A 72,089-nucleotide genomic window follows, 5' to 3' on the forward strand; every position below is an offset into this window, starting at 1 on the left:
CAGGCGCCCTTCCCTGTCCTTTTTAAAGAGAAACTACATTAAGTAAAGAGATGTTTGTACAACATGGCTTTACAGATAATACATGAATCCGTATAGCTTCATATTTGTTCTGAGAATTCACAAAGAAAGCTTTTCTTAGACTTATGACAGAGGAGGGGAGGGTACAGCTATCAAGCCAAATTACCTAGTTGAAATTTATATAAATTCAGGATCGGAGTCTTAGTCTGTTCTCTAAGTCTGTTCTTGAAAAGGCTCCCTTCTTAGGAATCTCCATTTCACTTTTGTGGATCTCTATCATAAAACTTGTCAATGTATAGGAACTGAGATATGATTTGTGTAGTAGGTATGTGGCTCCCGCACAAACTAAAAAATGCAAGAAACATTACAGACTTTGTAAAGCTAATTTCTTCTTGGAGCTGCCCTGGATCCTTCAGACAAAATAAGTGGGAGATTCAGCCCCTCTGGTCATTGGCCACTGTTCTCATAGGTTACTCCTTAGATCTCTATTGACCACGTAGCTTTGCCCTTCAAGCCAGGAGGCATTCTGTTCCTTTGAGAGTCTGGAGTTTTACTAAGAACGCCCATGGAGTCACCTACTCATGGCATTCAGTCAGTCATTTTGTGTTGAGCTCTTTCTGCTGCTCCAGCATACTGTGTGAAGGCAAGGTTTTAGTCTTTCTTCTTTTGAGACCTCCAGCTTTGCCTGTCTTTCTCTTTGCAATCTAGTGGTGGGGAGGCAATGTGAGTGGAGGAGGCAGGGGTTGTGCATGTGGGCCGTGCATGTTACTTGAAAGGAAGAAGTGTCCCCTGCTTCTGGCTAAGATGATCTTTTTTTGTAATCCTGATACATTTCCCATTTATAGCGGTGTGTGTTAAGAGAAGGAAAAAAGAAGAAACACAAACCAGGCAGGCTAATATCTCAGAACACCCTGAGATTTGCCTGCTGAGCCTACAAGTATCTTTGAGAGCAAGGTATATTCATATTTTTTATCATGTTTCAGTTACAGCCCTTAGTGCAATATCTAGAACATAAGGTTGCTAAAGAAATATCTTATTTCTTAAAAGACAAAGTAAGGTCTGCCATTAAAAAAAAATCTTTACAAAAAGGATCATCACTAAGTTCTTAAAAGTCTCTCATACTTCATTTTTTGAAACAAGACATCCTATTTATGAAAAAATTATTAGCATGAAACTATTCCAATCAATGCTAGTTTGGGATGCACAGAGAGATCATCTGACAGAAAAACTAGAAAGGAGGCAAATAAATTTAATGGAGATTTTATATCCAGGCCTATGATCTCAGGATTGCAAATGTAAAATGTCATTGTAATGTAACTGTTTAAAGGCCATTAAAAAAAAGAAATTCCATTTGTTGGATTTTGAAGTTCATAACTATAAAAAAAAAAAAACAACCAAGGCAAATTAAAAAAAAAAAAACCTAGTGTTAAAAATGTTGGTACTTGTGCTTGTGATAAAATTTTCAGTAAGCTTTTATAGACGGTATATTAGTCGGCTAGTGTTGATTATGCTGCATAAAAATAAATACCCTAATGGCAGATATCACCAAACATTTATTTTTCTTTTCTTTCTTTTGTTTCTAATTGAAGTCTAGTTGACACACAATGTCACATTAGTGTCAGGTGTACAGCATAGTGATTTGACACCAAGCATTTATTTTTCTCATTCACGTCATTCACTAGGGTTGCTCTGCTTCGGACTTCAGCTTGAGTTCAGATCTGTTTATCCATTCATTCTCCTTGGACCAGCAGCCAACTGAGGAGAAACTCACAGCACAAACCAAATCCTGCAAAAGATGACAATATCCTCTCACTTCAGGCTCATTAACATTCCACTGATGGACTCAAGTCACATATGCAGCCTAGAGCCAATGTACGATGGAATATTACCCTCCAAAAGGAGAGTAGGGGGCCATGATAACAGAAGAAGGGAGGGGGAAAAAAAGGAATAATTATAAGCAGATAACATGAATTCAAAGTTTTTGTCTAGAACACTTTAGTTGGAGATTAAGATGACCCTGGTGTCAAAGAAACATGTGAACTTTCAGTATATTATTAACGTATTTAGTTAAACTGTTGTGATAGTAAACCTCCAAAATTTAGAAGATTATATGAAATTTTACTTAATTATCATGTAACAGTCCAGAGTGGTTGTCACAAGTCAGCAAAAGCACTATTCCATAGTTATTCGGGAACCTGGGATAGTGGTGGCTCTGCCATCTTCAAGGTGATTGTGTTTTCCCCCCATTGATGTTAGTTTGAAGACCTGAAATGGCACACATCACTTACAACTATGTTCCGCGGAAACTTCTAACAGCCAAGGAAGCTATGCGATGCAGACTAGCTGTGTGTTGAGGAGAGAAAGAGGAGAACAGACTTTAGAGAGCAGTTTAGCAGTCTGCGAAAAACACAAGTCAATACATTTAAATTAGTTTTAAGAAGTTTTGCTTTTCTAGTTGGGAATATGATAGGATAGATTTTTTAACATTCATTGCCTTATAATTGAGTATACCTAGTATTTGTCAAATATTGAATAAAATATATTTATATTAAAGGGAAAAAAAACTATCAATTTCTTTGATAATAAACACCTAAAATATGAGAGAGGGAAGTAGAAAATAAGTATAGTTTCAGTAAGAAAATCTGTAATTTTTACTTTTTAAAGTATATTGCTTTGAATATGATACATATTGTTGAGTGGATTAGATTTCAGTAATAAGAACAGTGAAATACATAACCCATCATATAATTTTTAAAAAAAGGAGAAAGAGTTTAACTTGATGGCATTTCAAACTATAGATTGCTATGACTAAAAGTAATCATTTTAGCGTGAAAAGAACCTTAAATCACTAGACAATGTTTTTTCCTTTAATTTTTCCCTTCCTTTTCTTTTTAACTTCTTATTCCTTTTTTTTTTTTTTTTTTAATGAGTACCAATGGCAGTTTATCTCAGGGAGTTGCAAAAATATACTTTTTATTTACTTCTCAACTACGATTGACTAGAATTTTTTTCTTCACAAAATCTGAGAAGTTTATACTTACTGTCTGTTTTGTGCAGGTTTAGAATTTGGTGCAGTATGATATTTTGTAATGACAATCTTTTGAACACCACCTTAGTTTCAAACAAATTGAAGTAAAGAAAGTTTTTATGTTCGAAACACACTTTGAAATATGTGTCGAGATTTTTACTGATATAAGTAAAATGGTGTATTTTCTAAACATGTGTAATTTATATCAACCTTCGATTCCAGTGAAGAAGCAGTACTCAAATTTCCATTATCAGAGGGCAAACAACTTTTTGCTAAGTTAGTTGTTTTAATTTCACTTTGAAATAACAAGGTTTATAACTATTTTTTTTCCAAATGTAGTCATTCTAATATATTCAGCGTGAGCTATGTGTTTTCTCCTCTATTTTAAAATATTGCCTCATGTAAATTTTTTCAGAAATGGAAAATCCACCCAAAGATGCAAAAAAGAGCAAAACGAATCATGTTTTACATAGAAGGATTATAAATTTAAGCTTTAAAACAGATATAAATTGATATATAAATTTAATTATGTATTTTAATTTATATATTCTATATGGAATTAACTTTGAATTAACTTTCAATATATTAAATAGAACTGAGCAAAAAAAAATACTTTTAAAGCAACAAATATCCTGGTACGTTAAAAAATACTCAAACAGAATAATTATTATTTTTAGATAATCTTTGTAGATATTTCATATTTTATGCATGTTTTACCTAGAGGGGTAGAAAGAGGTCTTATCTAGAAAGATTATCCAAAAGTACAGCTTACTCCTGGAAAGATATTGATATTCTCTGAGAATTGTGAGGCCGTGATGAACCAAGGACTTTATATATCCTGGTCACCACCCTCTTTCCACTCTTGCCCTGAGTGAATCATATTGAATTTCTCCGTCATTAAACTGTGTATGTCTTTTGCCATCATCAGACAACTCTTCTTGACTGAGTCATCTCATCATGTCCTACTATATAATAATATTGTGCAATACATTAACATATTTCAGTATATAATTGATTTTTAATCATCTCAATTGATCATGCAGTTCAAGAATTGCATATAAGCAGCACCAAACTTACTCTCCAAGACTTACTTTATTTAACTTAAGGAATGCCATTTTTAGCCACTTTTTCATTCACTTTGTACATACTTATCACACTCTGTTGAAGACATTCATTTATCTGTTCCCTCAGCACACTATGCTTGCCTCAAGTAGAACCCCACGCACACACACAAAAACTTGTCTTGGTCTTCTTCATATCTCTATCACCAAAACTTTCCATAAGCTTTATCTTACTCATCTGTAAGATGAAACTAATATTGTATATATCACAAGATTAATGTGAAGACTAAATGAATTCATGTATCTAATCTTCTCTTCCACACACATTTCCAGAGAATCTTACTTATAGTGCAAAAGCTTCTTGTTACATTTATTCCAAAAATATCACTGAACCACTCTTACCTAAAAGTCAATAAATAAAGAACTTTTAGATACACAAAACTAAATAAGACATGGTTCCTGGCCTTGAGAAAATTTCAATCAAGTAGGGAGTGTACCAATTATTTATTATTGCAAAATAAACTACCCCTAGGGTGACCAATGTCCAGATTGCCTGGGACTGTGGGGAAACACATTCAGTTTAAAACAGAAACAGTCCTTAGTAAACTGGGTCAAGAGAGTCACCATAAATCCATTCCAAATCTTAGTGGCTTAAAGCAAAAATGGCTAATTGTTTCTCATGAGGCTGGCCAACTCTTCTGTTGGTTTTCCCTGGGCTTATGCAGCTACATCCAGCTGGAGAAGCAGCTGGGCCTCCCTGACCTCGTGGTCTCTGATCCAACGAACTTCTTCACAGCATGATAGGTGGTTTCGGTTGTAGGAACATAAGCCACCATAAGCCCCAACGCTCAGCAACATTATAAGCCTTCGTTTTCTTCACATTTTCTCCTGTCCCACTGGCCGAAGCAAGTTGCAAGGCCAGTCTTAAGTCAGTGTGGGAGGAGCCTATAAAGGGCACGGATCCCTGGAGGCAGGACTCTCTTGGAGCCTTTCCTGCAAAGCTCTACACTTACACAGCAAGTTAGAATATCATGGTCTTCTTGTAAGTGATGCAAGTAATACAACCGAAGTGGTATAGAAAAACAAAAGTGTGAGGGAAGAGCAGTGGGCTTGGATTTAGAACTCTGGGCCAGGGACTGAGCTCTACAATATTTGCTTTTTATACCTTAGTTACCTAATTTCCAGGAGCTTCATTTTGTCGTCAATAATACCACCCATGCCAACTTCACAAGGTCATTATGCTATAAAAGTGTAAGCTTAAAGTATAAAAATACAAAATATCTTAAAGATCAACTAAATTATCTTAGGATATTTCTCTTCTGCTATTTAAATCTTCTGACAAGGTTTAAAAATTCTGGTAAATAAGCACTTTATAATAATTTTTTTAAGAAATTAATGAATGCAGTTACTTGTTAATGTAGTTACCTACTTTAGTCATTTTACTTATAGTGTCTTCAAATATTATTTAATTCTTACTCTTTCAACTTCTCAGTTGTTTTTATTGATCAAAAGTTGGAAATTTTCATTTTGGGGGCAATGAGTTAAAATGGAAACTGATATTTGTCCAGACTTGGAATAAGAACCATTACCAAACACACAGAAATAATTACATCCCAGTGTTTGAGTGTCATATTCTTTAATCCATTGTAGCATCATGTTAAGCTACGAATATTGTAGCTTTCTACACTGTTCACTCATGTTATATTTCATTCTATTTTGATTTCTTTTTAAAAAACAACTATTGTACTTTGAACTTAATAGGCTGTATCCAGGTGATCATTTTAGACCTGGGCCATTGCCTTTTCCATGACTTGGACAGCCTATTTCTGTTTGAAATCCGTTTCACAATGTTTTAACTCTTTGTGTAGTATAAGTGGCTCTCGAGTATTTTTTTTCCTTTTCTTTAGAATAAATCCATTGTATAGTAATTTTCATTAGGTAAAAATAGTGATCTAATGTCTAGGTTCTAAAGTTTGTGTAGGTTCAAGTGTTAGCTCCACTAGGTAATAGCTGTGTGTCCTTGAACAAGTTACTTAAAGTTTCTGTGCCTGTTCTGTAAAATGGTGATGATAATAATATATATCTCATGATATTGTCATGGATGCTTAAAAATTTAACAATTGTTAAATGCTTATAACAATTTCTGGCACAAAAGAGTGGCCAAGTCAAGGTTACCTTTATTACTACTACTATTACTTATGTTTCATCATAAAACTAGATTTTTCCTCCACCTTTTATTTATTTATGTGTTCAATGGACACATATTTAAATGCCTGCTCTGTGCCAAGCACTGTTTTAGTAAAGGAAATCAGGAGTGCCAGGAGGGAGCAACAGGAGTAGATCGTACTACTCAAGACAGTTCTCATTGAGTAGATGATATTTATACAATAATTTGAAGGAGTTACTGAAATAAGCAAGGATGACACCTGGGGGAATAATGTTCCAGGTAGGGGAACAGCCAGGCACTAATCTTAACATGGAAGCAGGTGGAAGTATGCCTGGGGTGTTCAAAGCACAAGGCCAGTAGGATTGGAGCTGAATGAAGGAAGGGAAGAATAGTAAGGGTCAAAGACACAGCTGTAGCAGAGGCCAGATCACACAGAGGCTTCTAAACTTTTGTAAGGACTTAGACTTTCCTGCTGAGGGAAATGAGGAGCCATTCCAGGATTTTGATTGAATGTTTTAAAAGGCTGCTGTGTTGAGTAAAGAGGCAAAGAAACAGAGACCAGACTCCACTGTTAATGATCTTGCCAAGGTCAGTCATCAAATACCTCCTCGCTCCTATATCAGAAGGGCACTTTCAGTCCTTATGTCACCCAAATTTCCAGCAGTTGGTATCACTAGATCATTCATTCCTTTTTGTAAAGCTCTCATTCCCTGCCTATTCTGAAGGCATGCTTCTTAATGTTCTTCCTACTCCCTAGCTTTTTCTTCTTTGTCTCCTTTATTAGCTGCACTTTCTGTTCCTTTTAAATATTAGCATTGCTCAGGGTTCTCATTCTATACACTATACAGTGGCATAAAGGATATTGAAGTGGAATTAATTTGACCTGATTCACCTGTCTCAAATAATTACTAGCGATGTGTTCTTGGGTAGATTAGTGAACCTCTTAGGTTCCGTGGAATGGGAAAATAAAGTTACATACTTCATATTGTTATGAAAACCAAATCATATGTTTTGAGGACTGAATTAAATGTGCTTAATCCAGTGCATGGACCATAGTAAGGGCATGTAAGTGGGACTTCACCACCTGGACAATGTAAAACATTCCCAAGCCTTCGAATTCCAATAAGAGCCTGATGACTCCCAAATGTATTGTAATGTCAGATGTACATACTTAATTTCCTACTGGATTTTTCCAATTTAGTTATTCATAAACATCTCACACTCAGTATATGGAAAGTAGAGCTGATCCTTTTAGATCCCTCCTCCAACCTGCTCTCCCTCCTTTGTTCTCAAACAAGGTAGAAGGTGCGACATCCACTCAGGTGTCCAAGACATCATCTTTGATTTCTCTTCCTATCACCAGAGAAACATTACTGATCCTCACCAGTTCTAGTCCATAAATATCTTTTGAACTTGAACACATTTTTCCACCCACTATAGCAACTGCCCCAGTCCAGTCAAAACCCTCTCTCACTTGGGTTATTGAGAGCATTGTCTAAGTTGGCTCCCTGCATCCAGAATTGCCCGCTCCAATACATTCTACACCTTGAAGCCATTTTTCAAATGCAGAAATCATTACATCGTTCATCTGCTTTAAATTTTAGTCATAACCATAAGTTGAGTAATGATGGTACATTTGTACTGGACTTGCTAGTCACATCCTGAAGATCTCCAGGAAGAGACATTTGCAGATCCTTATAATGATATAATTTTGGGGGAGGGGAGTTCAGGATACATGCATGGTGATGACTTTTATTTGCTGACCAGAATTTTTTCCTCCTCTTCCTTAGATAATGTGCCTCACTTTTCTTTAAAATAAATTTTCCGGGCGCCTGGGTGGCTCAGTTGTTTAAGCGACTGCCTTCGGCTCAGGTCATGATCCTGGAGTCCCGGGATCGAGTCCCGTATCGGGCTCCCTTCTTGGCGGGGAGTCTGCTTCTCCCTCTGACTCTCCCCCTCTCATGCTCTCTATCACTATCTCTCTCAATAAATAAATAAAAATCTTAAAAAAAAATACCTTAAAAAAATAAAATGAAATAAAATAAATTTTCCTCTACTATCAACATTCTACTTTTGGGGTGAGATTAGCTTCTACATGAGCTACTAGGATGTACCTCCTACAAGTATAACATTTTGGGGAGGAATTACCTTCTACTAGAGTTTCAAGAGTGAGGCCCTCACTGCCTAAAATAATCAATACGTCACGTTGTGTGCTAACAATGGTTGATACAGAAGCGGGTGTGTGAAGTAAACATGTGTCATACGTGGGGGTCTTTGGAATTTTGTTTGGGGTAATGGAGGATGTGAGGCTTGGCACTGCTACAGCCATGAGTCTGGGCTTGCAGAAGGCTGTCCTGGAGAGCAAGGATTGGATGTTCGAGTTCTGGTTTTGATTGCCAAAGTCATACTCAATGCCTGTATACTGGAATTGTCACTTAAGGAACCCCAAATTCCTTTTTTTATTCAACTCGAATTGTGCTCTCTTGATGTTTGAAATGAAAACTTCCAAATAGAAATAGAAAATTTCAAAGAAATAGATAGGAAGATATCTTCATCTGCAACTATCATCCTAGGCTCCAGATTTTTGAAATATGGAAAAAATTACATTTCATAATTGACTGAAAAGTTACTTGAGTCATCAGTTTCTAGTCAGAAAATAGAAATCACTCTAGGAATTTCAAACAGTGGAAACAATTTTAGTTATTGGTTGCAAACCGATGAAAGAGTTGAAGGAAAATAAAAAGGGGCAAGCCAGATTATACTGATATTAAAATATGCAGAAAGCTTCTACTCTACCAGGATTCGAGGAATAAAAGGGAAAATAGCATTGCCAGAGCCCACAGTCGCTGGGCAGTCGATTGCCCTGATTACGGGAAGCCTGGAGACTGCGCTTCCCCTGATATAGGACAAGCTCTGAATTTCACCCTGCCTGCTCGAGCCAGGGTGTGTTTCAGCTTAGATCATATTTCTTTTGCAAACTATTAATCTCCAAGATGAAGTATGACTTTTTGGAGAAGGTTTTTAAAAGAAGATTTTAAAAATATATATTTCCTAGCACCCGCATCCATGGCAACTGTTCAAGAACACACTTTAGCTGCCCTTTTCTGTTATTTGGGTTGCATACCAGATAGAGAAATATTGTCCTAAAGGAGCAGTCACTGCGAAACCCAACCAAGCTAACCAAACAAACAGAAAACACCTGAGAAAGAGCTGAGATGTACTTGGATTTGGATATATTGCATGATGATGCTATTTGGTGTAATTTTTCTGAGCTTGCCTTTGAGAATGCTATTTTGACAGAGAAATTAAGTTATTTTACTACAGAGTGATCCAAAGGAAAATGAACATTGCATCTCTCTGAAAATGTAAGTTGATGCAGGAGAGGTGACGGAATCAGTGAATCACTTCCCTAATATATTTTTGCCACCTCAGCATAGATCATTAACCTAATGGATTATGTTTTGTAGTAGATGCATTTTTTTGTCTGTGGACTAAAATAACATATGGAATCTTCCCATTTTAATGGTCACTTAACCTTCACTGTGTAAAAGGCTTAAGTGGATTTAAACATTTGTTTTAAAATCCATACCATCTATCTTAGATACTAAGTAGCTAGAAGCTTCAGTTGACTCCCTGATACAAGCAGCAACCATTGTTGGCTGGCATGATAATATTGGGGACTCCTTTGCTTTAGATCTAGGACACTTTTGTTTTTGGAAAATTTGGGAGGTAGAAAAGTTTGCCTGCAGAGTTCTATCTAGATTTTCTCATTCGTTCTCCATCTTTCAGCCCTACCTACCCCATTCTTAGAAGAGAGTTACAATAAAGGGATTTATAGCTATATTAAAGACTTGGGCTACTTAAAAAAAAAAAGTATTCATATTTTTAAAAAGATCATAGTTAAAGGATAATGCTTTTTAACAAATAAATAAACCATTAATATTAACATTTTATGTAGTACACAAATTATTTTGGAAAAAACAGATCATTCATTAATCAAGAAAGACTTATTGAACACCTATTTCACACCAGACATTTTTTTTCCTAGGGTTTGGGGTGATAAAGATAAATAAATGAAGATCCTTCACTTCCAAGAGTTCACAGACTAGTGAAGAAAATCTATAATTAATATATAATATAGTAAGTAATTATACAGTGATAATCTCTATGATAGAGGAAATATAGGGAAAGTATAAAGTATAGGGAACACAAAGCATTCCAAAACACAGGCCTTGTTCAGAATGCATCTAGAAGGAAATCTATGCTGAATTGTAACTGATAAGGAAAGTCAGAAATGGTGGATAATGCCAGGGAGTAATTGGGTGTGATCTGAGAACAGAGGTAATCAGAATCCTATTTCATATGCAGAGAGCGATATTACTGGGCTGCCTCTAAGCCTTATTACAAAACTGTGGCTGTGAATAGAGAACCCAACCTGGGATTGTGGGTGCACAAGCAAAGCAGGAGGAGCTTAAGTGGGTCTTATAGAAAGCCACCCAGACCTCTGCTAGGACAGCAGGTTTTATGAAAGGTGTTGATCCCTAATCCAACTCAGCACCAAGAATGTTTGTTAAAGAGTCTACCCCAGCCTAGAGGCAGGAGAATAGGTAGGGTAGTTATGGGGGTAGGGAGTGCACCAGATGCCTAAAGTCAAATCATGTAGATGACTGCATACGTAAGACCAGTCCACCCCAGAGGGACTTAGATCTACACAGTGGGACCATGAGGAAGCTCCATATGTCTTTCCTTAATTCATAAGCCTTTTGCTGTGGGTTCTCTATCTGCACTCTGACAAAAGCATGCTCACTGACACAGCTCTCAAGGAGCAGGAAGCAGGTCACAGTCAGCCCAGAACCTGCAAAAAGCAGTATCAAAATCATTAGCCAGCTTGATGAGGCCCAGTTCTGCCAAGAGAGAGCTTCAGTCAGGCTTCCTAATAAATGCTGAAGTTCAGTTTCAGTCAGCATGTCCACCAGAAAGCTAGTGTTTTAGGAACTCTTAGCAAAAAGTCTGTGATTTGGCCAGAATTTTGATTGTCTGTTTGACACAAAGAAGTTGTTAATTTCTCATTAATGGTGGAATTTTAACAAAGAAAAATAGGAAAATTGAGCAAAGGGAGTGAAGCATCATGACTGCCAATCATTTTCTCATTTGTTCCGGTACCACCATTTCAAAGAAAATGAATCAATTAATCAAATGAAGATGTTTATTTTTAAATATATTTTCCAGGCATACAAGACTATTATATGATATTTTCTGAGTGTATCATGCATTTTCATGACTCCATGCTTTTTTATTTCCTTCCCTGAATCTCTTGCCTCATATCTATTTTTTGGAAACTTACTCATTCTTCAGTGCTCAACTGAAGTGTCCCTGATCCATTTGCCCTTCCCTAACACCACTTCAGGAAGAATTAAATGTACCATAACATATTTGCTAATAAATTTCTCATGCCACTTATTTTTATTCTTCTTGCTATTATAACTAGCTCTCTGCATGTCTCTTTCCTAATCTAGATTAAACAAATTTAATAATAATACACATTTACTGAATTCTAACCAGATGAGTTCATTTAATCTTTAAAAGGCTCCTATAAGGTAGATACTATTGTTAGCCCCTTTTTACAGATAAAGAAACTGAGATATAGAAAGGACTTTCTCAGGATGAATCTGGCAAGTTGCTGAGCAGGCTTCTAAACCCAGAAAAGTCTGACTACAGGAAAATCTCTTAACCACTACGCTCTAAATGACAGATTTCATATAAAAGAAAACTTCATATAAGTACACAAAAATGAAAGCCCACATTTTAAGGTGTAAAACAGTAAAAGAGGACAATCCATTTATTTTTATTTATTTTTTTTTTTAAAGATTTTTTATTTATTTATTTGAGAGAGAGAGAATGAGAGAGAGCAAGCACATGAGAGGGGGGAGGGTCAGAGGGAGAAGCAGACTCCCTGCCGAGCAGGGAGCCCGATGCGGGACTCGATCCAGGGACTCCAGGATCATGACCTGAGCCGAAGGTAGTCGCTTAACCAACTGAGCCACCCAGGCGCCCGAGGACAATCCATTTATGATGAAATATAATCATGTGTTTCCTCCTAAATTATCAAAATGCAGCAGCATGGTTAACTTGGCATTTATATAAATAAATGACACCTAGAACACACTTCGTGGTAATTTTTCTTCTTCACTTGCATTTTGTCACTTTCCTCGGAATTAGGTCACAAATATACTTTAAAAACATTTCTTGAAGCAAGGGATATAACTTTCTGAAAATTAATTTCTTTTTTTAAGGTTTTATTTATTTATTTAATATTTATTTATTATTCATTTATTTGAGAAAGAGAGAGAACACACACAAGCAGAGGGGGAAGAGCAGAGGAAGAGAGAATCTCAAGCAGACTCCGGGCTGAGTGCAGAGCCCCAGGTGGGGGTCGATCTCATGACCCTGAGATCATGACCTGAGCTGAAATCAAGAGTCTGACCCTTAACCAACTGAACCACCCAGGTGCCCCTGAAAATTAATTTCTCGATCAAAATATTTTCTGGGAACTTGCATTAATTTATAGGTAATTTTTTATAAGGAAAGATCACAACATCTGTCTTCTAAGACTTCAAATCTGAGATTTTTCTTCTCACTATCTCCTTGTTAATGAGAAGGAAGTTAATATTCAGTTATTTTTAGTTGCACTACTTTATATTTTTAATATATGAATTGTGCAGTGTAGCTTTTTACTGGATTTATGTGTGCTGTTTCTGAGGAATTCATTTATTCTATTTTATTCATTTTTAATTTGTGCTCCTGGAAGAAATAAGACTCAAAAATGCTAGATATTTTAAAAGACATTTAAAGTGAATATGAATTTTAGTACTAAATATTAGGTGAGATTAAAGACTCAAAAATCTGTTTAATCCTATAGCAGAAGCATCTGCTTTCCTTTGAAAAAAAGAAAACGTTTCTCTGTAAGTAGGAACTACTTGCCAAATAATGATGTCACCCTTGGTTATTGCTGGATGTTCTACTTCCTGCTTTGGTTTTATCTTGATGTTGAGTAATGTTTTTTTCCATGGCATTAAGATTGTCATGTTCACAATTATGGTTAGCAATTATCTTTAAGAGATACACATGCAGAAATGGATTATATTAATTCAGAAGTTGCTTCTCTTTTCAAAATTTTCCACTGTTGTTAGAGTTGTTGTAATAAGAAATAACAGCAGTGGGCAAAGTACCTTCACCTCTGATTAGGATAATTGAAGGAAAAAAATATATATATAATGAAATGTATATAATGAAAAGATACATATATATATATTTTACATAATATAAATATATATACTTTATATGAATAAAATAAACATAAATAAAATTTTAATAATTATAATTATTTATAATTTTTAATAATTCTATTACTAATCTTCCATGTGAGAAATAATGGAAAACTGCTGATGGTGACAGTATATTCAGAATATTTTAGGCCAAGGTTTTTTTTTTTAACCCGCTAGAAAACACTCTATGCTCAAGTCTCTAATTTAGTTATTATTTACTATTAGTGGTGTTATAGATCAGTTTCTTTTTGGAAGAGATAAATATGGAAAAAGATGTTTAATGATAATGTACAAATAACTAGAGACTATTCGTTAGATATAGGATGAGGAAAGTATTGATTGAAATGAAGATAAGAAAGGAACTGATATCAAACAGGGACATATCAAGTAAGCATAAGCTTCATTCCAGAATTCTGATACTAAGTTAAAGTCTGTATGTTTATTTACTTTTTATTTTTCATTTTTTATTGTTGAGTGATAATAGCTGCCATTTATTGATTACTTATTATTTCATTTTTTTCAAGTTTTTATTTAAATTCCAGTTAGTTAACATATAGTGTAATATTGGTTTCAGGAGTAGAATTTAGGGATTCATCACTTACATATAACACCCAGCGCATCACAACAAGTGCCCTCCTTAATTCCCATTAAAGTCTGTATGTTTAAATTAATGTTGAACAAGACACAAGTAAGAAAGTGCTTTTATAGGGAGATATGAATGAGTTTAAGTTTTGTCACTAGCATTGTTTATAGGAAAGGAGTAAGTGACAAATTAGAGAAAAGCACATTATTAATGTGTTATTAAAAATTGAAATAAGCAATTCAAGACATGAAGTGATAATTTCAGTTTGTATTTCAAGTTAAATTTCTACTTTATCTGTGGTATTTTAAGTATAGAATCTATTATGTCTTCAGAACAATTAAAAATGTTCTGTGACACCAGTAAGTGCTCTTCTGTTCCCCAAGTTTAAATTTCATTGTGTATTACTAATATCTCTATTCTCTTGTTCCTCATGGTGTATTTTTATTTTGATATAAAATGTATTCTGTTACATGCTAAACTTCTGTTGGTTCCTCTTGAATGTGTTCCTTACTTTTTCTTCTACGACACAAAATTGACCAGCAATGTCCTGTGAAATACAGTCACTCCACGAACAGTTACCCAAATGGCAATTCTGAATCACTGCAGCTTACATTCATTTTTTTCTAGACCTCCTGTGCAAGAAAAAGTCATACTTTCTCTTCAGAATTGGCAATTTTTTCTCAAGTCCACTGGTCTTACAGGTACTGACCACATGAAACATGAATCAATCCCACTAAACCCTATTTGGTTTCTTGATGTCTGTTCAATTCACATTTTTCTGAATGCAGTTGGTACAACATGTCAGACTTAATCTAACACTCTATTTCCTGGAGTAATGGATCATTAATACACACACACACATACACACACACACCCATTAACATACAAAAATCTCTTTTATCCAGGCAGCCTGCATAGCTGTATCCTTGAGGTCCATCTAAGACATTTCTTCCTGCCTTTGTTTATAGAATCATTAGTAAATGCTATAGATGTTAACATCTATTTATGCACTTTACAACCATGTAGTATGCTTGCAAAGTCATAGCTCATGTTATTTTTCACATTTTTTATTGCATATATCTGTCATTCTTAACACCAAGAATAGGAAACTGTCTTCTATTAGAATGGATGACCCAAAATTTCAGAAATGAGCAGAACAGGCAGATAATAGTGGAAAAAGAAGGAATTAAATCTGAGAGTGGGCACAGCAAAGTATTAGCTTTAAATATGAAAAAATAACAACAGCCCAAATTCACAATGCAGAGATAAGTTTGAGATGTCCCATGACAATACATACTGAATCCCAGAAGCACTTTGGAATCCATGCGCGCCAATTATTCTGATAACAACTGAATCAAACTGGTTTGTCCATAACAACTGCAACACAGTCATATATTATCACAATGTATTTTTATTTCTCTAACTTAGACAATTTATATGGATGATTATAACTAGTCTCCAAATGTTAACCCAAATGAAGGGCGTTTCTTATCCTATCTTATAGCATACCTAGTTCTCAATTTGCAAGATAGTCAGCATTTTAAATGTAGAACCATTTCTTTTCTATTTGTTGCTAGTTTTTTCTATGGGCTTGCTTATTCTTTCTTATCCTTCTATCCTTTATTCTACACCCCCACTCAACATAGGCAACAATATTAACGTGCTGTGTTTATTATCTTAAGTGTTCTTTTCAATGATCATTTTGTCTGCAGACACTGAATATAAACAAATAGGATTATATGACATAATTTAGTTTTTAAAAAAAGTAATCAGTATATTTCTGAGATTATTTATGTTCCTAGATTTACCTCTAATGTGTTGCTTCTGCCTCCTGATATTTCATAAAGCACTGACATCCCAGTTTACCCATCTTTTTTCCCTATCTCCATAAACATTCCTTCACTGAGCATCTATTTACATGTCCTCTAAACTATCTTTATGAAAATCTTGCCAGGATGTGTGATCAGGAGCAGATTGTATATATTTTATATTTAATTGGGTAATTCAAGACTCTTTTCCAGAAAGGTCTCAGCAGTATAACTTTCCACAGCAGAGAATGAGGACTTATACACACCCAACACTTGGCATTAGATAGCTTTCTAATAGGAGTAAAGTGATATGTCATTATTGCTTTAATTTGAATTTCCCTAATAACTATGATTTTGAGCATCACATCTTCTATTTGTCATCTTGTTTGGTTTTCTTTGCTGGAAAGGTTTTGACATGCCTTTGTTTATTTTTGGTTTTGGATTGCAGGTTTTTTTCTTGTTGATTTTCAGATTTATTTCTATAGTTCTTCCTTATTGGATTGTGTTTTGAACATTTTACTTAGAAGTTATTTTTTGGTTTTGGTCATAATAATTTTCCAACATTTCTTCTACTGAACATTTATTCTAGATTTAAATCTTTAGTCCACCTAGATTTTCTATTTTTGTGTGGTCTTAGGTAAGGGCCCAATTTTATATTCTTCAGATAGTGAGACAATTTTTCTACACCAAACAATCTTTCATTTTCTCGTTGATTTATTGGGTACCCTATTCATAGTGGATCTGTATGCACGTCTGTCTGTGAGCTCTCCATTTTGGTCTATTGGTTCATTTGGGTCTTTATTGCACCAATGGCTTTTGAATCAGTCAGAGCAGGCTATATTATGTTGTGGTAATAACTCAAATTCATCAGGGACTTAGAACAACAGAGGTTTATTTCTCACTCATGCTACAAATCCATTACAGGTCTACAAGGAGCTCCAATCATCTTAGTTTCTCAGGAATGCAGGCTGTTGAAACAACGTGCAACCTAGGCATTGCTGTTCATGGGCTATACGGGAGGAAGGACTAGAGGGTTTTGTGTTGATAATTAAATAAATGCTCCAAAGCAAAAGCAAAATACCTACCTTTGGCTTATAATTTACCATCCAAAACAAGGGTCCAGGAAGTAACATTCTTCCATGTGAACACAACATGGAGACCCAGACATGTTCAATGAACTGTATTAATGACTACTATAGCTTAGTAATAATTTTTGAATATCATAGTCTCTTATTTACACAGACTTAATATACCTTCTCTTAATCCTCTCTTCTCCAAACACAGAGCTACTTAGTCCATTTTTTTTTTCTGATCTCTTAATAGGATCACTTAATAACCCCCAACATCTCCAGTTGCACTCCAATTTGGCTTCCCTGCTTACTGGGTTACTTTTAACCGCCCCCGTCTCCAATTCCAATTTATCACTATCACTACTATTAATGTACTTATTCTAAATTCAATACTGGTGTTTTTAATAACAAGCTCAAAGTTGATCACTTTCTCCCATTGCCATTCCCAATGGCACAGTATACAAGGTCTTTCCTCTACTTGCTCTGCTTTCTCAAATTATTTTCCAGCCACATTGTAGTCCTTGTGTTTACTCAAATGCACAGGATCATTTTATGTCTTTGTGTCTAATGTTCAGTAGGTCTTTTCCCTTTGTTTTCTTATCTCATTTGCTACTTCATACTCTAATACTTTAATCATATTTTTGTCAAAGTAATCGCAATGTCTTTTGCCCTTATTAGCTTATACAAACCTAATGTAAGTATCTTGAAGAAATACATTACATAGGATTTGCCTTTATTTGACCTCTGTCTAATATGTAGTTAGCATTCAGCAAATATTTTATTAAATTCAAGAATGCATGAAGAATGAGTAGGTGAAGTATATTAATACACCTCATTTATGAATTCCCAGAAGATTCAGTTCTGTGGCTTCAAAACTTCTGGGACTTAACCAGAGTTCTTCTTGAGCCCCTCTGAAACTTTAGGAAATGTTGACAGGTTTTTCCAGCTAGGTTGGACTCCTATGATTAATAAGTTGTCCTGACTGTGCAGAAGAAAAGGCTTTAGCAAAGACTTGGTGGAAAGTTCCTCTGGCTCAGTTCAATGGTTAGAACTTCTCAGTTAGGTAACAAGTATCAGCAGTTCTTCCTGTAAATCACTTGAAAGTTCACATATAGAAAATTCAGAAATTCGCATGGAGCACTGGGTGTTATGCACAAACAATGAATCATGGAACACTATATCTAAAACTATTGATGTAATGTATGGGGATTAACATAACAATAAAAAATTAAATAAAATCAAAAAAAAAAAGAAAATTCAGAAATTCTACATCTAGTATATATACACGTGTGAAAATAGTATGATATATATACACACAAACACACATTATACTTCACATAATGTAGTTAGAAAATAACCCTTCTTAAGATGTATTTACAATGAATTTAATTAGATAACCCTAAAGCCAGGTGTTCTAACAATGCTGTAGATATTTTACATTTAGGAAAATACATTATAAACAAACTGTTAAATATAGCTTATTCCAGAGGATGCAAGATCCCAAGGAGGCATTGATTTGCACATTGCTTAGCAACATAATCATAACATTTCTAAAATTTAGAAACTGAGGATGCAAAAGATATAACCCTATAGTTGTTTCCATGTCCTGTTGTGGGGTATGGAGACAATTTTTTCTATTGTATACATTGAAGAACTTAAGAAAATACAGTCCGGGCAACCCGTTTGCATGTAGTTTTGTTAAAAAACATATTTTTTGAATAGTTTTGAGAGTTTCCTGAGCTCTGTATCTCTTATTAGATTTGCTATGCCCCCATGTGGGAGGAATGGCTAAAATCTGGGAAGAAAGAATTAGAATTTAAAGTGACTTGGATGTACTTGAGAAATGGTTAGTAGTAATGCCTTGTGCTACCTTCATTCTCCCATGTAGTGCTTGATCTGACTGCTAAAAACAGAACAAAGAAAATTCATTTAAATTTGAGCAAGAGTAATTTTGTTCAAGCATAAGAAAAATCTTTTTGGTTCAAAGAGAAGTTAGACATAAAAGTGGGTTACTGATGAAAGTAGTATTTTTCCATTCACTGAATTAAATATGGATAAACCATGATGTAGACCAAAAAGTTAAGATACAGATAATAGAGTAAAATCAATGGACAAACTCTAAATGACTACTTCCTCTTTTGCCTGCTTTATGTATCAATATTTTCTATTAGGTACATAAGATAATTAACTTTAGGCAAATAAGTAAATACATATTATGTATACATGCAATGATTATTTTAATAAAATCATAGTGGTTGGTGTTTATTGTAAACTAGAAGTCTTTGGAGAAGTGGTTTAGGTGAAATCTCTACATGACCTACGTGATAGTGACAAACCAAGCAGTCAGATTTCTCTTTTGGGAAGTTCGGATGTAAAACACAGAATCAGATGTTTTAGTGGCAAAAGTTGACATATACATAGACTATCAGCAGTCTCTTAATGGTGACACTGTATTCTAAAGAATTTGGCCTTGTCTAAAGAGAGGTTGACCCTTCGCCCTTGGCTTCTAAGAGGTAACCTATGTTATATAAGAAGGAAGTACTTTTGTTTTGGTTGGAGACTGACCACAGTGGTCATAGAATGAGGGCTGGCCATGCCAGAAAGACCAACTGTGATTTTGGGTGAGAGCTCTGGGTCATGCACTAATCAGTGGGCCTGGAGACTGAGTTCAGCCATGTGGGTAATCAATTAATCCATCATGCCGACATGATCAATCTCCAGTAAAAGCTCTGAACATTGAGACTCAGATAAACTTCCCTGGTTGGCAATATTCTGTGTATATTGTCACATATCGGTCTGGGAGGGTAATGCTTCCTGGGGACAACACAAGCTTAAGATTTAGACTACTTCCAGATTCTGCCTATGTCTCTCCCTGTGATTGATTCTTATTTGTGTATTTTCACTGTAATAAACCATACCCCTGGCTATAGTGCCTTTGAATGAGTTCTATAAGTCCTTCTAGTGAATCACTGAAACTGAGGGTAGTTTTGGGAAACCCCCAAACTTGTACTTGGTGTTAGAAGTGAGAGCAGTCTTAGTATGGTGCCCTCAAACTTTGTATTTTGACTAGCTCTGGGTGGACAGAGTGATGAGCTTTGTGAAGAAAAATGGAGTATGGATTTGGAGGAGAAAAAATTTACCCTTTAACCTGTTCATAACTGTAAGGGACTCAAAGTCCTAGCAGCTTCCATTCATTGTGGGGCAATGTCAATTTTGCAATTTTTCTACCTGAAAACAAAACAAAGTAAAATTCTTCATCACCATTATTAGTATTGTTCATGTAAGTTAGGATGCAGGAGAAAATTAATTAATATAAAACCAAGTTGTTACAGTTTCCCCTCCTATGGATGGTTATGAAATTGAAGTTGGATTACTCAGTAAAAGGTCTAGAGCACTTCCTACAGAAGTGGAATATGATATTACCATAATTGAACAGGCCCAGTAAACATTGTGTGTCATTTTAAGTAGTGAACTATACAAAGTACTAAGCACTCTGTTGTTTCACACAGGCTATGAATTTATCATTTAAAATACCCATGAGATCGATGCTATTATTATTCCCCCTTAGAGAGGATAAAATTGAGAAAAACAAAAGTTAATTTACCTGTTTATTGATCCAGCACGCCATACTGAAAACTAATAAGCACTTAAGACATTTTTTGGGTGGTGTTAGAGGGAAGTGAAACATTGTTACTCCTGTAAATTTACCATAGAATAAAAATTGAACATTGAGCAAATTCTTAAGTAGAGATAAGAACTAAAGGACTGGTATAAGGATATAGTTATGTCACATCAGAGTGTCTTGGTGCCTAAGGACCACGGTACTCACCAGTAAGAACAACACAGAATCTACAGAAGAGATTAGAAATGCTCAAGAACCAAAATCTTCTCTTTTCTGCAATTTTTCTTTTATAAATTTACCTTTCAAGTGTATTTATCTTTAAACATGCAGTTTCATATGTTACTATATATGTTTTAGTATATTTTTATTTCTCTTGTATGTGTTCTGAATGGAACTGTATTTCATCATTTAAAGAAACCAGGACAAATGAGAAATAAAATGAAGAAAAATAGTATAAAGAAAATAATGAGGTTAGCACAATAAATCATGCTTTTGAGGTCTTACCTATGGAAGTATTAAGCTTACCAGATGTTATCTGTAAGTGTCTCTGAGTATGCTCCCCAAACAAGATAATATAGTAAGTTTGGGATTCTACATATCAGCTTCATTTATAAGCTTGACAGAGAAAATATAAAGATATAACTAAAAATATATAGTTATCATTTAAAAAAATAATGGCAGAGAGATTTCCAGAATTTGAGATAAACACGAGTATCCCATAGTACAAGGTTGTGGCTGGAAGCAGCTTCATCCTCCTTTGTGTGTATTAACCTATGAATAATTCTCACAATGAAGTTTGTCAACTCTGGATAAAGGTAAATGTAAAGATCCACTTTCTCTATGTATTCCTTCCTCTTTCACTGACTTGATATAGACAAGCTTGATTATCTTCAAAGTCATGTGTTTTTAAGATGGAGGGATTCTAGATCTCTGAAGATCTCTTTAGATCACTTGGATTAGAACTGGTCAGGAATATTTGTTTAGTAATTAATGTGAACAAGAAATAAACTTCTATTATGTTCAAATAATTATATATTATAAGGTAGTGTAATCCTAATTAATACATTTTTAAAGATATTTCTCAACATGCAATTTGTAGAACACTATTTCATTTATGCATTTATTCACTCATTTACTTATTTTAAAATTTGTATTATTATAAAATTAAACAAGTAAATAAGATTATTTCAGATGGATTTAAGTGTACTGAAAGAGAATATCAAGAATATATGAAGAAATAATTTTTTTAAGTATAAATAGTATTATGGGTATACATCACAGTCATTTATCTCATAAAACCTCTGTGAGAATTGGAATAAGAACTGGAGATAGAGGAAGAGTCAGCCAAGTAAATACTTAGTCAAGAGTTTTCAGGAAATTAATATGTGATATAGCCCTATGGGAGTTATAAATTTGAAGTACTTGAGAAATAAAAAAAAAAAGGATCAGCATGCAAACAAAGCAGAACTTGGTAAAAAGCAAAACTGAAAAGGTAGGTAAAGATTAAATAGTAAAGGGCTTATATGTCAAGAAAGGGAATTTGAATTTTCTACATAAGCAATAGAATACCACTAGAAGAGAGTTATAACACCCAATTTAATTTTTTTAAAGGATTTCACTGTTGCTGTTATGTGGAAAATGGATTGTATGTTCAAAAAACTGAAAGGAATGGAACCAGTTAGGAGGCCTTTGCGGTATAAGAATACTGAGGGATGTTTGACTGGGGAACTGCTGGTGAAGGAGGGAATTGAATGCACCTGAGATGTATTTTGCGGTTAGAAACTCTATGTGGCTTGTTAAGAATTGAGATGTGAGGGGTAAGGGAAAGGGATGAATCAAAATGACCCCTTTTCCATGGCTTGAGAACCTGGGAAGTCAGTGATTGCATTCATTAATATGAAGAAAATGGTGAAGAAACAGATTGGGGAAAGCAATGTTTGATAATAGGGTTCGGGGCATGATAAATTTGAGCTATCCACTAGACATTGAAGTAAGGGTCTTGCATAGTCACTGGATATACTCACAGCAAAATCTAGCTTAACAAAAGATAAATAGATATTCCTTCAACAATCAATCTTACTGCACCATCAGCTACATGGAGATATTGCTCATCATAATAGTTATTATTTCCAGGATTTGGGCTGGCATATAGATGATATTAACTCATGACTTGCAGAGTAAATGAATGCTAAGTAAAGGGAGCAATGTTATTCTTCATTTATTAAGGTAGCACACATACAAACACACACACACATGTCTTGTCACGGTAGTCAACATGATGTAGTGATACACTATAGAACGCTTAGATTAGTATGCCAGTTTTGCTACTCACTAAGTAAGTGGCCTTAGGAAGTTATAAAATACACAGTTTCTACATCTTTAATAGAGAAATGAAAATACTGCATTAGGTTCCACTTCCATGATAGTGACACGAGGAGCTCCATGGAAAGCTGGTGAAAATTATAACAAAAACAAAACAAAACCTATCTTCTCTGTAAATCTTCCTGTGTGCATAGAGCAAATCAAGACATTTATTCAAGAAAATCTACTAAACCTCAATAAAAACAGCAAAAATTTTGTGGCTTTAAGTCAAAACTCATTCCCTCTTCTTCCAGTCCTCAGCTCAGCTTGATGTAAGTTCAGCTCTGGGAGGGTGTAGCTAAGAAATGGGGCTCCCTCGCCCCTCAGCTCCCCATCAGGAGTTAGCATGCTTCACTGGGAGGGACAAGTCACAGCATTTCTTATTCCCTCCAGGCTGAAGAACCTAAATTCCTGGTGAGTGTGGTCAAAAGGTCAGGGACTCCCTTCTTCCACACATACCCCACCCATAGGATGGCAGCTACATTCTAGGTATGCAGGCAGAGAATTCTGAGGCCCTGATTGTCTTCATTCCAACTTACTCATAGGGCAGAGGTTCCACTCTAAAAGAGACAAGCCAGGATCAGAGGCTACTGCCTCATTCAGTGTCCAGAGGAGTGACTCAGAGATTTTGCTCAGTGTGAAATAATCTATAGAACACATATGTCTGAAGCTTTCCCCACGGAACTGACTTTATTTTTTTTAGAGTATGGGAAAGTACAAAGCTAATGATGCTCTAGAAAAACAACTTCTCTTAATTATAAACAAGTAAAACCTTAGGTCAGAGAGTTCAACAGAGAAAGAGGATATGAGACAGCTTAGAAGAGGCCTGCTAGGATCAGAACAAATCTCAGACCAGCCTCAAAAACTACCCCTTCCTGAATTAAACTGAAACAGACTGTTGATAAATATGTGTACAGGGCATTGCTGAAAATAATAGCCAGCCATTAAATTAATGGGGTCTAACTTGTAGGTGTAATAGGAAATGAGGCAGAGAACTTAACAGAGAAATTATAGAAAGGGAGTCAAAGACAAACCTGCTAATACTGTCATTTCAGTTGACATGTCTAAAGACCCATCCCCTGAGAAGCGACATGAAGACTCTGCGTTGTGAGAGAAATAAGTTTTACTGAAAGCCTAACTAAATAACAAAACAAATACAAGCAAACAACAAAAACAAGCTCCCTAGAGGGGTGATAGGCAACCAGGATCCAGAATTGCTACAATGTATCATCTAAATTGTCCAGTTTTTGGCAAAAAATTATGAGACATGCAGAGAGACAGGAAATTGTGACCCACATACAGGAAAAAAAATCTAGCAACAGAAACTGTTTATGAGAGGGACTAAATGTCAGATTTAACAGAAAAAAGATTTCCAAATAGCTATTACAAACCACTATAAATGTGTTCAGAGAACTAATGGATATCATGGCTTAAAGAAATAAAGGAATAATGTGGATAGAGCTACATTGTACTATGCTATGTGAAACAAGTCTGTCAAAGAAAGACAAATACCATATGATTTCACTCATATGTGGAATTTAAGAGAACATAGGAGAGGGAAGAAAAACTAAAAAGGGAGGGAGGCAAACTGTAAGAGACTCTTTTTTTTTTTTATTATGTTATGTTAATTACCATACATTACATCATTAGCTTTTGCTGTAGTGTTCCATGATTCATTGTTTGCATATAACACCCAGTGCTCCATTCAGTACGTGCCCTCTTTAATACCCATCACCAGGCTAACCCATCCCCTCACACCCCCTCCCCTCTAGGTGATAGAGAGCAAATTGAGGGTTGCCAGAGGGGAGGTAGGTGGAGATGGGCTAAATGGGTGATGGGTATTAAGGAGGGCACTTGTTGGAATGAGCACTGGGTGTTATATGTAAGTGATGAATCATTAAATTCTACTCCTGAAAGCAATATTACACTATTTATTAATTAACTAGAATTTAAATAAAAACTTGAAACAGAAAAAGAAATAAAGTACTGATGACAACATTTCAAAGAGATGATCAATAAAGCACTAGAAATATATAACACATAAATATATATATATATAAAATTATATATGTAATATATATATCAAATGGAAATTATAGAATTGAAAAGTACAATAATGGGAAAGGAGAAATGGAACAGAACAGTATATTGGAACTGGTAGAAGAATCAGTAAACTCAGGGACAGATTGATAGAGATTGTGCAATCTAAAGAATAGAGGGGAAAACAGAATGAAGAAAAATTAAAAGAGCGTAAGAGAAATGTCGGAACTTACCCTTGACATTTTTTTATAATATTGAGCTCCATTAAAAAGAGATAACAAATTAATGCTTATGTGTCAAGTTTATCAGCTCATTATGTCTCAAACTTTACATAAATGAGAGAAGAGTGTGCAATGTATCAGCAAATAATTTTGGACCCTTACTCTGTTTCCAGTGTGCATCAAGGGATACAAAGATAGAAAGCATGACATTTGTCTTAAAATTATTTACATTGTTTTCAAGGAGACAAATTAGACACAAATGGGAGAATCAGATAATGATAAAATAGGTTAACATTAAAAGTTCACATGTGCGGTACAGACGTTAATGTAATAAAAATTTCAAGAAGAAATTTTGGTTGGGGAAAAGTTAGAATGCTTGCTGCAAAGGGGATTTTTCAAAAGGCTTTGAAGATCAGATGTGATTTGGAGATGTGAAAAAAGCAGAGTAGCACATATGAAGCATCAATGGTTTGGACGCCCAAATGGTGAACTTGGTCCTGTCCCCCCAAGAGTCTGAACTCCGTGAAGCAGCTTATCAATAGAGACATGAAGGACTGGTCTGTGTCTTTGAGAGGATACCTGACATTGTATGTGACTTATTATAAATTCTGGGAAGCTGACATGGAAGTAAAATGGTCCTGAATACCACAGAAAATTCTTCAATAAATTTATGGGATTTATTTTCTTTAAAATTCTTTTCATAAGCCTATGTACACAAATTCAAATCATAATCCATGGGCGGAGCAGTGAAGCTCTTTGTTTCTTTTACTGAAGATAACTTCACTAGTTTTCTGTAACATCACAATAGTTTGGGCATTGCTTAATCACACTAAACTTCAGCATTTAAAGCACTTTACATAATATAATTTTACTACAGCACAAATGAATGTTTAAAAGTCTTTTCCAACAAGTATATAAAACATATAAGGCTACAGCACCATTTAGAAAGAGCAGGAGTAATGTGACCATCAAGACTCATTCCGTTTAATGTTCTGGTTCTCCCCAAATAATGTCTACTTACTATTTGAATTACCTTGGTTGTTTTCCTGAGCTACTTGAACTAGTAAGCTATTAAACAAATTTTCTTCTATTCAAAAACAAACACTTCTTTCTAATTTCTGTTCTGAGGTTTCCAGTTTTTTTTAATATTCCCCTTCTTTGGAATTGTCATAAACAATATATTAAACTAGTGATATTAATGATTTGTTCTCTCTTCTGCTTTTCAGAGCTGTGGCAGGCTAGTTAATCTTCAGTGCAATATGCAGATAGAGTTTCTGAATTTGGCATGCAAATGCATTTGAGAGGTAAGCATAAAAGTTAACTTTGCTAACAAAATCAGTGCCTGCACAAGCTTTCATATCTTGGGGTTAGTGTGTTGAATCCGTATTAGTCGTATTTAAGAAATATTACTCAATTTAGACATTATTTAATTACTTATTGTGCTGAAATGTTTACTTTGAGTCTAGGTCTCTAAAAAGACACATATTTACAAAGACCCTTCAAAATACTTCCAGTGGTAATATCAGTAAATCTATGAGTTTTGCATTTTTACTACCAGATACTAAGAGAAGTGAGGAGAACTGCATGAAAGAAAATAATCTTGGATGAATATTTTTTCCTTATTTGTCTAACTTTCAAGAAAAATGGTCCTTTTTAGGACCTCAGTTGCAGGTATTCAAATTATTATTAGTTCAAACTTTTTGGAAATCAAAATATATTTATTAGTGAATTTGCTCCCACAGGTACAAAAAGCAAAGGAGAAAACATTCTGTACAGTACTAATTGTAATATTGTTTGATGTTTAAAACTGTCAGACTATCTTAAAAGTCAATTTCACAGATAATAAGCACTTAAATAGTAGTTATTCGACCACTGGAATGCAATTACATACAAAACTTAAATTTGTCTTTGATTTTACAGAGACAAAATTGGGTATGGCATGAACCTTTGATGACATAGTAGCAAATGGAGCTCGCAAAACCATTTTTATTGATTCTGTACCTGGTTATAGGATGGATTCCCTGGGAAGTAAAGTCTGAGGTAGAGATTAGTATGTAGGGTGTTTAATAAGGAGTGTTTTGGGGATCAATGCTGCAAAAGGGAGAAAGGAAGCAGAACTAGGCAGATGTTCAACTGTGAAGTCATCCCAGTAAAGGTCTCCATTAATCCCCACAGGGACATCAGAAGTGGGATTCAGAAATGTCTCGTGTTACGGCAAGGGATCTAGGCCTTTCCCTCTCTCATGTTTATCAGTTATTAAATGAAGAATGCCTTTGGATGGAGGCATGAGCTCAGAGGGGTCAGTTTCTTCATCTAAAGCAATTCACAGAGAGGACTGACAGTGAAGCTGTCGGTAAATATTGGGGAGTATTTACTTCATTCTGGAGAAGGATCTGGGAGGTATATGCTATGTAGGGCTTATGCAATGACCAATTAGAGAATCATAATGCAGATCCCTAGTGTTCTGGAGCAAGGCCATACCAACTAAAATGGAGAATTATATACTTTTTGAAAATCAGCTTCTGTGTTACTGGGTCCTGGCATGGATAGAGTGTCTGAACAGGAAGCACTCAATAACCATGAAGCTAGAACTGCCAGTCATGAGGTATATTCTATTGGATTTACCAAGTCAAAAATTTGGGCAGGCCCAACAAGTGCAGTTCACCCCTACTTTCAGGCCTAGAGAGGTTCTACCCCTGCACAGCATCTTCCCCCACGTTGGTACGTCCAAAACAATAGAGTCGGATGTGGCAAATGGCTTCAGCCAGAGATTTGCTGTATCACAATCTGGATTTGCTGCAGAGCTCTTTCTTCCTTTGTATTTTATACATATATTATAGCTTTTCATATTACCTAGTTTGTGTGCATATTAGTCTGCTTGAACTGTCGTAACATAATACAACAGACTGGGTAACTTAAACAACAGAAATTTATCGCCTAATAGTTACAGGGGCTAGCAGTCCAAGATCAGGGCGCCAGGAAGGTAGATTTCATTATGAGGCCCTTAGGCTTAGAGGTGGCTACCATCTCTCTGTGTGATCTCTTCTTTGTGCACACACGGGGAGAGAAAGATTGAGTGAATTTTCAGGTGTCTCCTCTTATAAGAACACTCATCCTATCAAATCAGGGCCCCACCCTATGGCCTCATTTAACCTTAATTACCTTCTTATTAGGCCCTTTATCCAAATACAGTCATATTGGGGGTTAAGGTTTAAACATATGAATTTGGGGAGGAACAAAATTTATATATTTTGAATATTTATTTTTATATTTTATATATTGGTGATTTATATTTTACCCATTACCTTCAGGCTGTGACCTCAGAATGTACTCTCCCAGACTCTGCTAACCGTATATTCAAGATCCTTTGTCATTTGTTCATAATATATTCTTTTTGCTCACTTTGATCAGCATGTTCCTCTTTGGCTCTTACCACCAGTTATTGGCCTATAAGCCACGGCTGGAAGAAATTCATGATGGAAGAACTTGTTTTCCGCAATAAGTTCATGAAAATGGGATTCCTAGCTCTTAACTTGGAGGAGTGGGCCCATTCTTTGTGTTCAAATAGTTCAGGGAAATCTGGAAATTAAAAATTAGGGGGAGGAGGTCAAACCAGAGATTCTTATGCAAGTTTCAAGGATGTATTCTTACCCAAGCAGGGCTCTGAACTTAGTGTGGCAAACCTGACTTGTTTGGGGGTTTCACTTCTTTGGAGCTTGGCTACCCTTAAATGGAGTCCTGGGCTTGATCCTCATTGTCAGATGGATAGAAAGCAACCCAGCTCCAACATCCCATCTCAGAATGTTTGCTTTCTGGACCACTCCTGGTTCTGGTAACAACTGTTGTGTGCTGGATTCCCTGGGAGTTAGATTATGAGGTATATATTACCAGATAGCATTTTTATTAGGGGGTGCACTTAGTACACCTGTAGAAGAGAGAGGAAAGAAGCCAGATTGGGTAAAAAGGGAAGCTGAGCTGCAATGCAGATCAACAGAGCCCTACATTGACTCACAAGGTACTCTGCAGCTGAGATGAGTTTTCAGAATCTTCCAAGTTGGATGAATGGACTGGACTTTTACCCTCACTTTGGCACCAATCATTGATTGCAAGCTGTTTTTGGAAAGAGGTATGACCTTAGACAAGTCAGTTTTCTTTAGCTGAGACAATACACAAAGAGAGCTGACAGTCTAAGGTCATCTCTTGGCAGCATTTCCATAGCTGGGGAATAGTGAGTCCATTTCTGAAGGGACATAGAGGCAGCAAATAGCAGCATCCATCGCATGATGCCACTGGAAAAATGTTGGAAACATGAAACCAGTTTATGGCACATTTTAACTTCTATTTTTGGCACTCATTTCCTCTTTCTTGCTTCTTCCTTCTTTCATGGGTGTTCCAGAGACATCTGTGCCCATTAAGGCAATTACATAAGAGATTTCATGAATGAAGATAGAGGCAAAAGGAATGTGCCTGAGCATTCACATGAAAGAAACCTCACAGTTCTAGCTTTACTTTTAAGCATCACATGTAGGACTGTCAATATCCACCTACAAAGCTATTTGGAAGTGTTAGACCACATTTAGCCATTTGGCTAAGACTTCCTCATCCATGAAGACTCACTTCAAGTATTATCTCTCATGAGAATCCTTGCTTATTTCTCCCTCAAATTAGGTTTTATTCATGTGCATGTATTACTTTCGTAAACATAAAAACTTGAGTTAAAAATTATCATTTAACATTTTAGGACTACCCTAGACAGTCGTGATGAGGAAGACTCCTGAGGAATTGAGTTTTATTTTACTCTGTCCTAGAGTAAATAATCAAAGACACTTCTCCAATTAGTCAGGAAGGTACGTAGTCATTTGCCAGAAAAGTTGGGGGAGAAGCCAGGACTGTATAAATGTCCTGTAAGAATGACAAAAGATGATTCAAGGAAGGTTCCCAGTGGGATATAGTGAACAATATTATTATCTTTCAACATCCAGCTCACCTTCTCTATATTGTTTGTTGGATTCACCCCTGCTTCAGGGGAAGGACATGATTTGTTCAAGCCAATCAAGTGATACACACTTCCTTTCCCTTGTTAATTTCTCCTGGGAAAGTAATATCTTAGCTAATTAGCATATAGCATTTCAAATCAACAAGGATTTATTCAAGAATAAGCATGCAATCTGATTTTGACCAATGAGATGTAAAGTTAGGCTAGTATAGGGATTTTTAAGAAAGAAGATTCTATGATCTTATTAGAGAGTTTCCAGAAGTGACTCTATTCTCTTTCTTTGGACATTGAAGTTTATAGATATAAAATACAAATTTTTAGTTTCCACACTCTTAGAAAAGACAGAATATTCTGCAGCTATTGTAACAAGAATGCCCCAGCATCAGTTTTAATCTATTAAGTTAATCAAAGACAATGCTCCTCACTGACCATACTTCTGAAAACTAATCATAGACAACCCACTGCCTCAGAACGCTGGAAAGTCAGGAAAAGCCACACTCCAGGTGCCATATTCCCAAAACCAAGGCTTAACTAATGGCTAAATAAATAGTCTCACCTCTGAAAGCCCACCAATCTCTGAATACTATGCTTCCTAAAACACTGTATAAAATCAACTTTCCTCAGGGAGAATCTGCCTAAAAAGACAGTTCTTCCTTGCTTACTTAAATAATAATTTTGTCTCAGATATTGAATGCCGGTCTCTTCCTTCAGTGGGATCCAGGAAATGCTGTAGCCATTTTGTATCTATGAAGACTGAGGATTAGAGTAACATATGGAGATGTTTACAGCCAAGAGAAACAAGAAGAAATTGCTTGAGCTGGAACTACTGGAGTAAACTCATTTAGAAATATCTACTTCCTTTGAATTTCCAGGTTCGTGAGATGACAAATTCTGTCATTATTTAAGCCAGTTAAGTAGGGTTTTCTGTTACTGGAATGCTATGCAAGCTAACTGATAAAAGAAGTAATGTCTAGTGAATTCCTAAACGATATATTGGAGCTAATGATTAAAGACAGATGGGGAGGGTGTTAGAAACAGAAAGAACAGCAACTAGAAAGGTAAAGGAAGGAATGAAAACAACTATGTTAAGGAACTTTAAGTACTATTACTCAATATAGTTGGAACTACAAATGTATGTGGAGAACTGGGGAGAAGAGAAATTATAAAAATTATGAAATTGAAACATAATTTAAGAAAAAAATAGAATATCCAAATCTCTTGTATGCATTCTAGGCTTTTACATTTATCTGCCCTCTTGACCATCCAAATGACTATCTCATATTCCTGATTTATTCAAACTGATTTTTTTCTTCCCCACTTCCTTTGGGTATTATGATATTCCCTTCTCAGTAAACAATTCTGTGTTCTCTGTTACTCATGCTAGATAGCCTTCTTTTTAATCTCCCTCATTTCTCTCTGTCTCTCCCTCTTCACTTTTTTTAAAGATTTATTTATTTATTTGAAAGAGAGAGGAGAGAGAGAGAGAGAGAGCGAGTCTGGGGGTGGGCAGACGGAGAGAATCTCAAGCAGACTCCCCACTGAGCACAGAGCTCAATACAAGGCTTGATCTCATGACCCATGAGATTATGATCTAAGCCGAAACCAAGACTTGAATGCATAACTGACTGAGCCACCCAGGAACCCCTCTTCCTCTTCATTTTAACTTATTCTCCTCACCAGTGAATTATTTTAAAATCATATTATACTTTGTCATCTTTTTTTTTTGCCATACAACAGTAATTCTGGCCTTTTTAGGGTTCCTAGAACACACCACTTATATTAATATTTTTTGATGTCTTAACTTTTTGGAGTATACTGCTCTTCAGATTACCACATGAAGATTTATTCCTTTCTGTCTAGTCTCATCGCAAATGTCACCTCATAGAGGCCTTTCTTGACATCACAAACTAAAGACTCACCCAACACCTAGTCACTGTGGATGATATCCCTGTTTTCATGTTCTTCTTGAAAGTGACCACAGTCTGAATTTAATTTCTATTTATCTGTTTGTTTGTTTATTACCACTCTACTCTTTCTAGACTACAAGTTTCACAAAGGAAAGAAGCTTTCCTGACTTGTCCATGACAGTATCTACAAGGCCAGGAAAATGTCCTTCCACTTAGAAGATGCCCATTTGAGTTTTGTTAAAATAGCAAAAACATAATAATCTAAGCTGAAAATATTTTCTCTCTCCAATTATTTTCACCTGTATAGAAATGAAAGAAAAGGAAAAAAAAAAACAAAAAAGTGAATTATAGTAGTGTGAGGAATAGAAAAATCACTTGAATAAATCAGCTATCTCCATAACTAGTTAAAGGTAGGAAGAGGATGATTATGTTTTGATAGATAACCCAGAAAATGGAACTGAAGTTGCCTGTTAGTATGTGTTTTGGTCAGTAACTAGAAGCTGGTAGGTTTATTTTCCTTTGGCAGCTTAGAGGAGGTGACAAATCATTATTGTGATGGAAAGAGGCAGAACAGAATGGCCCTTTGAGTAGTGGCTTGCACTACCTGGTTAACAGATTTCCAGGTCATTTCTCCCCAAAGTTTGTGGCAGTGGCCCACTAATACGATGTCTTCAATACCCAAGCCATTTGATCAAGTCATCCTATGTGCATTTAGGAAAGGAATAAAGGCATTAAGATGGTAGCTGCTGCAAGATTTATTTATTTATTTATTTATTTATTTATTTACTTACTTACTTATTTACTTATTTATTTATTTATTTCATTGTGATCAGGTCTTTCTATGGTACATTTCTTAATTTGAGAGTTTTCTCCTTATTTATAAGACCGAATTATAGAAAGCATGATTATGTGCAATGACCATATGTTCTTGGATACATTTAATGTTTTCAGATCTACAGAAGACTTAAGCAAAACTAAGGCATTTTTGTTCCTTCTGTTCCCGCAATTTGAAGTTGTGGTTCTGAAATTCTTCTCAGCCTGGATTGGTTATTTGACTTTCATTAACATCAACTTGGAAGTTGAGGTTGTCAACTTTGGGAAGGGGGTGCTTTATAAGACAATGTGTATGAAGAAGACTTAAAATCAGGTTTGCAGAAGGAGAGCAAAATAAAATTAAAATGAAGTATATTTGCAGAGAAATAGAGATGGAGGACCAAATATGAGAGTAAGAGGAAAAGAGAAATGGGATTTCTAATGGTTTTGCAGGTTGAGTTCTAGTTTTTTGGGAAGTCTAGTTGCTCCAGGTTGCCATGAAATAACCAGGTATGTTACTTAGAAAATCAAATGACTTTTTTTTTCTTTGGCCTCACAAATATAATTATATGATCAGTGCAATAAAGACAATATTGTGTATGTACTGTAGTATGTTCTTTATCTTCATAGACATGTTCACAAATAAACAGACTTTCTACCAATTCAGCCCCAAAGAACAGAAACAATGTGGTTGACTAAAAACATCAGGTAAGAAGCAGAAGTGGAATGACCATTCCCCCCAGACCCAGCTGACTATGGGAGAAAGAGCCTGAAAGTGGGGAAAACATCATGGTGCACCTATGTCTTCACTTGCTCTCTGTTGACTTAAGTCCCAGAAGTACTATGTGTGTTATATTACTTGTTGAAATAAAAGACAAAACTGAGGAGCTTTTTGTCCCATTCACATTGGGGACTCTGGGAGGAGACTGTCTTGAAGAATGACCCTACTGTATCATCGATGGCCACATTGAGAAAACAAAAACAAAAACAAAAACAAAAAAACAGTGGTGTGGAGTGCTTACATGGAGGGATTGCCCAGAATCTCTTATCTATCTCAAACAATATGAAATGTATCAAAGTCAATGATGCTAGCTGTCAAGTTTGGGAGAAGAGTGAGGTTGTTCTTACTGAGGCCAACTGATCCTTAAACTGGGGGTTTCAGGGAGACTCCCTTGACAAGGATTAAATATGAATCATACCCAGACCTTAGGAAAATATATAGAGAAGGCCTGAGGAGGAAGGGTTCAGCTCTTCAGAGTTTGTTGCTCCCAAGAGCTTGCTCATCATGTGGTTCTCTGCTTACAAAGGAAGCACTGAACAGGTCAGCATGAAATATCATCTCTGTAGGGGCCAGCAAGGGCCAGAGAGTAGCACTAGCTATTGAGAGTAGATTTGGGAGCTACAACCTCTCATCATCATGTGCTAGAGAAAATTCCCCAGTCCATGAATCTACCTGAAATAAACTGTTTAAACAGAAAAAAAAAAAAAAAAAGGTTTAAATTTAAAGAGACTAGATATCACTAGTTGTCAGGTTGATTTTTTTTTTTTTTTTTTCTTTTGCTACCTATCCTGTGGGGGCTTTGAGGAAGGTCAAATCCATTCCAGACACCAAGGGGACTACATTTTCTTTGTACATGTGCATAGTAATAGCAAGTAAAGCCAGAATAGATTATTTTTGCTGTGATAGCAAACAGTACAAAATGGTTTATTTCTTACATATACAGCGTCTACCATGGGTCAGCAGAGGTGCTTCCCTCTCATAGCCATTCAGGTATACTGAGGCAGCCAGGATCACAAGCACTGTTGGTAGCCTGCCAGAGGGAAGAAAGAGGGTTTCACACTGGCCTTTAAATGGTCCTGCTCAGAAGTGACATTCATCACTCACTACTCATTGCTCAGAACTAGTCAGTCACATTGCTTCACCTAATCACAACCCTACCATGTGCCTGGAATGGAGAAGAATCAGAAATATTTCAGAGAGAGCACCAATGACCATAATGAGTAGCACTGATATCAAAGAAAAAAAATCAATTATCATGTTGCTCTGTTCCATTCAAGAAACTAAGGTGGAAGAAAATCAGATGGATGTGCTTTATCAGAGTACATTTGTACAAAGGTAAGCCCTAGAGCTGAGTGGAAAGAACTGAGCTCAATTATTCTGCTTAATGAAGTAAGGGAAATACAAAGGTGAGAAAGTCTTGAGGGAGAAACACTGAGTTTCATGCCTGTGCGACTAAATGGCTTCTACAAAGAGAGGCATCTAATATTTATAACCATTAGTGCTACTATGAGCTTATCCCCAACGTAACCCAGAATTCTGTCAAGTCTGTAATACCATAAAATGTCTTTTATGAAGGTTTGTTCTTATTTGTTTGTTTTCAGAAAATTAAAGGGTTGGGTTAAACATCTGTGTAGTCATGAGTGGGGGTTGAGGGGGGAGAGAGGGAGAATGGGGGAAATGTAAGTTAAATTGAGAATTAAATACGTACAAGGACATGAAGCCAGTGTAAAACCTGCAAATTTTCACATAAGGGTGAGGGTATTGAATTGCCTACAGAATGTGGGGTAGAACACTTGGAACAATTTTGTTTAAAATTCAAAGCCAGGATCTGAATAATATTCCAATATTTTTTCTCTGTGCTAGCCTGAAGTGCATGCCTGTTACCTGAAACCAAAGTAAATGTGAATAAGACACTTTATAGAATACTTGGTAACCAAGAGAAACTGCATAGATTTCCTATGTCCATAACAAAAGAACCATGACAATTATATGAGAAAAATTTTAAAGTGTATTTTACACACCTATGTTTCTCCAGACTAATTTTACTCCATGACCAAGGTAATGATATTTGTTATTTATGGTCTACCTGTACTTTGGATGAGAGGAAACTGGATCATTTTAGTTTCAAATACCTTTTAGTTTTGGACAGAAGCCTTTAAATTCACAATACTCTGAATTGCCAAGAAAAAGCTACTATCAGCCTGGAAAATTATGCTCTATAAGAAGAGAATGATATTCTTTAGCTAAATTCTTTCACACATGGAGGATTTTAATCTTTCTAGTTCTCAAAAATATTGCATGAAGCTTAAAGGAGGTATTTTTTAAGAACATCAAGATATATTCTTTAATTTTCCAGATAACTCACATAAACAAACAAACTAAAGATTATTTTTAAGAAGATATTTGTAAGAAGAAATAAATGTGGCTGTTTCGAAAATGTTCCATGAGGAATATAATTCCTTTAGCCAGGCTTTTGACGTGTGGAAGGGCCAGATGCTCACACAAATTAAACAGTCAGTCTGCTTTTAACTTGCTCCCTTGGTCAACATCTCTTCCTCAGTCCTCATGGTAAAGGTACAAATGTATGTGTGGCCACCGTGTATCACAGGTACCTCCCTCCATGTGGTTTGTCTATTTACTCAAGGTATATCATCTCCGATTTCCTGAAAATGCAGCGTGGAGAGAGAGATAGCCCCCACTCCTCATGTCAGCGCGGAGCACTCAGGCTTCACACTTGAGAAAGTGAAGCTTGTAATGTCTAAATAAGTATTCTAAGTGGGCAATTTCAGTAAATTGAATGGCAGTCAATGGACCTTTCTACTACTCCCTTCCCTTCATCTATTACCATTACTTCTATGTGGGAGGTTTTAGTTCAGGGCAGATGTTACTGAAGAGCTCATGAATGACAGAAATTTTGAACTATCTTCCTCCTCCAGCCCCAAATGATTCCGGGGACCATACTCTCTATAAGAATTTAACAAGGAAACAATGTTTTACTATGTGCAACTTTTGTAAAGAGATTTAAACTTTTAAAATGTTTCCAAAGTAGCATGTAGACGTTGCTTTATAAAAGTGATCAAGTGTTAGACATTACACTAAGTTTTTTTTTTTTTACTTGAAGGAGTGTTTATTTTTTTAAGTTTTTATTCAAATTCCAGTTAGTTAACATACAGTGTAATATTAGTTTCAGGTGTACAATATAGTGATTCAACACTTCTATCCATCACGCGGTGCTCATCTCAACAAGTGCCCTCCTTCATCCCCATTACCTATTTCACCCCCCCATCCCAACCCACCTACACTAAATCTTTAATAAAAGCAAAGATATTTAAGTCCTATGATGTTTTTGTATAGATGTGTAGGCCTCATGATCTTGCTAAAATTTGTAGAGGTGAATGAAAAATACATAGACTTTCAAGCATTGTAAAGCTAATTACTGGATTTTATTCCTAGCTCAGTATCTCTCAATTATATATTTAACTAAGGCCATGAATATTCTTAATTTTTCTAATTGTTTATCAAACACTTCACATCACCAAGTTATTTCATTGTGACAATTTGATAAAGTGTACATTGTGATTTTTTTTTTAAAAGATTTTATTTATTTATTTGACAGAGAGAGAGACAGCAAGAGAGGGAACACAAGCAGGGGGAGCGGGAGAGGGAGAAGCAGGCTTCCGGCGGAGCAGGGGGCCCGATGCAGGGCTCGATCGCAGGACCCTGAGATCACGACCTGAACCGAAGGCAGACACTTAACGACTGAGCCACCCAGGCGCCCCTGCATTGTGATTTTGAGATTCATTGGAAACAACATAAATGTCTAAAAGTCAAAAGAGGCCAATTTATTTGATATTGTTAATAACTTTTTTCTTCCTAAGTGGGTCATAAACAAATTTAATAAGGCTTTAAGAAAGATCATCTTATATTTTTCATTGCAGTTGTATTATGTATCTATTTTTTTAATTTGCCTTGTAAAGTCTAAGACCACGGTTGTAGCTTTGCACCTTCAGCTCCAAGTAAGACTCTGAAATCAGAAATATCAATGTACCTAAGTAATTGGACCAGCATTTTATATGCTTCCATGTTTGCCTCAGAACAGTTTGAAAATTTTTATGTTTTTATTGTATATATATATAGACATAATTGGATTAAATCCAATAAAACTTGGCTTTTGGTACAATACTGAAACAGGGAAAATGTTATTATGTTTCTCTTTCTAAAGTTTCTTCCCACTTTAATATTATATATTTATATACCCACACATATATACAAATATAAACATACACATATACACACATGCATACATATATACGTACACATGCATCTATATAGCCATTTTTTAAATTCATTATTCCTTATTGTTCAATGGTCCCTTGGTTCTAGTCTGTCACCTGCTAGGTCCTTTTTTCTGAGGATATGAAAAAGAAAACAGAAGTAATGCATTTTCTAATTTGTTTTTGGTTGTAGCTTAAACAAAAAAAAGAAACAAAACGGTTTTTCTTTCACTGGCTAGGAGGCAAGTAAAGGTTCTTTTCAATTTTTGCTTACCTGCTATTTCCAGTTAAGAAGACATCCAAATTGTTAGAAGAGTAGGGTGTGGGAGTTCTTGTCTCCATCAGCTGCACCAGAAACAGTTTGAAGAAAGCAGTGTTGGATGGGCTTTGAAGTAAGGGCTTACAAATGAAGTAGAGAAGGGGCACCTGGGTGGCTCAGTCAGTTAAGCAGCTGCCTTAGCTCAGGTCATGATCTCAGGGTCCTGGGATTGAACCCCACTTGGGGCTCCCTGCTCAGTGGGGAGTCTGCTTCTCCTTCTGCCCCTCCCCCTGCTTGTGCTCTCTCTCTCTCTCTGTCAAATAAATGAAATCTAAAAAAAAAAAAAAAAAAAAAAAAACCAAACCAAAACAAAACAAAAAAACCAAATGAAGTAGAGAAGCCTCTGCCCTAGAAGAGGACGCTGCTTAATAACCCTCATTTTGGAACAATCTTTATTGGAACCAAGAGAAAAGATAGATGGAAATTTGATAAATCAATTTGTCCCTTTAAAGATTACCTAAGTTTAGGTTCAAAATGAGACTCTTAAAGAAAATTGCCTTGATTCTTTTGAGAAATTTAGGGCTTGCAGATAACAGCAGTCTTTGTGTTACCTATGACATCATCTGCTTTACTTTTTCTAGGTCAAATTATATAAAGAACCAGGTTATGTTTCTCAATTAACTATCACCTTTTTTGAGAACCAAATCATGGAACCAAGTTAAGATAAAGTAGTTGGAAGTTTGAAGCCAAAAAGAATCACATCAGTATGGGTGATTAACAATATTTGATGTAGATATGGCATTTTTTCTTTCATATCTACTGATTCACATTTTTAGACCTCTACATTCTTATATAAAATTGGTAATGTTGTTCCATATCTTCATAATTCATTCTCATCATTTAATTTTTTAATCTTTTAAATTTTAAATTTTTAAATTTTTAATATTTTTAATAGTTTATTTATTTATTTATTTTACAGAGAGCGGGAGCAAGCGAGGAGAGGCAGAGGGGGAAGGAGAGGGAGAAAGAATCTGAAGCAGACTCCGCACTGAGCGCAGAGCCTGCGGCCGGGGTTGATCCCATGGCCACAAGACCTGAGCGAAACCAAGAGTGGGATGCTTAACAGGCTGAGCCACCATGTGCCCCTCAGGATTGCTTTTAAGATCACTTAAAAATCATGTTCAGGAAAACGAAATAATACTTCATGATTGTTTATCAAATTTGGATGGGTCTAGAGTTTTGAAGCACTTTTTCAGAAATAGGAAACTATCTCCTATACCTTATGAAGGATATTTTCCTTCCCATCAGGTTTTTCTCTATCTGTTTGGGATTAGAAATGATTATTGCCTGATCCAAAACCATGATTGTTCCTTACATTTAAGGCAGTATGGTAGAAAGAATTCAGGAGATGCTTTGTTTAATATCCAGTTTCTATCACTTAGTTAGGATTAAATCATTAATATCATTAAATGTCTCCAAACACAGATTTTATTTTTTTCATTTGCAAAACAAGGATTGGTCCTGACCATCTCTGGGGTATTCTATTTATGACATCATAATTGTTATAAGTAAGAATTGTTTCATTTATAGACATTTTGCTTTTAATAATAAAAGATTTCTAGTTTTTATAAAATTTAATATTCAGCAATAGTTTTATACTTCTCTTCTGAAATTGTCTAATCCCTCTCCAATATGAAAGACAAAATAATATGAATTACATGATACATTTATGGAAATGGATATTAACTAAAAATTTAACTCTGGACAATGCTTAAAATGAAATTCAGTTTATTTTTAAAAATTTTTATTCTATAAAATTTGAATAAGAAACAAAAATGGTAACTTTTTCCCAGAAAATCTATTTACTTAGTGCAAAGTATGGAGTTTTCATAAAAATATTCTTTGCACTTTTATTGGGAGATTACAGTGCAATGATTTTTTGCAAGTTTATATTTTTCCTATTAATCATTTAGTCTGATTTTCTAAATTTTCATACAATGTAAATTAGACCAAAGAGCAGGTCAGAAAAGGTACAATTTTCAGTACTTCTTTAATTTTCTTCCCTTTGTCTTTTTACTGTAGTGTTTGTACCCAAATAAAGTTATTCATCTAAATCCCTTCCCATTTACACCTTCAGACACTCAACACCTGCCCCCAAATGAAAGTACTTAGGGTCAAATGACAACAATAACTTTAAAAGAAGCTTAAATTGATTAAAAATGTAACAGAACAGATTATTTATTTAACATGATTGTTGTAGCAAAGGGAATTGAAAGGAAAAAAAAAAAACCTCTGCATTGAGCAAAGTAAAGCAAAGTGAAGTAAAACAAAACAGTTAAGTAAATTCCAAATTAAACTGGCCTTGAAAATATTACATTTTTAAACCATTTTGCTTGACTTTTCTAAACTTTTAATTTTTATCAGAGTATATTTTATCTCTATTTTAAGAGTATATTTTTCAGCATGTGGTTTATTAAGAATTATTTGTAATTAATTTTAAATGTTGAGAATTTGATAACCAAAGTTTCAGGATTTAACTGTGACCCCTATGAGTAGAAAAGGGAAATTTAAAATGATGGTGTCTTGTGTTTTGCACATTATTTCAGGTATCTAGTTTATTCCTGGTGCCTAATAAACCTTTTCTATATGTTTCTAAATATATAAACAGATGATTTTCTTGCTTCAGCAGAAGGAATCAGTTTTCCACTGTTTAATTCTGTAGGTTTAATTCTTCTCTCTTTTTTTATTTTATTTATTTATTTATTTGAGAGAGAGAGAGAATGAGAGACAGAGAGCATGAGAAGGAGGAGGGTCAGAGGGAGAAGCAGACTCCCTGCTGAGCAGGGAGCCCGATGCGGGACTCGATCCCGGGACTCCAGGATCATGACCTGAGCCGAAGGCAGTCGCTTAACCAACTGAGCCACCCAGGCGCCCTAATTCTTCTCTCTTAAATGCTCTTCCAAGAACATGTTGGGAACGTGCTGTTGGTCAGACTGTGCAGGCGATTTGCCCTTTTATCTCATAACGATTCTTGCAATGCATGTGCTGTCCAAGATCAGTTTCTCAGCGTGAATAATGGGGGCCATTTTAATTGCCTTTCCATTTAGATCTTGAATTCTCTGCTTGATTTGCTGATCTAATTATATGATGTCTATATTCATTATGAGTTAGAAGGGTTTTAGTATGTTTCCTATGGCTAGAATCAGAGGATGACTCACATATTCCCTTAGCCCACATGACTGCTGGGCAAGATCTCTCTCTGAGAAGAGACAGTATACTCCGTATCTATATAAAGTGATATAGCTGGTTTTGTGTTATGTGTATATAACATATACATATTTATGTTACTATATGTATTCATGTATACCATATGTATATACACATATACATGAACATATATTTATATTATCACATGTATCTGACTTGTACATTGCATATTTTGAGATAAATGACTTATGTTGGGTTTTCCCAAAAGGAGACCTTGAAACAAAAGTTCAAATGCAGATAATTCATTTAGGAGATGATCTTAGGAAGTCTGAAAGAAAAAGAGGGAAAACAGAAATAGGAGCTAAAGAAAAGCCAAATAGATGTACATTTATTAATGGTTTATTACTGTGGTCAACTGGGACTCAATCCCATTGAGGGAATTTCTGAGAAACTTGCCTCTGAATTATCTTATCAGGTAATGGCAGCCTAAGGCTTTCTGTACAGACTTCCACCCTCGGCAGAAGATTGCTCTTGGCACATTCTCTCCATCCCTGACACATTCTTGTCAGAAACTGCAGTTTTAGGTGAACTCAGGTATATCAGGGGGACATGAGATAAGGTATCAGCAGTACTGCTACTGTTTGTCCCTTGCATTTCTTAAATACTTTATGAAAATACTTAATTGCTGGTATTCCAGTATGATGGCTAGCTACAATCTCTTAAAAATCTTTAAACTAAGCATTAGTGAAGCAAACTACAGTTCTTTGATGAAACTAATCCAGACAACTTTAGAGACTAAAGTTCCATGGGAAGTAATTCCCCAAAGAGATCACTGAGAGTGGTGATAAGAGCCGTTCCTACTTCTGTCCCATGGTTCTTGGTTGTATGTGTTCTAGTTCCTGGACACACAATGCCATGTATTTGTCACTGACTCAATATTTATACCACATTCTGGAAGAGATTGCTCCAACCTAGCAGAGTATCTCCTCCTAGTTGTTACTTTAGATAAACCTTTGAGTGTTCATTCTAAAATTCAGGGTGTGAAATTCTGGGTGATGTACTATATGATACGACTAGCGAGTCTTATGGGCACATATTCATTGTTACATCTCTATTGCTATAAAATGACTTCCTTGGGTTTAAGGCAATATTTTTTTTTAGTATACTACGTCAGTGACTCCATCAAGACTTGGATAGTAGTATTGGTGCAAGGAAGAAAAACATTGTTCCAGAGTAAGTTTCAGTTGTAGTAAGGAGGGACCATTGCTCCCTTCATGATATAAGAGGTTTGGTGTGTACAACATGCTACCCAGTGGTTCTGTGCTTTTGAAAGTTCAGATATTCAGCAAAGTCTGTAACTTTTATAGTTACAGTGTCTGTAACTTTTATACCTTGGTAAAAGTGTATCCATGCCTTTGTGCTTATGCCTAGCCTTTGTCCTTGCCACCATAGCTACCCTGCTCATTGGCTTATCATGCAAGCAATGGGATAGCAAAGGATAGAGGCTGACTGACATCTACTGGACAAATCATGTTATCTGTCTTGTTCTTCAGTATCTCCTCTGCAGTAGATGTTCTCTTGTGGACACTGACATGATACATAAAAATCTTCATACTTCAGCTCCATTCACATGGACCCATCCACATTTCTCTTCACTATAACTCTTTTATTAAATCTTTCAATCTTATTCCTTCTAGTCCCTTAACCAACTAACCAAGTCATTTGCCATTGCTGAACAACCTGTATGTATCTTTATCTCAACCACTTCTTCCTCCCTAAAAGAATTTGATTGAGTATATTACTCAAAGTTCTTATCACTGGGAAGATTTGTCTTCATCATGCCCTTAGGACCATCTTTGAATGGAGCTACCTGTGGGAGTGCCCATTTCTGGCTTTCCCTCAGATATCAAGGTAACCCATCTGTAACCTAGATTTAGGATTTTTTTTTTCTTTTCTTTCAGTTGAATAGGGAACATCAACAAGGCCATTGGTGTGAGCTGAGGGAGAGCAAATTGTGTAACAGAAATAGATGACAGGTCCATGTGACTACTTGTTCAGGTAACATATTTGTGTCTTTTGGATCAAACTGGGTTTCCATTCCCATTGTACAGTGGAATTCCACTATGTACACCCAAATTATGTCTTAGTGGATGTGATAATAGCTAGCTTATATTGACAGCTCTAGTTTCATTGCAACTTGGCATTCCATAGTCAGACACTCAGTCTCTACTAAAAAGAAGGAGCATACCAGAAGCTCCTTTTCATATGATGAGTAGTTTTCTCCTTGAGATCTGCATTTCAACTTTGTTTGGAACATATAAGAAATTCCACATAGCATGCTTATCTACCATGAAAACCTCTTGTATCACTGGGTTTCTGAATCATATGGTCCCAGAATCAGAGTGCGTGTACTTCATCCTAAATCTGATGAAGAACCTTCTGCCTATGGAATCACCTGATACGTGACTTGAAGAAGTATTACAGAGAATGTTATATGCCACCTCCAAGCTAAAAAAGAACCACCATATATCTTTTTTCATTGTGGTAAGAATGTAGTAACTTATCTTTTACCGTACAGTAAATGTCCCCTCATCCCTAAGATCATTGGACCTCTAAAAATTTCACTGATGGGCAGGACTCCAATTATTGTAGGGTTTCTCTCCTACCCTCTGGCATGTATGTGTGTTACCAGGGAATCCATTCTGTTCTTGATAATTCCTGTTCACCAGGTCCAATTAGTATAAAGTCATCAATATGATGGACCAGTGAGATGTACTACAAAGAGTCAAGATGGTTATTTTTTTTAATAGAGAATAGGGGAGTTAAAATAGCCCTAAAAAAAGATAGCGAATATGGTTTCATTTCTTTCTCAAGTGATGATGGACAACTTTTCCGATGAAAAAATAATATTCTCTAGATCAGGGCTTGGCAAACTGTGGCCCATGGACCAAATCTGACCCAAAACATATTTTTATAAATTATGTTTTATTGGAACATAGTCACATCCATTTATTTACATGTTGTGCATGGCTGCTTTTGTGCGGTGCGGTAATGACAGAGTTGAGTAATTGTGACATAGAACATATGGCCTGCAAGTCTAAAATTTTTACTGAGTTGCCCTTTTTGAAGAAATATTGCTGATTCCAGTTCTAGATCAAGAGCTGCATAACAAGGGCCAGAAGCAGTGCTGACCTCTGGCAGAGGATACCACCATATATAACACAGCAGCTGCAACTTGTCTATTGTTTGCTTAAATTAATGATAATTTATTATCATCCCCATGATCCATTTTTTTAAAAACCATCTTGGTGTGATGAATGGGGATAGAGTGGGAACTTTCATCTTACTACTTTGAACCAATTCCATCCAAGGTGCATTACTGTCTCTGACTTACTATTATGGTCAGTGGGGATAGTTTCAGGGATTTTGACTTGACCTCTTATACCATAATGACTCCTTTTCCACTGGTCAGAGAGGTTTTGCTAAGCATATCCATCTCAATTGTATGCACTGAGACAGGGTAGCAAATACAGAATGGGTCCACACACTCATAGGATCCTTTGTCAAATGGAAAGAAACTAGGACCTCACTTTTCACTGGCACCCCTAAATCCCCACAAACTGCGACAACATTTGTTTTAGCTAAAAGTCTATCAAAACACTAGGTAATTCCCTTTTCTACTCTCATTTGCCCTGATAAATAGCCAGGTTTGGGATATATTTACTGTATATACTTGTGGTGGAATTTCATGGACCTTCCTCAGTGGAACTCAAGTTTCTAACTTAATTGTGGACTCTGGATCTCAGATTGGAATGAGTTCTGAAAACTGGTAAAAGGTTTGTGTTTTTCTGTTGTGGGGTCCGATTTCAACATTCTCTGCTCACCCATTCTTGATTTATTTTTGTTGTTGTTAAAAGCCAAACAATATCTTTATTGAATAGCTCCTCAACTATGTTGCATTCAGGAAATTCATAAACCATTGTTATAGATCCTTCAAGGTTGGGATCCTAATTACCACCTAGACACTGTTGCTTATTATAAAATAAAGCCACCTTACCTCTGACACTACCTGGTCCCTGCTATTTTAGAATACTATTATCCACACAATTGATGGAGCCCATCGGATGGAGCCCATCCTATGGAGCCGTTTCATGACCTCATCTCATAGCATTAAGCATTCCTGCAGAGAACAACCACCATTTTTCTCAATTATGTCACTGTCTACCTCTTTAGTATATTCTCTGCTGCTTTAGTGAAGGAAGTGTCCTCCAGGTCCTTCCAGGGAGCATAGCCAGCTAGTGGGATATCTTATATCAGGTAATAAATCCATTAAAACACGCTTACCTCTCTGAGCCACCGGATCTCTATCTCAGTAATCTCTTAAAGCTGTTCCAGCATTTCCAACTAATTTACCACCATCATCGTGTCCAAGATTCTGAGAGCCATCTCAGGAAACTGACAAAACTGGCTCCAGATTATCTTTGGCAGTAAATTAAATACTGAGTCCTTGGAGACTCAGGAGGGTATCCCTGTATCAGTCATTCTTCCTGTAACCAGTCTTATAGCCCATCACCCTGCTGGTCTTAATACCCTCAAGATTCTCCCCCATACAGACTCTCCTTATTCCTGCTAACACATATTTACCAGGTCTTACAGCTCCCTTGGTGAATAAGCTGATTCCTCCATTAGATGAGAGGCAATGCAAGGAGGAAAGGGCAAAAAGTAATGAGGAAAACTATTGTCATGAGGCATGTACCTCAGGTGAAGCCTTTGCTTAATTTCTAGCCAGTGGCAAAATGGCAGGCTTCTATGCAGCAAGATCAGGGAATGGGGACCCTCAGGCAGCAAATCTTCATTTGCAATTGCCTTTAGTGTGTTCAGTCTTTGGAACAGCTGTGCTCAAGGGACCAGAAAATGACTCACACCAGACTGGGAGGAATGAATCTCACTATCCCAGAGTTAAGAACTGACAATGGTAATTGATAAGATCCTTTTACTGGTATGCAGGTTTTTCCCCAAAGGCTTTTCTTAAGGCCATTAGTTTAAAGTGACCAAGTGACCAGTATTGCCGTTTTTTTTGGTGTCAGGGATCGTTAACTCACTTTTACTCTTGTGTGCAGTTGTGTTCTTCATTGTGGAAGCTTTTAAGTTGAAAGCTTGCAAGTGAAGGAATTCATCTACCTATCTTTTTGGCATGCTTTTCACATGTGAAGTGGGCCTGCAGGATTCACTGTGAATTAAAAAAAGGAGGACCTAAAATCCCTGGGTGTATTTCTTACCTAAAAGAAGGACTGACTGAGAAAAGTAGGAAAAAATACAAAACACAGATTTATTCTCAACAGATGTTGATAAATATTCTGTGCAAAAGGTAAAATAGATAAGGGCGCCTGGGTGGCTCATTGGTCAAGTGTCTGCCTTCGGCTCGGGTCATGGTCCCGGGGTCCTGGGATGGAGTCCCATGTTGGGCTCTCTGCTCAGCAAGGAGTCTGCTTCTCCCTCTCCCTTTGCTCCTTTCCTCTGCTCATGCTCTCTCCCTCTCACTTGCTCTCTCTCTCTCTCTCAAGTAAATAAAGACTTTTTTAAAAAAAGGTAAAATAGATAATAAGCGCATTACAATAAATATAAAGCTCACATATTTTCTGATTCTCTTTATTTCCTTGTACCATTTCATATGAAAATGAAATTTTGTCCACCTTCTTTTAAACTCACACCACTGCAATTATCATTGAAATGTTCACTATAGGTGGAGAAGACTACATTTGTAAACTTTTTCTTTTCTCTTAAAATGTCACTTCCTAGAAATGCAGTTTCCAGAGTTGCTTTGACTAGTGAATAGTGTGCAAGACCATCACTGACCCAAGCATTTACTGTCATGTTGCTGTTCACAATAATTTCCCAGCTAAATGCTCCGTTATGATTTCCCCTGAATTAAATACAACGTTTTCAGAGCAGCAAGATTTATATTCCACCAATAGCTCCCAGGTTGGGAACCTCCTTTAACTTCCAGTTGCTTCTTCCTCCAATATAAGCCTATAATGTGTGCACATTAATATCTTCTATTACCAATGCATCTTTCCAAATCTGATTTCATTGTGACCTTTTAATTAATGGACCATTAAAATCCATGCTTCTCTGCCTTAGATTTCCATAAACCTTTTTTAAAAAAAGATTTTATTTATTTACTTATTTATTTGGGAGAGAGAGAGAGAGAGAGCAAGAGAGCAAGCCAGGGGATAGAGAGAGACTCCGCACTGAGTGCGGAGCTGGTCACGGGGCTCAATCATAAGACCCTGAGATCATGACCTGAGCTGAAATCAAGAGTCAGACGCTCAACCCACTGAGCCACCCAGGCACCCCTTCCATAAACTTTTTAAAGTAATGAATCTTTTCTTCCACAAGAGTTCATAATGATATCTCCATTCTAGGTTAAATTGGTTTTCCTAATTGTTTCTTATGACTCTTAGACAAGATCTCCTCCCACTTTCCAGGTAACTTCACAAAATTATCTTTTTATTTAATCCTCACAAAATACATATGAGATATGTGTAATTATTTTTATCTTACAAGGAAATAAACTTTCATTGACAGAATAATTTCCCCAAGACACACAACTGATTAATTTCAGAATATATGAATGATTCTCAGACCTCTGACTCTAACTATAGCGTGCTCTTTTTATATGATAGCTACCATTTCTTTCCCAATAGATTTTAAGTTACTAAAAAATGAGTCTATGTCTGAAGCATTTTTATGATCCACTGCACTTTGTCGAGTACCTTGCAAACAACAGAAACAAAATACATGCTTGTTGGTTGGTAAACTGATCATGTGGCTCTCCTTCCTAGAATATCCACACCTTGACCAACCCCTAACTAAAATCCTTTGTATCAGCCACAGGAAGTACCATATTTTACCTGATTTATTAGACTATGGATGCATACTACATTTCTCTGAGTCTCTGTTCTCCTAATGTACTCTTGGATACTTGATCATATGACATCTTAGTACCTGTTTCATATTTCATATGTTAAATACTTTATGTTTGTTATTCAATCACTTTTTCCAATGTCCTGTCAAAGATAGTTAATATGTAGAAGAATCAGCAGAACAACTTTTTATTCTTCAAGATTTTCTCTTAGTCTTTGATTTTCTGCAGCTTGAATAGGATATCCTTTGAGGGTTTTTGTTTGTTTGTTTTTTGTTTTGTTGTTGTTTTTGTATGTATTGTGCTAGATGTTCTCTGAGCTTCCTGGATCTGTGGTTTAGTGGCTGTCATTAGTTTTGGAAAATTCTGTCATTATTTCTTCAAATATTTCTTGTGTTCCTTTCTATTTTCTTCTCCTGGGATTTCCATTACAATTTTTGGATATTCTATTCCATCTTTTTCATTCTTTTTTCTCTTCACATTTCAGTTTTGGAACTTTCTACTGACATGTCTTCAAGTTCTTTGATTCTTTCCTTGGCCATGTCCAGTCTACCCTTCAACTACACTTTTTATTTTTATTTTTTAAAATATCTTTGATTTGTAACATTTCCTTTTGATTCTTGTAGTTTCCATCCCTTTGTTTCTATTCCAGTCTGTTCTTGCATGTTGTCTACACTTTCCATTTAAATACTTAGTCTATTAATCATAGTTATTTAAATTACTTGTCTGATAATTCTAAAATCTCTGCCATTTATGAATCTGATTCTCAGGCTTAATTTATCTCATCACATTTTGGCTTTTGCCTTTTAGCATGCCTTGTAATTTTTTGTTGAAACCAGGCATGATGTGCCAGGTAAAAGGAACTGATGCAGATAGACCTTCAGTGTGAAGTTTTATGGTTATCTGACTAGAAGTTAGGTTGTTTTTACTGTTGGCTGTAGCCTTGCTGTCAGAAGCTTAGCTTTTCTCTTGCATCATCCTTTTTGTCTCTCCTGTTGGCTTCAGGTGTCCCTAGAGACTTAAGTTAAATCTGAAGCTTGCAGTTTTTTTATCTGTAACTCCCGATTATTTTACAGGAACTCTATTGAGTTGTTGGGGCAAAATGTGGAGCTCCTTCAAGCCTGGATCCCTTTGGAGTTTTTTTTAACTCTCAAATTAGTCTACACTGAACTTTAAACAACCAATTAAACCAATTTAATATGTTCCTACTGATATTGGCTCAGCTGTGGGCCTCTGCTTTTGGGCTTCTGCTCCTGGTAAGCTATCATTCTCTGTATCCTTCTGTTTAGTTTTCAGGGTAATAGTTTGTTCTGTGACTTCATTTCTGCTGAATCTAAAAAGAGTTGTGATTTTCAGTTTGTTTAGTTCGTTTCTTGTTGTAAGGATGGAAGTGATGACTTCCAAGCTTTATACATGTCAGAGTGGGAACCAGATGTCTTATTTATAAATATTTTGCCAAGTTATTGGATCTTTATTGCTTTCTCATTTACCTGTGATGTCCTTAGAGCAACCAAGACTAAAATAATACCTATATCAAATAATCTCACAGAAATGACAACTTTTGAGAAAGAAAAGAGGAAAGAAAAAGAGGTAAAGCTTAGAAAACAACAACAACAAACTGAACATTCTCATTCTATTTAATTTGTTAAATTCTATTTTCAGGATATAAGCTTATGATAAGACATCTAAAATCTTCAACAAATTTTCCAAGTACAACCAAAAACCTAGAGGCTCTGCTCTCAAGAACTTTGTATAAAGTTAATTCCCAGAGTAGAACAATGAATACACTTTTGCGCATTGAATGAAGGCAGTCCACAGGTTTTTTTTTATAAGCATATTATGTATTATTTGTTTCAGGGGTACAGGTCTGTGATTCATCAGTCTTACGCAATTCACAGCACTCACCATAGCACATACCCTCCACAATGTCCATCACCCAGCCACCCCATCCCTCCCACTCCCCTCCACTCCAGCAACCCTCAGTTTGTTTCCCGATATTAAAAGTCTCTTATGGTTTGTCTCCCTCTCTAGTTTCATCTTCTTTCATTTTTCCCTTCCTTCCCCTATGATCCTCTGTCTTGTTTCTCAAATTCTTCATATCAGTGAGATCATACGATACTTGTCTTTCTCTGATTGACTTATTTCGCTTAGCATAATACCCTCTAGTTCTATCCATGTCATTGCAAATGGCAAGATATCTTTTTTGATAGCTGCATAATATTCCATTGTGTATATATCTATATATACCACATCTTCTTTATCCATTCATCTGTCGATGGACATCTTGGCTCTTTCCACAGTTTGGCTATTGTGGACATTGTTGTTATAAACATTGGGGTGCACGTACCCCTTTGGATCACTACATTTGTATCTTTGGGGTAAATACCCAGTAGTGCAATTGCTGGATCATATGGTAGCTCTATTTTCAACTTTTTGAGGAACCTCTATACTGTTTTCCAGAGTGGCTGCACCAGCTTGCATTCCCACCAACAGTGTAGGAGGGTTCCCCTTTCTCCACATTCTTACCAACATCTGTTGTTTTCTGATTTGTTAATTTTAGCCATTCTGACTGGTGTGAGGTGGTATCTCATTGAGGTTTTGATTTGGATTTCCCTGATGCCGAGTGATGTTGAGCACTTTTTCACGTGTCTGTTGGCCATTTGGATGTCTTCTTTGCAGAAATATCTGTTCATGTCTTCTGCCCATTTCTTGATTGGATTCTTTGTTCTTTGGGTGTTGAATTTGATAAGTTCTTTATAGATTTTGGATACTAGCCCTTTATCTGATATGTCATTTGCAAATATCTTCTCCCATTCTGTCGGTTGTCTTTTGGTTTTGTTGGGCAGTCCACAGTTTTTATATCATAGTATCATATGCTTTACTTAATCACAAAATTGCTCTCATAAAAATAACCTTCAATTTATTGTACTTTTCTATATTTTGGGTACTTTTTGGAGTAATAATAGCAAGTAGATAAATAAACTGAATTGGGTTTTTTGAGCAAAATAAGAGAAAGATATGTGTTTTGATTTTACGTTTTCTTGATGCAAAATAAAATGTCAAAACGATTGTAAATGTTATCATGCTTGACGCTAGCATTTCTTTCACTTACATCGTCTTTAAGGATGACAGTCTGCTTCCAATGAATTCCCCTCTGCATTTGTAATATGTTCACTGTTTTAGAAATTGAAAGAGGAGAGTAAAATCAACCAGAGAACTGGCATATAACCTTCCACTAGGGAGAAGCTAATAGCTATATGTGGGAAAGTTTTCTTCAGAAAAAAATTATAACACAAGAGATGATTTATATAACTATAAATAAAATTTTAAAAATATATACCACAATGAAAAGAAATGTGTAAAGATATCTGAATGGGAGAAAATAAGTTTATTTAGCCCAGGTTGTTTGGGGAATTTTCTGAACCAATTGTAAAGATCCTATAAGCAGTTTAGTCTTTCTCAGAACATGTTTCATGCATAGCACTGCTGTTCACATTCTCAAAACACACCCTGACTCTATTCTTTTGTCTTAAATGCCATTCATTGTATTTGCAGTGTTTGACACTGTGAACGTTTTGCTTCTCTTTGCTTCAGTCCCTTGAGGACCAGCCACAGACTTCACTATTTCTATATATCACATTCTTTTCACCTCCATCTGACAACTGAGTTTTGTTCCACACATATCCTACCAAAAGGGAAGGTCAATAAATTTACAAAATTGCAATTTTATTTTAAAGTCTATTTCTACAACATAAAAACACCAACTTATTTTTCCACTAGGTTTTTTTTTTTATCTATCGTATTTTTGGCTTAGATGGAATTTATATCTCTATAAATGAAGTTAAAAAATGTTCTCAAAAGAATAATTATTTTAACCTATTAAAAGGAGCATATGATATTAGTTAGATACCACTCTATCAATTTTTTCAGCTAAAGAGAAATAATCTAGAATGAAATACAACTAATTATACTTATCTACTAGTATGATTAGTGTGCATGGCCATTATTTTGATAGGGTCAAAGCTTTTTTTAAAAAAAATATAAGCAGTTTCTTAGCAAATAGGAAAAGATAGTATGTGCAGTATTTGAAGTGTTCCTAGGTTTCACTACTGAAGGAAATTTGAAACCAGAGATGTTATCTGTCCACTTCATGTTTTCATGGGTTTCAGGAGATTATAAAACATAATAAAATATGGTTTTTTGAAATGTGTTTAGGTAACTTATGTTTTAAGCAATTGCCAACAAGCTAAGGCAACTTGATGACTTTTTTTCAAATAGTATATTATGCACAAAAAGACATTTATAATGGGAGAAAAAGAAACTCACATAAGGAAAGATAAAGGAAAGAAGACTTTCAAATATACTGAAAACAAAGAATAAAATATCTATGAAGTAGAAACCAGGAACAACTATTCCTATATCAAAGCTCTCTGGCATAGAAGTAAGGAATATAAATGGCAGTCATTATATTTTCTACCAATCTGAAATAAAACACCCTAATAGAAGATCCACCATTGGAGGCCAACACCCAGCCCTCTAGGATCTGGCCTGGCTGAAATGAGTGCTACACTAAACAACATTTAATAAGCCGTATCAATTTCTCCATGAAAACTTCTTCCTGAAATAGTGCTTCTCTGTCCATCAGCACCTCTTTTTCAGCATTTGTTAAAAGACTACACTTACAAATCTATACTTTTACCAACACTATGTGAAGGTTTCCATTACTTTTTACCTACATATTTTCACTAGTTTTTATTTTTAGCCATATTTCTGGTGGATAAACACCTGTGTGGGCACACACACACATGTTACATGTATATGTCATTGTATTTTAAATTTGCATTTTGCTGATAACAAATGATGTTGAACACTTTTTTATGTCTATTTGCTATTTGGCTACTATCTATTGTGTTTATATGTCATGATTCTTGCCTTTTTTTTTTATATTGGGTTTTCAGTCTTATGAAGTGATAGACTTTCTTTTCTTTTAAAAAAATATGTATTCTGGATGTTAGCTCTTTAGCCTTTATGTATCAAAAGTTCTAGAGGGGAGAGGGATGCGGGGATGGTTTAGCCTGGTGATGGGTATTAAAGAGGGCATGTACAGAATGGAGCACTGGGTGTTATATGCAAACAATGAATCATGGAATACTACATCAAAACTAATGATGTAATGTATGGTGAATAACATAACATAATAAAATTTTTTTAAAAAGTATTTTCCTTTTCGTTTGACTTGCCTTTTCACTCTCTTAGGGGTATTGTGAGTAACAGAATCTTAATTTTAATGTTCACAAATATATCCACATTTATTACAGTTAATTTTTTTTGCCGTATTTAAAATATATTTTCCTATCCCAAGGCCATGAGGATATTCTACTGTATTATTGTCTAGTAGCTCTATTGTTTGTTTTATTATTTTACCTGTCATATATAAATGGAATATGTGAAATTGAAGTTTGTTTAAGGTTGAATGTTGGGCCTAACTTATTTTAAATGATATTTAATAAAAAGACCACTTAAGGTCTTTTCAGTCTTTACTGTTGGGCTACTTGTATCTACTTCTTTTAATACCATAATACTTCACTTATCATATTTTTTTAAAGATTTTTATTTATTTATTTGAGAGAGAGAGAATGAGAGAGAGCACATGAGAGGGAAGAGGGTCAGAGGGAGAAGCAGGCCCCCCACTGAGCAGGGAGCGAGATGAGGGGCTCGATGCAGGGACTCCAGGATCGTGACCTGAGCCGAAGGCAGTCGCTTAACCAACTGAGCCACCCAGGCGCCCCTCACTTATCATATTTTTAATAAGTTAATATCTGGTAAGAATGTCCACCCAATTTGTTTTCTTCAAGAGTGTATTGCCTCTTATATTGAAATTGTATCAAAAACTTTCCTAAATTCACATATAAATAATAATTAATCCTTATTTATTTGAAAGGTGTATAATGATATTTTGCTATGACTATTGTCCTGTCTGTAGCTCTTTTATTCAGTCACTGTTGTTTTAGTTTTTTGAAACTGTGTTATTAGAAACATAAGAAGTTAGAATTTTTGTATCATACTGGTTAATTATAACTCTCACTGATTGAGAAATATCTCTCTATATTCTAATTTTTTTTCTTTAAAGTTTGTTTTATGAAATAGTAATATAGCTACTGCATCTTTGGGGTAATTTTTATTAGTTGTTTTTTCTCATCTTTCTACATTTGACCTTTTTGTACTTTATGTTTAAGGTTTGTCTCTTAAAAGCAGCATAGGTTTGCTTTTAAAATAATTTTAATCTAGCAATGTTAATTGCAATATTTAATTTGTTCACACTTATTTATTTATTTACTTACTTAACATAATTCTTGATATATTTGGGCTTAAACTTATCATGTTACTATGTGTTTTTTATTTGTACTGTCTTGTTTGGTATTTTCTTTTAGCTTTTCAGCTTTTTGTTTGAGATATATATATATATATATATATATATATATAAGCAATTTTGTTTTCTCCTTCTGTTACTACAGTTATTAGATATTCCTTTACCATTTTAAAGATTTTATTTATTTATTTTAGAGAGAGATAGAGAGAGAGCATGAGCAGGGAGAGGGGAAGAAGGAGAGGAAGAGAGAGAATCCCACACAGACTCACGACCCTGAGATCATGATCTGAGAGGAAATCAAGAGTCCCACACTTAAGCAACTGAGCCATCCAGGCGCCCTCCTTTTTACTATTTTAATAGTGAGCGGACTACTATCATATTTCATATCCAGGAGCATATATGCTACTGTAAGTGATGCTATTTTCATTCTCTGTGTAATTTGAAGCTCAAAATAAAGGATTACTATAGTTTGTACGGTCAATATTGATTTATATTTACTTATTTACTCTTTGTTTTGCTTTGGATTCCTATGAACATCTTTGATGGTGCCAGTTATTGATTCATTGTCTTTCAGCTCCAAACCCATTCACTGTTGCCTGTTCTGGGATCACAGGGCCAAACTCTGGAATTATCTTTGCAGCTGATGTGATGTTGAGGCATGGAAGAGACGGTGGGGAATGGAGGTGTTCTCCTCCTGGTTCCAAGGTGACCTTCTGTCTGGCCAGCGTTTGCATGGTGCAGGGCTTCTCCAGTGCTTGGCTCCTGCAGCCCGCACAGCTTCTCCAGCACCCTCTCTTGTGCACACGGAAGCTGTCAGAGCCCAGCTCCCCGCACTCCACCGGGTGACTTCACAGTGGAGTGCTGCTGGAGAGCCACCTCTCCATTAGTGACTTACCACCTGTCTGGTGGCTTTGCATGGAGTTTGTAGGTGTGACACCTCTGAATCCCTCAGCTTTCCTGATCGTAGATTTCTAGCCAGTTCCACCAGCCCTACACCTTAACAGCATTACTATTCCATGGGCTAAACCTGCACCCTCTCCAGGGAGGCCTTGATCTCAGTATGGGGAAAGGGGTCTTTTACTATAGTGGCTGTTCCTTATATCTGCTCTTTCTGCTTTTTTAGACTTCTCTTTACTTATTCTCAGCCAATTCTTCATTGCTCCAATCCCCTGTTACAGTTATTTGTTATTTAGACTAAATGTTCTCTATTCAAATGATTATGTACTTTCTGTATCTTAGAACTGGTTAATACACTGACTTTCCATCTGGGATCTTTTTTTTTTTTTAAACAAAGTTTGTTTTTTTTACAACAATTTTAGGTTCACAGCAAAACTGAGCAGAAAGTACAGGGAGTTAGTGTATACTGCCCTTCCCACACAGCCTCCTCAATTAATGTCCCACACCAGTATATTTGTTAAAATGGGTGAACCAACATTGACACATCATTATAACTTGAAGTCATTAATTTACATTAGGGTTGGCCCTTGTTGTTGTATGGTCTATGAGTTTTGACAAATATATAATGACATGTATCCACCTTTATAGGATCATACAGAATAGTTTAACTGCCCTAAAATTTCCCAAACTCCTGGAAACCATTGATCTTTTTACTCTCTCCATAATTTTGCCTTTTCCAGAATGTCATACAGTTGAAATCATATAGTATACAGCCTTTTCAGATTGGCTTCTCTCACTTAACAATATGCATATGCATTTGAGGTTCCTCCATGCGTTTTTGTGGTTTTTAGTACTTAATAAAATTCCATTGTTTCCATTGCCTGGATGTACTACAATTATCCATTTACCTACTGTCCTATAAACATACGTGTGCAGGCTTACGTGTGGACATAAGTTTTCAATTCCTTTTGGTAAATACCAAGGAGTGCGATTGCTAGATAGTAGGTAAGAGTACGTTTAGCTTTGTAAGAAAATGCAAAACTCTGTCTTCCAAAGAGAATGTACCATTTTTCATGCCCACCAACAATGGTGTTTTTGTTTTGTTGCTGAAGTTTTTAAGATTTTTTTTTCTTTGTTTTTGATTTTCAGCAGTTCCACTGTGGCATAATTAGGTTAATTTTGTAATAATCCTGGCTTGAGATATATAGGACTATTTTCATTAGCTTTGGAAAATTCTCAGTTGTTACCTCTTCAAATATTTTGTCTTGCCTATTTCCTCTATCCTCTTTTCTTAGTAATTTAATTAAAATAAGCATTAGAACATTTTACTCTATACTTCAATCTCTTAATTGTCTTCTGAAATTTCTCTTATTTTTGTCTCTTCAACTTTCAATCTGGATATATTCTTCTGACTCATATTTCAGGTTAATAATTTTGTCTTTATCTGTGTTTAATCTGCTGTTAAATCTACCCATCAATGTTCACTTTTTTTTTCCATTCATTTTTTTCAGCCCTAGAATTCTTGTTTGATATTTTTGTAATTCTCAATTTTCTGCCCATATATATATTTTTTAATCTTTTGGAGCATGTTGAAGATAGTCACTAAATCATTGTATACAGTATCTCAATTTTTGGTGTTGTTTCTTGATCTATTTCCATGGCCTTTTTTCTTATTTCTTCATCCTTTTATTATCTTAACAATATCCTCTTATTTTGAATTGAGTTATGGAAAGTTTATGTCAAAACTTGTCAAGATAATTTGAGAGTTAAGATGATGTTATCTGCCCCTAGAGAAGATTTATTTTTGCTTCTGATCTGAAGCTAAAGGACTGGTCATCTCAGATGTTCTTAATTCAGTTTTTGGGATTGAAGCTTCTAGAAACTAGTGTTCACTTTATTCCTAGCTCAGCCTTCACCCTTACCGGTAGGTGTAGGCCTTCAGGGTGCAAACTCTGTGAAATTTGTTTTATCAAGCTTACCCTCCTTTAGTGCCCTAGATTTCATTTCTGTCTGTACAGCCCTTAAAAATGCCTATTACTATTTGAACATTACACCAGGCTTGAAGTTCATATAGGAAAAGACCCTAAAATGTTGAATTTATCCTCTTTGGGATTTCTTCTTTTCATGGATCTGAGTCACATAATTTTTTACTGCCTTGTGAGGCTTTCCCATGACTTAAGGAAGATGCTTTCTATACTTCTATATTTTCTAAATGTTTTCAAAAGTTTTCTGAATTGCCTAGTCCACCATTATTGTACAGTAGACATATTTTGCTTTCTAAGAATAATTTTTAAAAATTCTAGAGGTAAAAAAGCAAAAAGAAAAAATATTCAAAAAAGTAAAAATGAGATTGGCCTCAGAGTTCTCTTTCACAAGATTAAAGTCTAGCAGATTTTAACATCTCCATAGAATTAAATATAAGATTAAATAAATGTAAATATGCTTATAAAATTTTAAAAGAACAAACTTTTTAAAGCCTTAAAATATAATTCTTTGAAAGGAGAAAATAAGAAATTAAATGATATCTACTTCTCAAATTATTTTTGCATAGAAAATAGATCACTTTCCATATTATAGAAGGCTTGTATCATACATAAGACACAAACAAAAAATAGAAAGAATTGAAATGGGACTAATCCAAATAGTAATCAGGATAAAAACAAATTATTTTACTTTACATTTTACTATTATAAAACAAAGATTCTCAAGATTGGTTTGAAAAGAAGATCATTTTAGCACCAGTGCTTACACATACACATATATACCCAAAACCAAATACCAAGAAATTTTAACAATTAAAAGATGGGCAAACTGTACATTAGGTTTGGTAAAAGTTTGCAATTCAAATGTGAATACTAGGCATCACTTAAGGTATTAAAATTACCATAACTTAAAGCTCTAAAAGACTTTGAATAAAGAAAGTACATGATTTTAAGTTTATAGTAAGTATATTCAACAACAGAGATATAACTGTGCTCACAATTTTACATTAAATAAAAAAGAATCCGCGCCACTATTTTTTAGAAACATTATAATGCAATGTAAGGAGACGTAGTCTTCTGGAATTTGAGATGAGGATGAATGAGTAAATATTGCTATTGTGACCCAATTACTTTTCTTAGATATCTGATTATTCTGCTGTTTTCTCCCAACTCAGTTTTTTCAGCTGTAAAGTGTACATTTCTTTTAGGGTTCTTGGGGGATCAGGAATATATATACATAAATTATGTAGTTTAATTCCTGGTACATAATAGGTGCTCAAACGATCATGTTACCACAGTCATTATTACTAAGATTGCAGTAGTACTTACTAAGCACTTAATTTTATGTTGCCTTTAAGCAGATTACTCTCATGTAATATTAAAATTATTCTTGTTTTTAAAATATAATTATGTTTATAATTTTATTTGTATGTCAATCATCAAATAGAAGAGACTCATTCTTAAAACTTTATATTTATTTAAACATTCTTTTCTAAGACACCATACTACATAGTGATTATCCTTATTTATCAGGAGAGTAGAATCAATATTTTTAATATCAAATACATTGGCTCAGAGATTAAGTATAATTTACTGGTTTAAATTTAGACTTGGAAGGCATTTTCCACTATTATTTTGCTATTTATGAAATTGGCCAAGATCTTAATGTGGCAGAATTTTATCATTATGCTTCAGTAAAATCCTATTTACTGATATTTTACTTGAATAAGTAAAAATAAACAAGGTGTTTATATTGTTTCAGATTGCTAAACTTGCCAGATATATGTTAGGTTTATAGAAAAACAAATGGTATTAAAAATGCCTATAGATATCAAATGTTTTAGTATATGTGCTGCCGAAGCGAGCACCTGATATCAAATGTTGAATGTTTAATTTACTGCCTTGTTTGTACATGTTGATGTCAACTTGAGATGTGATTTACAGAGTCTTGTAGACCCAACAAAATAATAAAAAAAATTACATTTACAATGGGCTTTCTAAATGGAAGGAAAAGTTTTACAGATTCTATGACTTATTTATAAAGAATAATACAAAATCTTATTGTGAAATATAAAAGAAAATTTTAAAACAAGTGTTCTTGTGAAGAGTAAAATTGTAAAGACATGATTTTTTTGTAAGTATTTATAGGTTTAATGCATCTCTAATCAATAGGCTCTGGAGCCATCTGGCTATTTTCCTATTTCACCTATATGTTTGGTTATTTAATGGGTGTTTGAAAGTTAGTATGTGTAATGTTGTAGCCTTCTATTACGCAGCATCACAAGACCTAATCTCTTTAATTTTTAATTTCTGTGATTGATATTAATATCTACCCAAATAGCCAAGCCAGCAACCAAAGTTTAGTCTGTAACTGTTTTGTGTTCCTCACTGTACCCTCCAAGGAATTACCGAGTGTTATTGTATCTACTTCTAAATTGCTCTCCAGCCCATCCATTTCCTATGTCTCTACTGCCAATATATTCGACCACTTCACCATCATTTTTCCTGGATTATTGCTACAGCATTTTAATGATCTCTCTGTCTCTTGTCTTATTTTTTTCTAATCTATTTTTCTTAATGCCAGCCCTAATGACCTCTCTAAAAAAATTTTTTCGATTATGTCATTCTTGTAGTTCATAAAACTTAATTGTTTTCTTTGAATGTTAGAATAAAATCCAAACTTCTTAACATGCCTTGTAAGTCCAGAAATATCTGACCCTTGTTCACATATCTAGTATCACTACCTAGCATATACTCTAGTTTTAACTATATTGGATTTTTCTGTTTCTTGAAGGACTTACGTTTTTCCTTCATCCTGAGCTTTGCAATAGTTTCAATAGCTGTATTGAGATAATATTCACATATCATGCAATTCACCCACTTAAAATTTACAATTCAATGGCTTTTAGTGTATTCACAGAATTGTACAATCATCAACACAACCAATTTAAGCACATTTGCATCACTTCCAAAAGCAACCCCATACCCATTAGCAATCATTCCTTATCTCCCTTGACTCCCCTCCTCTTCATACTCCCCCCTGCAACCCAAGCAACCACTAATTTATTTTCTGTCTATTTAGACTTGGGAACTGTGGACACGTCATATATAGAATCATATAACTATGATTTGTGTCGGTGTTCCTTCACTTAACATAATGGTTTCAAGGTTCATCTATATAGTAGCATGAATAATTTCATTCCTTTTTGTTGTCAAATAACATGCCATTGTATGGATATTACTACACTTTATTTGTTTCTCAGTTGGTGGTTTTTGGGGTTGTTTCCACTTTTTTGCTGTTATAAATAGTGCTTCTATGAACATTTGTGCATATGTTTTTGTGTGGACATATGTTTTCAGTTTTCTTGGATGTATCATTTTCATAAAACTGTTGAGTCATATGGTAACTTTTATGTTTCACCTTTTAAGAAACTACCAGGCAGTTTTCCAAAACTGCTGTGCCATTTTACATTTCCACCAGCAGTGTTTAAGGGTTCCAATTACTCCACATCCTCACCAATACTTATTATTTTTGTCTTTGCAATAGTTTTATTTTTATGCCAGCCTCCTTCTTCCTTTTCCAGAAGACCATGATTCATCCTCCAGTTCTTAGTGTAAATGTTATTTCCTCAAGAATTTGTTCCTGACACCCTCAAATGTTGGGTGTCTTCATATTGCTGACTGGCATGGCACATACACTTATCAAAATTTATTTTAATTAATAGCCTAATTGTTGTCATTCCAATCACGTTCTAACCTCTCTAAAACACTATGGATTTTTTTTTTAATTGCTGGATCTGAACATTTGAAATAATATTTAACACCTAATAGATGCCCAAAAGATTTTCTAAATGAGTGATAATAAGAATCAGAGTCCAAAATCCTTCATCTTTTCTAAAACTCAACAACAACTGAATGCCTTTACAATCTGTCCCTAAGTCTCTTTGCAGCTGCGCCATCCACAAAACTCCCCTCCTCCTGCTTCATGTACCATTATGATCCAGTCGTAGCCATTCTTAGAAAATGATAAGCACTTTTAGATGTCTGGAGTTGGGCTGTCTTTTCCTCACACACCTGAAATGCCCCTTTTTCATCTTCTACATCTATACAATTCTGCCCATTATCCAAGATGTATTTAAATACCACCTTGGTTTTGAAACAGTCTTGAAAGTTTCTTATACTTCCAGTATTCACGTAATGATGATGTTGATGTCTGTACTGTAATACCGACAGGCTCTTCAAGATAAATGTAAAAACACACTTTTTACAAGTATTATAGAGGGGTTTTGTGTTACTGTGCCAAGAGATTAGTTGTGATTACCATACTTAAGAGAGATTCTGACTGCAGATATTGTGAACTTAGGTAAAGAAGGCAGGCGACTTAACAGTAATCTACATCTGTCCAGTGACAACTTGCACCTTTATTTTTTGTTGTGGTTACAAAGCCTTATATCCATAATAACTAGCTAAAACTGAAGGTGGCCACCTGTTTTCATCAGTTTTCCTTGACTCTCTTCTGTTATGCATCCTATTATCTTCTTGGTAGCTTTAACTTATAATAGTTATGCACTTTCACCTTGGTTTTGAATTGTTGAAACTTTTATAGCAGAAATAGAATATAATTGTTCTGAATGCACATAGTAAGCAGTAAGAACAAAGAATGATACAGTCCATAGATAAAAGATAGCCCATAGATAAAAGAAAGTAGAAGCAAGGCATAAACTGTCACCTCCTAAATTCTGAAGGAAGATGTGGTCCAATATTTTTTATACGCGTGACCCAATACATTGAGCATGTTTAGCGACTCTTACTAATGACAACAACTTTGTGAGTGTACAGCGCCTATGTTTTATTCATTCTTTGTCATTCTTATCATATTTTATGGCTCAAATAACTTCCCATTAGGTTAAAAATAAATCATTCTTCTTTGACTGAAAGAGCATTAAATCTTTTTTTTTCCAGCAGTTTGTGCCTATTAGCAAATTTGAAATGAAAGAAAACTGTGTATCCTTTCCTTTGATATTATAAAAGGTAATTAAATTATTTGCTAGGAAATTACTTTTCAGAATTAACACTCTTTATGGTTATTATTTTTCCCTTTGTCAGGACTTCACCAATTTAATGGGCTTCCAAAACTTTTGGCAACCACATAAAAATTCCACAGTGGGATGAGTCAACATTGCCCAGGTAGAACTATGGAAATTATGGGAACGGATATCTGAATTTCTGAAAATTGAAATTCTAGGAAAAACTTTCCTCTTAAATTAGCTTCCTTATCCATATAGTGTTACAATTCTTCTGTAGTGTGAAAGGAAGTGGATTTCTATTAGTTTCTAAACTGCAAGTAAGATGTCATGTGTATGAGATAGTGACAGAATAATATGGATACATTTTTAGTAAAGATGTATCAGGGCAGCTACTGTGTCCTGGGTCATCTTCCTCTTCCCTGCTGCCACCTGTCCTGGGAAACTGAGCAAACAATATAAAATTTATCCTTATAAAAACCTCAAATTTATATAGATTTGTGTGTATGTGTGTGTATCCATTAAAATAAATTGCCACTGTGTCTTCTACAACAAGCCTTCTTGACCTGACCACCTATTGCCTCTCTGTTTCCCAGACATGTGAAGGCTCTTGAAGAAGCAGCAGTGTAATAACTGTGAAAGAGAAAGGAATCCTTTTATGTTCCTAAAAACATGTACTATTCATTTTGGGATAGAGTAGCTAAGCTGAACCCAGAGCCCACACAACCTGTGCCTACCCCAGCTTTGAGATGTTGGTGGAAGTGTCTGGATTGTCCCTGAGAAGCAGATGTTGCAGAAGTGTCCAGGCATTTCCATGAAAATAAATATACACTTGGCTTCAGTAGTACAAGCATTGTAAAGCTGATAGATACAAGGGTCTCTTCCTCAGAACTGGCATCAGTCCTAAAATTAGGATCCATTAATGTCTTCTGGGGATTAACAACTTGGCTTCCAGGTAGACATGACTGTAAAAATATAGGTGGCTTCTTGCACACATTTTTCTCCTGTGCCCATTTCACTCTCTAACTCTTCAGAATAATTCAAGGTAAATTATGCTAGCCTGTGAAAGATTTTGTGGGTTTGGATGAGAGTAAGAAGTAAATCTTAGTGTTATTTACCTTCTCACTTTGATACTTTTTTTGACTGCCAAGCAAAGGTGTGGGTGACATTTGAAGTATGGTTAACTGATTTGGAAGAAGTGGTTTTTTTCACATAATTCTAGAGGCTTTTAAAAAGTATGAGTGGGATTTGCACAGCAGGTGGTGAATGGCAACTGTTTGGGCAGAATACGAACAAGAATATCAGACACCTCCACATTATAAAAGTCTCAAAAACAAAATATGCTGGGTCTGATGTGTGACAATGCATATAAAATTACCTATTATTTTTTCCCCTTTTTAAAAAAGTTCTGGTTGTATTTTTTCTGTAGTTTTAATTTAATACAATACTAAAAATATTTTATATAAAATTAATTTGATTTTAAAACCCTAAATAAGCCCTTTCATCAATGGTATAATTGTAGCTCTAAATGTTTCCATCTTTGGGCCCCTGGGTGGCTCAGTTAGTTAAGCAACTGCCTTCCGCCCGGGTCATGATCCCGGGGTCCTGGGATCGAGTCCCACATGGGGCTCCCTGCTCAGCGGGGAGCCTGCTTCTCTCTCTCCCTCTGCCTGCCACTCCCCCTGCTTGTGTGTGTGCTCTCTCTCTGTCAAATAAATAAATAAAATCTTAAAATAAATAAATAAATGTTTCCAACTTTGTACATATCATTTATCGTTTTGATTAGGAAAGTAATAGGGAAGGACATTGTCATTGGATTTGAGTTGGAATCTGACTTTTTTAAAAAGATTTTATTTATTTATTTGAGAGAGAGAGACTGAGAGCATGAGGGGTGGGGAGGGACAGAGGGAGAGGAAGAAACAGTCTCCCCGCTGAGAAGAGAGCCTGTTGACCTCTCAGGGCTCCATCCCAGGACCCTGGGATCATGACCTGAGTCAAAAGCAGATGCTTAACCAGCTGAGCCACACAGACACCCCTGGAATCTGACTTCTAATCGCATTTCAAATGCTATCATCTTAAAGTAGTTAAAACAGGGCTGGATATTTAAAAGTTTTTAGTGTAAAGTTTTAGAAAAGTTTGTTTCTGTTTTTTGGCCCATTCATTCATTGATTCAAACTTTTTTCAATTACTACTATGTATGAGACCATGTGGTGATACAAAGATGAATAAACCATACTTAGAATCTTCAATGAGCTTTCCATAGAGGGAGGATGAGAGGGATGTAACAGAAATAACCATAAACATGTGTAGAGGATAACTGCATCAGAATGTTATATAAGGCTAGAAAGAATATGAAACTTCCACCAGTACACAGCAAAAAACAAAATCAAGAGGCATTGAGTAGACCAGATGATAAAAAAAAAATCATTGATGGTAAACTAAAAAAGCTTTCTTGTACTAAGTAAGTAATATGAGCCTTGAACATTGTAGATATTAAACAAATATTAATTGGATAAATTTATTATCTCATTTAGTTCTACAAACAATTAAATGAAGTAGGAATGATTATTTTCATTTTATAGATGAGAAAACTTATCAGTAAAAAGCCATTAGCAACTTGGGCAAATCTATACAATAATTAAATTTTAGAACAGACATTTAAAGTCGGCTTCATTATATTTCAGTTTCTATACTTCAACCAGTGTATATTCCTGTGTACCCCGGGAAGGGAATTCAAATACCATAATATTTGTAGGCCCAAAGCTGTATCTGTCACTAAAGAACTAGAATGTAAAGCAGAGAAATCAATTGAGGCCAATGACATACCAAAGTCATTTTCAGATCTACCACAAGAATGATTTAATGTGGGGTTGATAATTCACTGACCTGTGAGTGTATTCCACCTATTTATAGTTAAGCTCTGTAGTAAGCTAGATAGGCAATTAGAACAGCCAAAATTGTTTTTTTAGATTAAGTTTTTATTTTAAATCCAGTATAGTTAACATACAGTGTTATAGTAGTTTCAGGTGTACAATATAGTGATCCAACAATTCTAAACATTATTCAGTGCTCATCACGATAAGTGTGCTCTGAATCCTCCTCACCTGTTTCAACCACCCACCCCCACCTTTCCTCTGGTTTGTTCTCTATAGTTAAGAGTCTGTTTCTTGCTTTCTCTCTCTCTCTCTCTCTTTTTTTCCCTTTGTTCGTGTGTTTTGTTTCTTAAGTTCTACATGTGAGTGAAATCATATGGTGTTTGTCTTTCTCTGACTATTTCACTTAGCGTTATACTCTGGAGCTCCATCCATGTGTTACAAGTGGCAAGATTTCATTATTTTTTATGGCTCAATAATATTCCATTATATATATATATATATATATGTATGTGTGTATATGTATATATATATATATATATATATAGCATATATATGTGGTATATATATGTATATATACCACATCTTTATCCATTCATCTATCAATGGACACTTAGGCTGCTTCCATAATTTGGCTATTGTAAATAATTCTAGAATAGCCAAAATTATTATCCTCAAATTCACAGTATCTTCATTAAGTGAGTTAATTTGTAGAGAAATAAAAGTTTGAGTCATTCTGTAAAGAGTTCTCCTTACCTGTTCTGTTCAACCTATCTTTTTTTTTTTAAGATTTTATTTATTTGACAGAGAGAGACACAGCGAGAGAGGGAACATAAGCAGGGCGAGTGGGAGAGGGAGAAGCAGGCTTCCCGCTGAGCAGGGAGCCCGATGCGGGGCTCGAGCCCAGGACCCTGGGATCATGACCTGAGCTGAAGGCAGATGCTTAATGACTGAGCCACCAGGTGCCCCTGTTCAATCTATCCTTAACTGATTCATTAGAATCCATCTACTAGGTATAAATCTATTAATTTATCCTGACTCAAAGATAATATAAGAATAAATTGAGATGAATGGAATCTACATTTTAAATGAAAACTGAGATACTGCCATTTAAACAGTTAAATACATATAAACACATAAATATATACCATATATAAAAATATTATACAAATTATATAAGAATTTCCATAAACAAATGTACAAGTATCTCAATATACACATTCCAAGATACCTCCCCCACATCTGGATGTGGTTCATTTTAACTCAGCTACCAATGACTCAGAACAACATGTACATAATTCTGCAAACATAGTTCAAGTATATTATAGGTTAAATAGAAGCATGCATATTTTGTGTTAAATAGGCTACTCAATGAACTGTGTGATTGGGAAAATCTATTTCTAGTTCTAAAAACTCAGCTTACTAATGAAATTCTGAAATAGAAACCACCATACCCTATCCCGACACCCACACTTTCACCATAGGTAAAAAAAAGAAAAAACAACAGTACTTCAGCAAATATTTTTTATTTCTAAATAAGCATATTCTCTGTTTTCACTTATGCGAGTGATATTTATTTTGTGTCAGTATCAGCATGAGTCAGGTGCTGTGATAAGTTTTTCATATATATCATTTAATTGTCACCCATATTAAAATTATAAAATTGAAATTTCAGTGTCCCTAAGCCACCTGTGTACATGAAACACAATTCTGACCTACAGGGTTAGGCAGAGGTCCCTTGAGAGGGTGTCCTTTCAGACAGGAAGGATGGTTGCACCCAGTGGAAGCCCCTTGCGTTCTTCCTTCACCTTTCTCTTCTCTTCTCTCTGTTGGACAAACAGACCTCAGGCCTACATTGCTGTAGCACACTGCAATCACAAGGACAAAAGGCATTCAAAAAGAACAATAGAGCAATAAGATAAATGGAACCTAGCTCAGAGATGTCAGATTGAGCCAACAGACAGACCTGGCCTGCTTATTACATGAGAAAAATGAGGCTGTTATTTTTTTTTAAGCTGCTGTTAGTTTCTGACTAATAAAATTACACCGGTAGAAAGTGAAAAGCTAGGACAAAACATGGGGCTAAGTTTTCCAACACCAGTATGCTTTTTTATTTTGCCAAACTGTTGATATCCTTAAGGAACTCGTAGATTTCATGGAAAGACAGGCAAAGACGGGAAAATAAACAGTCAGAGTCATGAAGACCAGGATATTATTGTTAATAATCATAGTGTCACAAACACTTTTCCCCCCAGATATGATTCTTTTTGACAGCATCCTGGACTTTGGGGCACTAACCTTGGAATAATTCAGTTGCTTTCCTACGAGTTGCAAACCCTCCCCTCATCCTCTTGCAATGGGTTTCCCAGTGGGTGAGACAAAATTTGGTCACAAGATAAAGAGGGGAAAATGATCAAAAAGGCTAGAAAAACCACAGGTCTTTACATGAAAGGTATTTACTTCCTAAATTCATGCCTGTTTTTTTGTATTTTTGTTTTCAGGGGTCATAACATTATTTTAAATGTTAGTAATTCTAATGTACATTAAAGCATTGTTCAAAAGTTCAAATATGTAGTACCATGCAAGCTGTTTATAAAACAGTTTTTACTATGCATAAATCTCCAAACCACAATTTCAATAGATGTTTCTAGAAAAGTCCACTGCTTTCAGGTTTAGATTCACTCCATAACACCAATAGTATCCTCTAACTGGCATTTTACTATTTTGCTGCAAGCTAAAGACAGATAGGTGTGTATATATATGATATGAAAAGCAAGTAATTTTTACCAATGTTCTTTTTCAAATAAAATCATAGGTTTCACTGGACTTTCTGAAAAAAAGTGTTTGTCTATTCTTTTGTTGTGCCCATTTTTTCCATCTCTAGTTGCAACCTGACTCAAAGGTTTTGCTTCCTATGGTCATTAAGTATGTCAGCAGGCAACTGGACATTAGAATTTCAATGTAACAATTGTCTCTTTTGGAGACCTACAGGAATTGGTGGTAAAACAATAATAAAATGATTAGGTTAGACAATATTCCAGTCTGACATTTGTCTCAGGAATTCTAAATGTGAATATTAATGTGAATATTAATTCTAAATGTGAATGTTAAATATAAGGTTGTATTTTAATTTACCATACTACTTGAAATTATAAAACCATAATCAACTGAGTCTGATGTCTGTTGAAACTAAAATTAAAATTATGCTGATAAAAATGTAATTTATTATTCATTTCTAGCACTAATAATTACCTAGCTTTTTAAAAGATGGAGGAAGATATTTGACCTAATGAAATCACTAAAAATTAAGTCTGTTCTTAAATAAATAGGACACTATGTATCCAAAATATTTGGATAAGGGTGACTTTAAATAAGATAACTAAAATACCTTTTGTTAATAGTAATCTTCTGCATTTACAAAGTGTGCTTCTTTCAAGAGGCTGAAAAGTGCTTTTTAAATATCTTTGTACTGCTTCACCGTAACTCTGTGAAAAATGAAACATCTCTTTAAAAATGTCATTGTAAAAAGAATTTTCTCTATGGGAATAAATGACCTAACATTGAATAAATAGCCGCTGAAAATCTATTGCTCCCTTTGTCTACCACAAAGTGTACAGTCAGATCAATGGTCCCATTGAACTTTGCACTGGTCTGAAATCATCTGATGTATTTGATCAATTTTAGGTGTAATGTTTTAAAAAGGAATAATTGAGCATGTCTAATTTATCAGTTCATGTATCCCAAGCATTTCTTATATGTCTATGATATGTAATAGTTGTTCAATAAATACTTAATATCTGAATTAATATCAGATGATTACTATGTAATTGCCATAAAAGGTGTATACATAAAGGGTTTGGAAGTTTAAAGAAATGTATTCGTGTTTTTATTATTTTCATAACAAACAACCACAAACGTAGCAGTGGGTCAGGATTCTGGTTAGGGCTCAACAAGGTTCTCTTCCCAGGGTCTTACCAGGCTGAAATCAAGGAATTGGCCAGGATTGTAAAACTATGGGAGTGACTATCCCATCATAGTTTGCAATATAATATAAACTACCAAGGGAGTGAGTACTTACCACGGGCACAGGTTATACCAACATTCAAGTGTAGATGATTATACGAGGCCTATACACCAGGGAGCAAGAATCTTGAGACCCTTGGGGGCCGTCTTAGAATTCTGTCCACCATAATAAATAAGCACACACACACACACACACACACACACACACACACACACACACACCCTGAGGCAAAATCAAAGAGATCCTTCATTTAAATATTGTTACCATTTTTTCACTGTTTTCCCCTTTTAGGAATAGAGAGAAGGAAACAGGATTGGTGATTCTTTTCTACCTGTAGTTCAGCTATTTGAAATTGACTTGTTTCATGGAATAATAGCTAACATGTACTGAGTGCTTATTATGTGCCAGACACTCACCTAAATTTTTTAGATAGCTCATTTAACCTTCCAGAAATTCTGTAAGAGAGGTAACATTATTACCAATCTTTTTTTTTTTGTAATAGAAAACAGGCACAAAGATATCATCAGTCAAAACACTGGTAAGTGGCAATAATAGGATGCTACGATTAACACATATTTTATACTCAAAAAATAGCTATTAATTTCATTATTGTTTAGGATTTTTAGAAAAGAAAATTATAGAAAAACCAAAAGGACACAGATACACACATTCACTTAACTAGCACTGTTGCTGTTTTAATTTAGGACTGCTCTAGGATAGGACCTATCCCAGAGGAGAATAAAATCAAATCAGGGGAACCCCTGGGTGACTCAGTTGGTTAAGTGTCTGCCTTCAGCTCATGTCAAGATTCCAGGGTCCTGAGAGCAAGACATGCTCAGACATGCCCCCCCGCTCAGTTGGGAGTCTGCTTCTGCCTCTTCCGCTGTCGCTCCCCCTGCTTGTGCTCTCTCTCTCTCTCTCTCTCTCTCTCTGTCAAACAAACAAACAAAAATCTTTAAAAATTTCAAATTGAGAAAGAACTCCTAATTCAGAGTATCTTCTCTTTAGCAGTGATTGTTGCAGTCCTGCCTAGCTTCTCAGTATATTGACCAAGGGAACCCAGGAAAAAAAAAGACAAAAGCTTAAAATGACCATAAAAACGAAAACAGAAGCATACCACCACAGGGTAAGATATCTGTTCGTTTTAAGAAAAAAAAGATAGTGAATGAAAAACATTTTACCGAGGCTTCATTTAGTGGTGTAACCCTAACTTTGACCCCATGGTAAAGAAGCTAACTAAAATCATGCAAGAGGAGACTTTGTTTCTCTCCAAGCTTGATTTTGGCTGTTCCAACAGAAATCTGGGCAATGTCCTCTCCAGTTCTCAAAGGCTGATTGTAGGTGGCAACAGTACTGCGTTTTTTCCTCATCTCCTACTACCACATACCCTGCCCCCCAATATCGATTGTCCCTCCAATACAGCTTTTTTTCCCCCATCTGGGCAGAGACTACAAATCCCAACAAGTCACTAGGAATCTGACTCTATGTCAGGTTTGCTCTAGCAGGTGGAGGTGGCTATAGAAGGAGAGAGGAAACTATGGGAGGCGAAGAGGCATTTTAAAAAGTTTAATAACCAAGACTTAATGCCGTAAGAAGAAAGCTGGGGGCAAGACATGTCATGAAATATTATGCCAGTTCTGAGCAGCAGAGAAATGGGATCATGTTTCTGAATTAATATTTTATAGGACCTTTTATATCATTTCAAGAAATTCTTTCACATGCTCAGTAAGGTTCATGAAAATCAGACTTCCTTATTTGTTATTATTATTCTGATTTAAAGGGAACCAGGTAGGAATCAGTTGAGTGACCCGAAGAGAGGCTGTAATTCTATGATATTTTTATTAAAATAACTTGATTTCAAGATAAAAAAGAAACAAATCAACAGACATCTACCACACTACTGTTAATAATGCAATTTTAATCTTGTTCAAATCGATGCACATGGAGTGTAGTCACTAAAGGCATGTATGTTGGTTGCCATGGTCAAAAAAATACTGTAAGTATGATGAGAGGGAAAAAGACAATCAGCATAAATATAAAATTGACATAGAATTACTTGATTAGTAGAATTGCATAAAGAATTATGTTAGTGGTTGACAAACTTAGCATTGATGAACATATACAAGAGTCAATAAAAACAAGTGCTAACGCTCAGACTTTGTCATTATCCTACAGGATTGTCTCCTCATGTCTCTCAGAATGAAAGTATGTTAGTTGACATCATCACAAAAACTTTGCTGTAATTGTTGAGCTATTTCCTATAATAATTGCTTTTTTAGCCCTGAGGTTGGTTTTTAAGCTTGAATTATGAATATTTCATATTATATTATTTTCATATTCCATGTGCATATGAAGATTAACTTTCTTATAGCCTCATGGAGATTAACTTTCTTATAGCCTCACACTGACCTTTACCTCATTGAAGGAAATTAAATTGTAAAATGAATCTGCTT

General features: G+C 35.4%; 1 long non-coding RNA gene across 1 annotated transcript; it reads right to left on the reverse strand.

Moving 5' to 3' along the window:
* Window positions 1-1,568: 1,568 nt before the first annotated feature.
* LOC118544369 (uncharacterized) lies at window positions 1,569-38,982 on the reverse strand. Its single transcript, XR_004921545.2, has 4 exons — window positions 38,852-38,982; window positions 38,350-38,420; window positions 2,307-2,361; window positions 1,569-1,804 (listed from the first exon to the last, which is right to left on the reverse strand). It is a non-coding gene; the product is annotated as an uncharacterized LOC118544369 (long non-coding RNA).
* Window positions 38,983-72,089: the final 33,107 nt, after the last annotated feature.

The sequence above is a fragment of the Halichoerus grypus genome, chromosome 7 (assembly GCF_964656455.1).
Source record: "Halichoerus grypus chromosome 7, mHalGry1.hap1.1, whole genome shotgun sequence".
NCBI classification, from domain to species: Eukaryota; Metazoa; Chordata; class Mammalia; order Carnivora; family Phocidae; genus Halichoerus; species Halichoerus grypus.